Source organism: Mytilus trossulus, chromosome 14, assembly GCF_036588685.1.
Source record: "Mytilus trossulus isolate FHL-02 chromosome 14, PNRI_Mtr1.1.1.hap1, whole genome shotgun sequence".
In the NCBI taxonomy this organism is placed as follows: Eukaryota; Metazoa; Mollusca; class Bivalvia; order Mytilida; family Mytilidae; genus Mytilus; species Mytilus trossulus.
This window is the reverse complement of record NC_086386.1, coordinates 67416312-67477259: the sequence shown is the minus strand read 5'-3', so window position 1 is coordinate 67477259 and position 60948 is coordinate 67416312. Positions and strand designations below refer to the sequence as shown.

The 60948-nt window shown below is 32.7% G+C and overlaps 2 protein-coding genes across 4 annotated transcripts; both read left to right on the top strand.

Moving 5' to 3' along the window:
- Positions 1-9620: 9620 nt before the first annotated feature.
- On the top strand, positions 9621-41710 carry LOC134696497 (sodium- and chloride-dependent glycine transporter 1-like). Of its 3 annotated transcripts, XM_063558328.1 has the most exons (16): positions 12167-12306; positions 15754-15786; positions 20813-20933; positions 21178-21309; positions 22340-22564; positions 22769-22928; positions 24439-24577; positions 27741-27875; positions 31994-32097; positions 33043-33167; positions 34664-34776; positions 35621-35752; positions 36373-36472; positions 36711-36820; positions 38318-38470; positions 40090-41710. In XM_063558328.1, exons 1-16 carry the CDS (start codon positions 12292-12294, stop codon positions 40291-40293), a joined length of 2001 nt encoding a protein of 666 aa, XP_063414398.1. In that variant the 5' UTR covers positions 12167-12291; the 3' UTR covers positions 40294-41710. The 3 variants fall into 3 exon arrangements, with proteins under 3 accessions (XP_063414400.1, XP_063414399.1, XP_063414398.1); XM_063558330.1 differs by lacking the exons at positions 12167-12306; positions 15754-15786 and adding an exon at positions 9621-9795; XM_063558329.1 differs by lacking the exon at positions 15754-15786 and having other exon boundaries at positions 12133-12306.
- Positions 41711-48864: 7154 nt separating this feature from the next.
- On the top strand, positions 48865-50250 carry LOC134697999 (uncharacterized). Its single transcript, XM_063560287.1, has 3 exons — positions 48865-48932; positions 49266-49671; positions 50113-50250. The coding sequence occupies exons 1-3, from the start codon at positions 48865-48867 to the stop codon at positions 50248-50250; spliced, it is 612 nt and encodes a 203-aa protein (XP_063416357.1).
- Positions 50251-60948: the final 10698 nt, after the last annotated feature.

Sequence of the window (60948 nt, the reverse complement as noted above, 5' to 3'; positions counted from 1 at the left end):
GAAAGTACACAGTTTGTGAAAGTCTTAATCGTCACCAATTAAATGAAAATGGGGAATAAATTTAACGGAAATATTTTAATCAACAAAACATTTTTTTTTATCATATACCCAAGCGCCTGTGGAAACGATAAAAAAAAATATACCCTTAAATCCCAATTTTAGAATGAGTCTAAATATGAAAAAAAATATAAATTTTAAACTTACCAAAGTCGTATTTTCGCCTTGCTTTACCCTACAAGAAATTTTCCTAGGATCCGTGGATTGCGGAATGACGTCAACATTTCTAAAACGTTCACGTAAATTGATTGCGTCATGTGTTAAAACAGTTATTGGCCAATCAAATCGGTATATGGAATTTAATCTGCACAGCACGAGATGACCCAATAACCCGAACTCCTACGTCGTTCGGGTTATTGTGTCATCTCGTGCTGTGCAGATTAAATCCCATATACCGACTTGCTTGGTCAATAACTATAACTTAATGGCATACCGTAAATGGAAAAAATGGCTCCGGGAAAACAGGTATAATGTACCCTCTTTTTAAAATTTAGTGCAGTTATTTTTAATATTCATAATTATAAGCCAATAAATTATCTACAATGATCACCAGTCATTCAGCTTTCATTTGATACCATAAAAACTCAGATATATTTAAACAGATTATTTAAACATATTTTGAAAGTTACACTCATGCGTAAGAACTATTGTGTGTTAAATATGTACTACTTTCTGGTATGTGCTTTCTAGCCGGTAGCGAATTAGTGGAGTTACACCCATACAGAGAAATTCATTTACATTTATATCGATGCTTACATGTATAGTTGAAAATACGGGGGGAGGCAGCTGTCCTGGCAACTTTTAATATAAATCAATCATCATTCATTAAAAATCATTCATATGAAACGACAGCCAGTTATTCATTATATCTATCTTATATAATATTAATCGGATAAAAAAGCGATAATGGCTTCTTTGATGCTGACGAGTATGAAAAGACTCTCACACTTATATTACTAAAATCTGATTAACTTGTGAATTTTTTTTAAGCCGATAATCCCACTCGGCATTTAAAACAGATAATATATTTTAGATAAATGAATTCACAACTTTAAACGATGCCATTTGAATATTTATTAATTATTTGTAACTTTTTTCTAGGTTATATGTGTATTTATTGGTCCTCATTTCAGCTTTCTTTGCAATACTCGTTCATTTTCTGGATCTGATGAACTTTTGATTGAGATATTGCAAAATTTCAGAGTGATAAATATAATCTAAATCTTCTTTTATAGCCGACTGTTCGAATTCTGTATGGGTTTTCTCATTATTGCCTAAAATTGCTAGCATTTACTTCAAGGTGGATAATTTTCTTATTTGAAACCATACCACATCTCCTTATTTGTATATCAAACAATTAACTCTGAAAAAGGGAAGCTTGGTACTTATTTTTCCATAAAAAATTGTTTTAAAAAAGAAAAATATTTAGAATTGCAGGACTTCAAAAAAAGGCAGTCAATTTGTAAATTAAGAATAAGTGCGACAGACAGATATTCAAAAAAGCATATAGAAAGATCTGAGCGTCTTTGTACTAATTGCTCACTTGGTAAAGTTGAAGATGAGCTTCATTTTTTATTAGAATGCCCTCTTTATGATATTCAAAGGGATGATTTTTTTCAAGACATTTCTAACAATTGTTATCATTTTATAAACTTAAATAAATCTTCTAAATTTTTATGGCTCTTGACCCAAGAAAATGTTACTCTTATGGAAAAACTGGGTTGTTATATTTGTGACTGTTTTGAATTAAGGAGATCAGGCATGAACACTGACATTTAGTCAAGTAAATAATTTGAAAATAAATACATATGCATGTATAATGTAATTTTATTATTCTTTTATTCACAATATATATATGTGGGTTTTAGCTTGATTCTGACCAATGCTTATATTCCAATTATATATGTATATGCCTCTATTATTGCTGTTGTTACTAATTATGTAAATCAATTGTATCTGATTTTATGCCCTTTATGGGCCCTGTAATTTGGGAAATAAAAATATTCTATTCTATTCTATACTGTGGCAAAAAAATCAATAGCTGTAACTGACTTCTTATCTCTTCTTCTTTAGGTTTCTAGCGATCCTTCAATTATTGAAGATTATTCGCAGGGCGTCGACTATAAAATTTATAATTTACATTTTAGCAGGAAAAAATCAAAAATAACAATATCAAGAAAAAAACCAAAATAACGTATGTACATTCAAAAAAATAAATTCTGATAAAACTATATACATTTGATAACAGAATAGTTAGGGATAGAATATGGGGATGAGAGCAGATTCTGTGATCATACTCTTAAATCCCTCTACTGTACTGCATGATACTATTTGTTGTGGCAGATAGTTCCAATTTATAATTGTTCGTGGATAAAAAGAATATTTATAACTGTCTTTAGATGTTTGTATTTGCCTAAATGAGTGCGGATTGCTATGTCTGGTTCTATTGTCTAGTGGTATCAAAAGGTTATGTGTAGGGACTGCAACAATTTCATGAATAATTTTTTATCCTGCAATTGGGTGTTCTACTATACAGATACAGCCACAGATATCGCTTTAAAGCTCCGCCCACTGCCGGACTGAGTATTGTATGAACCTGTGTGACCTCAGGATGTGTATTGCATTCGCATTCCAATGACGTACTTATTGCGAATTACGATTACTTTATACGTTGTTTGTTTTCAAATATTTTTTAGAGCAACAAGAATCACACAAATTTTCTGATAACATACACACATAAACAGCAGTCTTTTCTAAGATGACAACTATCGATTTCAAAACTTGAAGGTGAATGATTGTGTAACAAAAACAACAATGTCAATTTCAGCATGCATGTTTAGTGAATGTCGAGTCTGAAGCGTAGGACAACTCGTACACTCCTGTTTCAAATTGGACAATGTTTTGTTATTTGTTTTTACTGTTGAAATAAGTTGTTATGTGAAAATAAATAATTATTCACCTTGAGCAATGTATTATTGTTGACCGTTCGAGATTCTTTTTTTGCGAACCCGTCTTCATCTGAATGCGTGATTACTGTGTCGTATTACTACACGGGCCTCAAGGGATTTCAAATCGAAAATAAATGTTAAAATCATGTCTTTGTGTCTTTCAAAACACAAATAATATACAGAATTAATTGCAGGATAAATACAATAACTGTTTAGTGTCTTTAAATATCAGCTGTATTTGTACTCGGCTCGAAACAGGTGTAATAGCTCGCTAAAAGCTCGCATACACCTTGTTTCCTAGCCTCGTACAAATACAGCTGATATTTAAAGACACTAAACAGTTATTGTCTATGTAGAAGAAAACAAGTCTGTAACGTAAGCGCCTAATTTCAAGTGGGTACCATTTTAGGTCTGTCATCATTTCAGTACCTGAGCTGGTGTTATGGAAGCGATTGCATGAGAAGCGTGCTGCTCTTCTCTGAACTTTTTCGATTTGTTTAATTTGTTGTTTTTGATGCGGATCCCAGATTGTTGAGCAGTACTCTAATTTTGGTCGTACAAGAGCTTTATATGCATGTGCTTTAACTTTTGGAGAGGCTATTTTTAGGTTTCTACGAATAAATCCAAGGGACTGATTTGCTTTTGATGTCATGTTATCTATATGTTTGTCCCATTTTAAATTTGATTGAAGAGTTAGGCCTAAATATTTTGTAGAGTCAACTTTTTCTAGAGAGTGATTGTGTAATTTATAAGTGAAGTCTAAAGGTTTGCGTTTTTGAGTTACACTGAGAATGTTGCACTTATCAGGATGAAAATGCATGAGCCAGTCCTGCTCCTACCTGCCAGCCGCTTCTAAGTCAGACTGTAATTTATATGTGTCATCTGTTTTTTTAATTTCCCTATAAATAATACTATCATCTGCAAACAATCTTAATGTGCTATGTTCAATATATTCTGCCAAATCGTTAATGAAGATTAATAAATAAAATTGGACCAAGCACTGTGCCTTGCGGTACCCCAGATGTTACAGGTATTTTGTTTGATGTTTCACCTTCAAGGACTACAGTTTGTGTTCTGTTTGTTAAGAAATCTTGAATCCAATGATATGCATTGCAATTTATACCGTAGAAACCAATTTTGTACATGAGGTGGTGATGTGAAACTTTATCAATTGCTTTTGCGAAATCCATTATTATGATGTCTATTTGAATGTTTTTATTATTTGAATTTGCAAGATCTTGAATAAATGATATTAGCTGAGTTTCACAGGAGCGGGACGATCGAAAACCATGTTGTAAATCATACAATATTTTATTTTTTTCCAGGTGTTTCATTATGCTACTAGCTACAACATGTTCTAATAGTTTGCAGCAGATGCAAGTCAATGATATTGGGCGATAGTTTATTGGATCGTGTTTGTCGCCTTTTTTGAATGCTGGACATACACTTGCGTGACGCCAGTCATCTGGGATCTTTCCAGAGTTGAGTGATGATTGGAATATGATTGTTAAGATGGGAGTGATGGATGATTTACACTCTTTTAAAATTTTACCATGGATGAGATCAGGCCCAGCTGCTTTGTTGATGTTAATGTTATTTAGAAGTTTTTCTATGCCCTGTTGTTGTATTTTAATATCAGGCATTTGTGGATGTTTACTGACGCCCTTATCTGGTATTGGGTCATCTGTTACAGGTGTGAATGCTTTTTTGAACTGTTCATTTAGAATGTTAGCTTTTGCTTTTGAGTCAGATGTAAGTGAGCCCTCTTTTCGGAGTGGTGGTATATTAGAGCTTTCAGACTTTTGTGTTTTTATATAACTGAACAGATTTTTTGGGAAGCTCTTTGATATGGTAGTAGTGTTGTCATCAACTGGTATACCACATATCATATTTTCAATATAGTTCCAATAAGATGTTCTTTGTTGTTTTTGTATATCATGTTTTAATTTTTTGAGTTGGTCTAGTTTCCCCTTGCCTTTCAATTTGTACTTTTGATATTTTTCCTTGTACTTTTTCATTTGTCGTCTAATACTGTCTGTTATCCATGGTAAATTTTTGCTGTTTCTCAACATTTTCTGGGGTATGTTCTCAGTGATAGTGTTTTGTAATGAGTTTTTAAATGTTAACCAAAGGGTGTTTGTATCTTCACTATCTTTTTTATATACGATCTTTTGATATATTTCATCGATATCCTCTTTTATTTTATGCCAGTTTGCATTTTTATATTTGTATACTTTACGTGGCTTGGTTTGGCATCTTTTTAATGAAAGTAAACATTCTATATATACAATATCATGGTCTGCCTCCCCTAATGGTGGCATGGTTTCAGTTTTTTTCAATGATGGCCGGATAATTTGTTAACACAAGATCTAAAATTTTGTCATTTCGAGTTGGTATGTTTACGACTTGTGCTAATGAATGGTCATTTATTATATCTAACAGTTGTTGATGTTGTTTTTGGTTTGCTTTTCCAGGGATGACGCTAGTTGTTTCCCAATTGATGTTTCCTAAATTAAAGTCCCCACCAATAATTATGGCTGACTTTAAGTTTGCGTTTATTCTGCTGATGGATTCATTTAGTAAATCTAAAGATGTATCATCATCTGGCTGAGGTCGATAATAAGCACCTATATAACATTTACGTGCATTTGATATCAATAGTTCTACCCATATCATTTCACATCCTGTGTCTAGTTCTTTGAGTTCTGTACATAAAAAATTATTTGAAATAGCTATGAGTACGCCCCCATGACATTGTCCTTTTTTATTTGGTGGTCTATCTTTTCTAAAAACTGTGTAATGATCTTTTGAAAAATATTCATAAGAAGATGTTTTAGAGTCTAGCCAGGTTTCAGTACCTATTACGATATCAGGCTGTGTGGTATCGACCAAAATATCTACTTCTGTTTTTTTGTTCTTAATAGATTGGAAGTTGATATTTACTATTTTTAGAGGTCTGAGTAACTTATTTTGGGTATTTATACCTTTTTTGTTTTGTTTTCTGGTGTCCTTTTGTGATATTGGTGATGAACAAGCATGTGGCTGTCCAGGACTACCAATGTCGCTTAACAATGAAAAAGAATTGTTTGTGACTGATGATGATATGTCAGTATGGTTGAAGAATGAACTACTAAAATTTGGTAGTCCACATTTTAAACTATTCCAGGACAGGTTACTGTTGTCCATTATGTTATACATTGTTGTTTGCATACCTCCTTGGCAGTCTACATGGTACCAAGTTTTACAAGAGTCGTAGTCTAGAGCTTTACATTTCCAAGTGACATTTTTGCCACATGAACCGCATGGCCAGCGTGGCATTCTAGGGCCTGGGTTGAGTTCTATTTGACCACTTAATAAAAATTTTAACAACAGGTGATGGTTTTTCAGAGTTGCATGTAATGCTTTATTGCAGCAGTGTATTTTGCATGAATGATATAGCCAGAAATACATGGATACAAATTTGTTCTCTGTAATGTTAATTTTTGGAACAAATAACAAAGCATGATGATCTTTAGTGTCTTTTGGGTAAGCAGGGCCGTAACTACATTGAGGCAAATGAGGCAAATGCCTCATGTTTGAAATTTCAAAAAAAATTAAAAAAAGTTTTAAAAAAATATTTTTTGTTCATTTATTGTCCAATACTGTATTACTATAGTCTGCGTGTTGACTTTCATTTGTAAACGTCAGATTTTGCGATGTTGCATGTCCATTGATGTCCAGATATTATGCGAGAAAATATTTTAAGACTATACGATGCTACTGATGACTGGACACATAATAAAAATGGTCGTTCCTTCATGGGGAATTGAATTTGATTTCAAAGAATAAAAAACTGGGGTTTTTTTTTTGCAGATAAGACTATATAGCTGACATGGTTTAAATTAAAGTAAGGTCACCCAATTCCTGGTATCAAATAATTTGAAAAAAAACAATGTATATTGCTATATGACCTTTTACATTGAAGCCCTGTTAAACTTGCATTAAGTCGTGTTTAGACCCTTAAACAGAAAATAAAGAAATATGGAGTAAACGTGCACGGGCCTTATCCCACAGATTATCAATGCATAGAAAAATACAAATGCTCAATAGTCAAAGTTTTTATTCCTGTTCTTTATCTTGAAAGATGCTTGAGGGTCTTCAACAATAAAAATCATTAATACCGTAAAACACGGTCAAGATGGTCCCTAGTGTCGATTTAAGCAGTATATTTTAAAAAGTATTTAGTACTTAAATGCATGATTTTTTATTAGTTATTAGTGGCTTTGGACTAGCTGTCAGATAACTGCGAGTACTCTCAGATCTGTTCATTGTGTCTTTTTGTGTCGGGATGTATAAGTACCCGGCCTCGTCTACTTGTATGTTTGTCCATCTGATGAGTTTGAGCCTTTTTCAAATGATTTTATAGTTCGTTGTTTATTGTACTGTTATACCACTGTCCCAGGTTAGGGGAGGGTTGGGATCCCGCTAATATGTTTAACTCCGCCACATTATGCTAAAATCGGACGTTTTTCATGATTTAGACGCTACAAAAATACTTCTAGAATAAGTAAAGTAAATGAACCTAGCTTGTTAGGAGGAGGGTTGGGTTAAACATTTTAGCGGGATCCCAACCCTCCCCCTAACCAGACAGGTACATTTACATAACTCCGCCACATTATGTATGTATGTGCCTGTCCCAATTCAGGAGCCTGTAATTCAGTGGTTGTCGTTTGTTTATGTGTTACATATTTGTTTTTTTCTTTCATTTTTTTACATAAATAAGGCCGTTAGTTTTCTCGTTTGAATGTTTTACATTGTCTTATCGGGGCCTTTTGTAGCTGACTATGCGGTATGGGCTTTGTTCATTGTTGAAGGCCGTACGGTGAACTATAGTTGTTAATGTCTGTGTCATTTTGGTCTTTTGTGGGTAGTTGTCCTATTGGCAATCATACCACATCTTCTTTTTTATATTAAAGTATAATACTGCACTGTCACTATATTTTTAATCTAGTCATTTAAAATCCCCAAAGTCTAAGCACAATACAAGACCAGAACAGACAGACAGATCTGGTATTGATGATTATGAGAATTACGATATTTGCTTCATCCTACATATCGGCCTTTTAATGGTGTCCCTAAAACCTAAAAGACTTGAAGTCTTAAATTACAATGAATCTTTGTTTTTGCTTTGAGACCAGAATATTGTCGGAAAAAAATAGCTAAAAATTCATTATGTTTCAGTGTAAGGAAGAGTCCGAGAAACGCTCAGAATGCACGATTTTGCGTTATTTCGCTCAGAGCTTCTGGGGGCCTTAAGCGGCCCCCAGACCCCTCGCCCAAAATTTTTCGCCTCGCTTCGCTCGGCGAATATATTTTGCCTCACAATTACAAGAGGCTAGTTACGGCCCTGGTAAGATTTGATAAAGGGTGCTCTACCTGTAGTTTTGCCATTTTCTAATGACACTAACTTATGATTTACTTCATGACACACACAATAAATCGTTATCAGTGTGAGTACTGTACTAAATAAAGACATTTTATTTGTCAACTGTTTATACTGTTTATTAATATGATGTGCTCGAACATAGAATGTGAGACAAAAATTGAATAAGCGTTAGTAAATAATGATTTGTTATACTGGACTCGTGTTGCTACCCACGAGGACAATGAACCTGACAAATGAGCAATATTAGTACATGAAAAGTAAAGCAGAACTAAAGCAAGTTAGTATGCGATTTTGTTAATGTTTACCTTTTTATTTACCCGAAGTGGTGTACGTGACAAGTTTTCACGAGTACTCACAGCTGATATGCAAATAATGTATGTAAAGAGTTTTATTCTCTACATTTGGAATTCATTCAATACTATATTGTTATCAAATGTTTTTGGTGTCAAAAAGATGGTAACTTTGTAACTTAAAGTCTTTAAACTCGGAAAATAACAGGAGCAATTTGGAGTTCGTCTATGGCGCCCGACGCATGCGCACTTCTTTTAGAACTAATTCCAAATAATTTAACAATTAATTAGACTTGCCTCATAACAAAGTTAAGTGGGTTGATCTCATTTTTTCTTATATTTAAACTAGAGCTCCGTGCATCAATATAAGTCTTATTGAGATTTACCGTATGTATTTATTCCTGATATCTAAAACAAGTGGTTATACAGCTACTTTTGCATACTAGTAGTTACTATTTCTGTACCGAAAACCTGTAGTACTGAAAATCTACTTTTAATATTCAGTACTATTTTGTTACTTCAAAATTATTACATAATATTTAGATACCTGTATTTATAGTACTTGATTTTTGGTTGCACGGTTACCATTTTCAGCATTTTGAAAGTTTGTTTTTTAAATCTCATAAAGTTATGATGTTCAAACATGGAATACTGTGATCATTGTTGGTATTATTATTTTATCGATATTTTAAGTACAAATCAAGTACTGGAAAATACAAGACCCTAAATATTACAATAATTCTAAAGTACTAAATAGTACTAAATATTAAAAGTAAATTTTCAGTACTACAGATTTTAAGTACAGAAATAGTACCTACGCAAAAGTAGCTGTGTATATTGCGTATCCACGTGTATATTCACGTGTAATTGTTTAGTTACTTTAATAAACATTGACCATTAGTCCGAATTGGACCTTGAACTTCATATATGTTAAATTTTTGAGTTTAAAGTTTCAACTTATGTTGCACGCATTTCAATAGCGGGAAACGTGTTCTTTGTTTATCATACGTCAGTATACAATCATTTGCAGTGCAGCTAAACCACCATCCCACCAATAGTTATGAAGAAGGAGAATGTAATGTACTTTTCATTTTTTTTGTATACTGACTGTTTCTGTTTTGTCTTTGTAGATATTTCAACATGGCAGCGGCTAGTGCAGATGTCTTATCTCTTTGTTTATTCACTAATTTCTTTTAAATGCACAACTGGTGAGCTGATCCCATAATAATATGGTGTTTTTGTTTTATGTGCAATAGACTAAGGGTTGTTGATCAAATACTTTATGTTCGGTTGAGGATCATGGATATAGATATAGGAAGATGTGGTGTGAGTGCCAATGAGACAACTCTCCATCCAAATAACAATTTAAAAATTAAACCATTATAGGTTAAAGTACGGCCTTCAACACGGAGCCTTGGCTCACACCAAACAACAAGCTATAAAGGGCCCCAAAATTACTAGTGTAAAACTATTCAAACGGGAAAACCAACGGTCTAATCTATATAAACAAAACGAGAAACGAGAAACACGTATATATTACATAAACAAACGACAACTACTGTAGCATAACCATTTGTGGTTCCGTAAAAAATGGCCGAAAACACTAAATAAAGATATTAAAATGATTGAATGGCGTCTAGAAATACGGGTAATTCCTTGGTCTTCTTCAAACTGACAGCAACCGGTTGGGAACAACCCACAAACAGGTTGGGGACAACCCACCAAAGGGGGAACTATTCCCCAAATGAGTAACAATCCCTTATTTCACAGAGTAATCATTTCATAATGCTAAAAACTAAATTTTCTAAAAATGGGTCTTTTAAGGTAAAATGGCACAAACTTATAGAAAATGGAACAACTTCTCCCAAAGAAATATATTTTTATAATGGGTTTTAAAAAAGTTAGAAGCCTAGAAAATAGTTAAATTTTCTGATTTTTCATAGGATTGTATCTTCTCAGTAAGTCAAGATAAGGATAATCATCTTTTTGAAAAGTTGCTGCATATTTCACGAATATGTGCCATTTTAAGAAAAAACACTCAGTTAAGAAAAAATATTTTTAGCACTACAAAATGATTACTCAAATGAGGGATTGTCACTCATTTGGGGAACAGTTCCCCATTTAATAGGTTGTCCCCAACCTGACAAAATGAGGAATATCCCCGAGACAAAGGGTCATATTACAGTTGTAGAAAAGAAAAAGAAAAACTTCGATATTGTAACTTCAGAGGGGCAAAATTCGTGAACATGTTTTGACAATATAATACCAGATAGATGTATAGTTCTTTGTGAAAATAATATAAACATGACATTTTGCTCATTTGTACTAAAAAGTGGTTTTTTCACAAAAATATTTGTTATTGCTTGAAATGTACCCCTCATAAAAGGGATAGTCATTACATTGCAGGGTTACTTCTCATTTAAGGGGTTCTAACCAACATGAGTAATACCAGAAGCGGATTAAGATAGTTTTTCAGTGGGCTCGACCCTCCGTTTTGTGTGAAATTTTGGTTTATTATATAGGGAATCACTGAAACATGACTGGAGTGGCCCCCTCTTAGGCAGTCAGTGGGCCCCTCTTATGAAAATTACTGGATCCGCCACTGAATACCACGTACGATAACTCGTGTAGAGAGAGTGCCACGCACCTGCACGTTAGAAAATCTGTGAAACAATCCTCTGAGGGGTCTGTCAACTTTATGTTCCAATCCAACATATCCTAATTCTCAAGTAGCAGTCCATATTTCCCGCTCTTTAGTCTTGTTGTACAAATTGTTCATTTGCTCTTGTCACTCTGAACATGCGTGATATATTTGCCACTGGACGTACATCAAACAACAATCAATCGATTAATGTGTTGAAGGGCTACACCAATTGATTATATCTTTCACATTTTCTGTTGCAAATGGCGTGCAGTTAAATTTAAAGCTCATTTTTACTAATAATATGATAATATGATAGATTGCCAAGTGATATTTTAACAGTTGCTGTTATTTGCTGTTCCTGCTAAAGTTTATTTCACTGACAGTGTTTCAAATTGCATCGCATTTTATTCACATTCAAAACTTACTGATTATTTCTGAATTTTTTGTGAAAGGGTCTTTTTTCCACAATTGTATTTCATATACATTCATTATTTAAATGTGGTTAGTTAATAACTTGAATAGTATGTGCGACATTTGTCATAAGTTTATAATTTAAGTTTTTAACTGAATACAAAACTATTGAAATTATTGCTCAATACATTTAACAGATAAGTATCATAAATATAAAAAACAAATGATAAAAACATGTCTTGGTTAAAGTATATAACTTTTGGTCAAAGTGTTTCTATCCTGTACGCTCCTTTTAAATAAACGTCATCTCTTTATAAGCCAATACATATATCTTTATTATGTTGTCACCTTATTTTGGGACCTGTAAAACCAGGTACAAAAGATGAAAACTTTCCGTCAAATCATTGAACCTTATCCAATCACGTGACAACTCTACACATGAAAATTAAAACTTTTATGAGTGACAAATTTTGAGTGAAACAATATAGAATAACGGATTTTTGGTAAAGAAAAACCATGGGGAAGGAAGCGGTAAGTCATGATACAAATGTTATTGTCGTAATTCTATCAGTTTAGTACTGACATACTACATGTATCAAATTTACGTAAAACAATTGTAATTAATTATAATTAAAAAAAATTAAATTGCAATAAAGAGTGTTTTCTGAAAAAGATAAAGCAACAAAAGCCCTACAAGATTAAAGGTTACTTTAAAATACAAGAAGTTATTATTATAGAAAATAATAGAATGTCGTCCATATACAGATCGATTGATTTTTTTTCAATAGAAAAAAAACCGGTTTGAAGTTAAATTTAAAAATTTTTGGTGTTAAGAGTAATCTGTAACAGTTACAATATATTCTATCATGGCTATAAACTTATTTGGTTCGTCAACAGGCACGCAATTCATATGTTTCTAGTAAGATATATGCAAACGTTGTTTAAAACTGTTTGATTGCGACTTATGCTGCACAATGATTGCCAAAATTTCCACTCCCCGGGCAGATTATGTAGAGCAGAACAGAGTCGCTCGAGTGTAATGTGATACAACGTTATTATTTCCCTTAAACTATTGATTCATCGTCTCGTTTCTGTCCAAAAAAAAACTTATGTACATGTATGTTAGGTATGAACTTCTAACAACTGGTTTATTATTGTAAGAGGAGATGCAAACTTGATCTGTATTTATCTGTTTTAGGTCAAAGACAACAGTCGCTTATTTTATTTCTAAAGTATTTTTTTTTTAGGGTATTTAAACCCTTGGTAGCTACGCCGTATATCCCCAAGTTTCATAGTTTTACTAAGCTTTATGGAAAACTTTTATGAAAAAAAGACGTATAATAAAAAAATAAAAAAACGGTTTGTCGTTTGTAAACTTAACAAGTTTTCATTCAAAAAAGTATTTTTCTCTATCCTGTAATATCGCGGAATACTAACACCTTGTCATGGCTAAATGAGAACTATCGGCAGGTATTTTACTTATTAACCACACAGAACACAGTGTACTTTGATATGGAAAACATAATTACGTAATAAAAAAAATGAATACTTTCATTGAGCTTAGTGACAGTTTGAATAAATGAAATGAACCTATTCATAAGACTTCTTTTCAAACATAAGTTGCTTTGGAGCTCTGGTCCATTACTAAAATGCATAATACTGTAAAATGTTTTATAACAGATAAACATTGAATATCATATGAAATTTGAAAGTACCCACGCGTGTACTTAATCCTTTTCGTTATTGTACAGAGTTTCACGAATATTTTTGAATGTAAAGAAGATAAAAATATTCTGTTCAGGTATACATTGTGTCAAACGTATCGCATAACTAAGCTAATATGTGTGTATGTGTTTCTATAAACTTATAGGCTCTGATTTACTTTGGAAGGAGTCAAGTAAACTACATGCATAAACAAATTGAATTCTAAACAAACCAAAATCATAAAATATGTTTGTTTTACATCTAACGCCTTCAAATCATGTCGGCAAGAATACGCCCGAGGGATACCGAAAATTCGTGAACCGGAAAAGAACAAACAAGTTCAAGACTTAATCTGTATTTCTTATTCATTGATTATTTACAGAATACACAAATCTTTGAACGCCTTATTAAAACAGCTTATTAGGTATATATACATAGTACGTGTGAACCAAATTATACAGCCATTAAATTCAAATTTGTACACAAAAGTGTTGCTAGCTATTGAACAAGATTCTATAAGCAGCTAACTAAAATCTGCATTAAATTCAAAAATCGAATTTCTTATTTCGATTATACGAATTGTTACAGTAATAAAATATTTGCTATTGAATCTAGATTCCAAAATCCGGATCCGTCGCTAAGCGAATAAATGCTTCGCTGAGTGCAGCCTGATACAACCGCAGAGGTTGAACCCTGAACAGTTGGGGCTTTAGACACAATATTCAAGCTTGATACTGTCTGAATTTGGATTGTAATCAATTTTTTTTTACATAATATAGGTTTCTGACACAAAAAAAATGTTAAGGTCTTTCAAATCTATTGGGAAATACTGTGCAATTAAAGATTTCTTCTTGAAACTATTCAAAAATTTGAAATTTGAAAAATTTTGGAAGAAAAATTAAAACCCTTAAAAAATTGCCTACCACCCCCCTGGAAACTAGAAAAATGCTTGTTTTTGGCCCTTTTATGGCCCCTTATTCCTGTATAAATGGGCCAATAACCTCCAACCTCAATCTCAGTCTTCCTTTTGTGATATGGAACTTTGTGGTACAATGTCGGAGAGATCATACACTTTCAGACAACTTATTGTCCAGAAACTACAAAAATGCTTGTGTTGGGGCCCTTAATTCCTAAACTGTTGACACCATAGACCCCAAAATGAATCAAAACCTATTACTTGTGCTATTAAACATTGTAGTACAATTTCAGAGCAATTGAAATACTTATACACAAGTTATTATCCTTAAAGTAGAAAAATGCTTGTTCTGGTGCCTTTTTGGGCCCTTAATTCCTAAACCGGTGGGACCATCATCCCATAACCATTCCCAACATTCCTTTTGTGGTATTGAACCTTATTAAATTTCAAAGAAATACGTTCATGTGAACTAAAGTTATTGTACAGAAACCAAATGTGTCTTCGGACGACGCAGACGACGACGACATCATACGATCCCCCCCCCCCCCCCAAAAAAAATGGGCGGTCGTTTAAAAACTTATGAGAGTGATTGTTACTATATCCTTAATCTGGTTACTGATACTACTGAGTACACGAACTACTTTTTCCTTCAGTTGATTTGCATTTCTAGATCAGCCTTCATCAGGAAAATTGTGTACGAAAGTTGTGAACAAAATGTGGAGTTTGATAATAACTTAGTTTTATATCTTACAAAATTAAAAATTTACAAATTTGACACCAGATAAAAACAAATACTTGTATTTAGTTACTAGCCCTTCAAACACTTTAACAGGCAAGTAAAATTGACTCCTGTATAATATGATTGTCACTAAATCATAGCCATGGGATCCTTGAATATTTATATACTTTCAATATAACACTTGTAAATGCCTGAAATATATTGTAGCTGAAATCGTTTACAAAAAAGTATTTAAATTTAATTTACATTCGTTGTAAATATGCATGTACAAATGTATCATAAATTATTCTCATCTGTTTTCATACCACTAATGTGATAGATATGTATTGTAACGACCACACATTACAATACATACTAATCATATACATTGATGACGGATGAATTCTATCAGAAATATATGTGATTTTCTTATGCCATAAAACAGATTTATTTCAACATTTTCACACGAACGATTTATTATTTTTATAATATTTATAATTTTCCTAAATGCTGATTTCTGTCAATCGTCAAAGCCATAAAACAAACAATTTTAATGTTTCCCTCAAAGTCTACTAGAAGAGCTCTGCATCTTTCGTTTGGTCATTGTTATATAGGTTTGTTTTTTATACACAAAAAATAGGAAGCTGAAAAACCGGATGTCTACTCCGACCAGGTGAGAATTGCACTAGCAGACTTTTTAATGCTATTTATTTTTGTATAGTAACATTATTATCTTTTCACTTTATGTTAGATTTAGTTAAGCTTGAGTTGTTAAGTAGCAATATATTTCGTACAGAATTGAATCAATCACAATCGTCACGGGGGTACCCTATCTTTCAGACACACCCATTTCGAGTTGTAATTCAACATACACAGTAACTATTGTAACTGTTTACTAAATCAAATGTTGCTACATAACTATATTCAAGCCTACGGCGGAGTCATCAACTGTGTCTGCTTAAAAATGACACTGGTAAATAATAAGATTTATGAAATGTAAACATTGTACACTAAAAATGTAACAGTTAAAGAAAAAACGATGTAATGTAAATAACTTTTAAGAGATAATTCTTTACGATCTCTTACGACTTACAAAGTTTTAAAAGTTACTGAGATTACGTTGATCCGGATCTCCTATTAAATATTAATTAATCGTCATCCGGATTAATAAAATGGGTTTTTAGATCATCCGAATCAAATCAAAGTACTTACCACATTATTATTCTTCGTAATCCGCGTCTGATCGGAATAAAAATAGGATTCAACGCCCTTCTGCAGAAACTTCCAAGTTGTTTTGATGTTTGATTTGTTATTGTTCTTAAATGGCATGACCTATTTGACACTGGATGTTATACAAGGAAATCTTTAATGTATTCGTTTGTTGTGTTTTCAAATATTGTACCAAGCATGCCAAAGTCTCGGATGTTAATAAACGTCACGAAGGGGACTTTTTCATATCGAATATCATTTTAACGAAAAAGAGTACTTTCATAAAACTATGACCTGTGATAATCTTGAAAACTATGGTGAATAAGTGCACTATTTTTCGCACCAATTGTGTATGTAAAAAATAATCTTAACACTAGGAAAATATATGCTTATATTAACAAGTTATGAGATGATTTATTTACTACATTTTTCTCCTTTACTTCATAATTATTCGTTTCAATTCAGTGCACATCAAACAAATGTACTGCCGTGTTTTCTGAATGTATAAAAGTTTTATTTCATAAGTATTTTAAAGTGTATTCAGGCCTAATGGTATTTCAGTCTTATATCAAAATAATGAACAAGTTTTTAAAGGTTTTATATTGAGAAAATATTTCTTTAATGTCAGTCAAACCAAGTTCAAATTTGACTGGTGAAGTTGTAACTGGCTGGTAAATTCGGATTAAATAAAACTCAACAATGTATTCTATTCAATTTCTTTGAGGTATATACGTTGTTGTATTGAATATAATAAAACTGAAATTTAATGACTTTGGGAATATCTTTAAATGTGTAACAAGATGACATAACGGTATATAATGAAGAGGATAAAAGTTGACCTTGTTAATGTGTAACAGGTATCGTAAATGCCTACCAGGTATTGTTATTACCTATCGTCACAATACACAGGTTTTTTCTTTTGTGTGACAGTTGAAGGCTGTGAGGCAAGGACATTCATTTCCTTTTCACCCAAAACATATCGATATAAAGTTTATATTTAAACGATTGTAGCGGTACCGCTCTATATTAAAACAGCATTTACATTTTAACTTTTATATAACATTCTTTCTAAATTGTGTGTCAATATAGCGATACTGTTAAAAGGTCCTATATTTTAATAAGACATTAATGTGTTGGTCGCGTTATTTGTGTATGACTATAGTTAGTTGCTTTCAATCGAAGGTGGACACTCTCCTGGTACTTCCGTTGCCTCCAACAATAAACACTGACTCGTAGGATATAACCAATTGAAATTTAAGTAGCTGATTGAAACACCAACAATATGTTCCAGTCGGGGTTCTTTTTCTTTTTGCTTTTTTAGGATTTGAGAAACATTTTAATTGCATGATGGTTTGATCACTTAGTATTTGCATAATCCGATAAATGCAAATAATTATAAACAGATATATATATATATATATATATATATATATGTAAAGCCCAATAGAACGTGATTTTAGTTTGAAAAGTTTTCCTTTATTTTCAGTTATCAAGAAAATAATTTCTGAAACCAATTTTCATTATATTGTACGAAAAGTCACGGTTTAAAACACAGGACTAAAATTCATAACTGTATTTTTTATTAAACTATTACAAATCTATAAAGCAACTTTGTTTTCTTACTTTTATTTTTTTCATTAATTTTTAAGACAAAATGGCTCTGTACTTGAATGGCTTTATCATGTTTATGGTGCCAAGAAATATATATCCTTTATTATTGAGTGGATAAAATTAAATAAATTTTCAATTATCAAGGCTTATGAATAGTTTTCTCAGCTGTAAAATTAATGTATTTAATAAAGAAAAATTGTTCCAGCAACTTTTTCTTATATTTTCCAACCATTTTTAAAGCAATAATTTGTGACTTTATTTCCTCTGACTTTTTGTCAGCTTACCATATTTGCAAGTTATATAGGAATAAAGAAAATTCTCATGGTTTAAGATTCGAGTATATTGCACCAGAGACATAGAATATATCGCTTTGATTTCACGTACCGATTGAGATGTTGTTAATATATATCTTTCTATGTTTGAAATGTGTTTACTTATGAAATGCTTTATTGAATAGCTTTTAATATTTTAAAATGTTAGTGCATATTACTAGTACATCAAGTGTATATACTTGGGAGATATTTATTTCTACTTACGTTGATAATATCATCATGCGTATAAAGTTCAAATTTTGCTGGTTTTTTAACTGAAATTTATCCACCGAGAAGATGTTTTCTCCTGATAATTTGAATCCATAAAAAATAAGAATTAATCAAATTTTAAATAAATCTTTAAAAAGAAAACATCAACATTATAAAGGTATTTTCACAGTAAACTTTTCCTGAATAATTCAAAACTTGATATCCATACCAGCTGTCAATTCTGATTCTTTATTGGCATAATTTGGCCTTTGTAATACATGTACATATTTATATAGTTTATACGATTTATATATCAATAACCATTAGATATAAAGAACATACATGTTAGTATTTCCGCTTTCTAGTATAGTCGTGTGACTGTCTTATAAAAGAAGCAACAATTTATTATTAATTATCAATTATATAATACGAACAGAGTCAGACGGTAAACGTTTGCTTATTTGTAAAAAGATTTATATGCTCCAACCAAAACACAGATACATGTCTTTAACATATGGGCATTCACTTAAATAGGCTAAGATATACAAGAATTCCACTTTAACTAGAGTTCTTTTTTGTATAATTGATAATCATTCAACTATTGCTTATTTCGTGATTATCGAGACACTTTTCATCAAATTTTGCTACGATTGATAAATAGCCATTAAATTTTGTTCATCTGTGTGGTTTGGTCAACCGACCAAAGTTCAGAGCATTATACGAATAAGACCAATCTTTTAATCGTGGCGGGTTATCGCTTTTCTTCTGCCCGTTTGACGTCACGTAAAATGGTGATGCATAGGTTCCGGGTAAAATAAATCATAAAATGAAGGAAAAAAATGCCACAAGCTTTTAGATTTTAATTAACTGATGGTATCAGCTCGTTGTGATCGTTAAAATGAATGCGTGTTTTAATAAACAAACAAATATACCATATACTTATGTACATGTATATAGATGAATTTAACTGAAAACTGATCTTTACTTTTAGAAGAAACTAGTTTTATCCGATATGGGTCAATATCATAATGGTCGGACACTATCTTAAGCTTTGAATTATACATCTTAGTATTTAAGTAAGTCGGCATCGGAATTAGGGTTTACGTGGTTCCTACGTCGTACAATTTAAGTTTCTTAGCCTTCTTAAAAAGGTTTTGTTAGATTTGAAAATTGGTAAACAACTATTTACTCGTATATTCTTTAAAAAAAATCTTCCTTTTCCTCTATTGTGATTGCCTTACCGATTTTTTTTTTATTATTTATTCAGTTCTGAGTTTTGGTATCAAACTTATTTAAGAACTAGAGATTAAAGATACAAAAGCTACAGTGAAGTTGACTAGCATCTATAGATTTACATTGAGGGTCGTTTTTAATAAAAAAAAAAAGAGTAATTTCATATTCCCCATTATGAACTTTCCATTTCTATGTAGCAACATTCCAGCAGCGCCTGTATACGGATACTATATTCCCGGGCTTGTATTTCCTATAATGGTTTCCTTGATAGATGATTGCTGCTCACAGGGCAGCTATCAGTAAACCAAGAGTTCCAAATGTTGAATTTGAAATCATCCCTTCGAAAATTTTAACGATGCCACCACGTAGTTGGGTGACCGTTACGGAATATCCGTTTCGCAGGTGATGTCGGATAGGTTCCTTGTGTCGTACAATTACAATCCCGTTCACTTTCCACAAATATAACCTACCGAATTTTACTATTTACCTGGTTTGTGATAACACGAGCAACACGACGGGTGCCACATATGGAGCAGGATCTGCTTACCCTGTGTTGTGTCTTGTCGTTTTTCTGTTTGTCTTTTACATTTTTAGCAATGGCGTCAATTTTTTTTTATCTGAGTTTGAATGTCCCTCTGGAATATTTCATCTCGCTTTAACAAAGTCTTACCTATTCCGATTGTATGTTTTTATATAGAATACTAGACCCCCATACTAGTAGATGATTGAAAATATAAAATATTCGGGTTCACTTTTGTTCTTAACATTATATGACACATGTTAAAGATAATAATAATAGCACACACATATATATAAAGACAAACTTTGTGGTTTTAATGATAATTTATGTTTTTTCTGAATAGAAATAAAATTTTAAAAAACTTAATAAATCAATGAAAATTAGTTCATTGGAATTGTTGCAAAATCTCTGTTTGGTAGATGGGTTTTTTATATGGCCTGCAACTAATGCAATTTACAACAGCACACGCTTCTTATATCATATATAGTTTTAGTCCAATAAAACTCATCGTAGAAAGTCTAACAACTGATAGTTTGTAAAAGTCACTGTTTATTGAAATGTGTTTTTTTATTTTTATATATATTTTTGCGTTAATGTTTGTTTAGGAGATAATTGAACGTGGTAATTGGACTGGGCGACTAGATTTTATACTCTCCTGTATTGGTTATGCTGTAGGACTTGGTAATGTCTGGCGATTTCCATATCTCTGTTTCAGAAATGGAGGCGGTGAGTACAACTAAAAAATGGAGATACATTGTATATAAAGTACTATAATAATTGTTAAAAATAATTTTCAAATTGCTGCAAGTTGTCTTTATACAAGAAGCATGAATCCGTATCTTTAAGAATTTGAAATGTTTTTTTTTTATAAATCATTATATTTTCATAATTTTTCAAACTTGAAAGACCAATGTATAAGTATGTTGTATATTTTTAAATATGCAGTATGATTGTATTTACTGTATTACAGGTGCATTCCTTATTCCATATGCTATTATGTTGTTTATCGCTGGAATTCCTTTGTTTTTCTTTGAATTGTCATTTGGGCAGTTTGCTTCTCAAGGACCAATTACAGTTTGGGCTGCAAATCCAATGTTCATGGGTAAGTTCTACTATAAAAGTTATCACTGTTTACTGAATTGTTTACTTTCTTAAATATAACTTATATATTTATTTCTTATTTACTATAAAATACCTGTATACCAACCTAACAAAGAACCATAGTTACTTCAAATCGACGTTATTATGTATTTGGTTCTTGTGAAAAGATATAGAGATAACAGACCTTGTACAATTTGTTTTATTTGTTCGTCTCTCTTACTTCTGTTATTTTAAAGATACTATAGAAACTGCTATTTAAAACGCTAAATTTGTATTTATTCTTAAGTAAACTATAATACTTCTTTGTTCTTGTATTAAAGGAATCAGATACCTTTGGTTTTCTATGATTGTTTTTGTATTTATGAGATGTTGATTTGGCTATGTTGCATAATTTGTTTGTGTTTTTAGGTGTTGGATGGGCCATGGTTATGATTAGTGCCATGGTTTCAGCATACTATAATGTCATTATTATGTTTGTGTTTTAGGTGTTGGATGGGCCATGGTTATGATTAGTGCCATGGTTTCAGCATACTATAATGTCATTATTATATTTGTGTTTTTAGGTGTTGGATGGGCCATGGTTATGATTAGTGCCATGGTTTCAGCATACTATAATGTCATTATTATATTTGTGTTTTTAGGTGTTGGATGGGCCATGGTTATGATTAGTGCCATGGTTTCAGCATACTATAATGTCATTATTATATTTGTGTTTTTAGGTGTTGGATGGGCCATGGTTATGATTAGTGCCATGGTTTCAGCATACTATAATGTCATTATTATATTTGTGTTTTTAGGTGTTGGATGGGCCATGGTTATGATTAGTGCCATGGTTTCAGCATACTATAATGTCATTATTATATTTGTGTTTTTAGGTGTTGGATGGGCCATGGTTATGATTAGTGCCATGGTTTCAGCATACTATAATGTCATTATTATATTTGTGTTTTTAGGTGTTGGATGGGCCATGGTTATGATTAGTGCCATGGTTTCAGCATACTATAATGTCATTATTATATTTGTGTTTTTAGGTGTTGGATGGGCCATGGTTATGATTAGTGCCATGGTTTCAGCATACTATAATGTCATTATTATGTACGCTATATACTACATGATGGTGTCTTTCGTCAACTTGGATACAAAGTTACCATGGGCAGAATGTGATCCTGAATGGGCAACTAATCTTTGTCGACAAGAGGCTTATCCAAACTTTGCTGCTATGACAAATGATTCAGAAATTAAAAAAGAAGCTTTCAGTAAGTTATATAATTTTACAAACAGTTTGTTCATCCAGTTTCACTAAATAATTGAATCAATTCTAGATATATCAACCAGGAACCTGTCTTACTAACTTACAAATGAGTGTGTCGTCAATAATTTGTATTAGTAATATTTTTTTGTTATTTCAAATTATATAAAATAACATTATATTGTTATTAAAAGCTTTGTATTATTTATAGAATTAAAGGACTCAATGTGTTTGGAAAAACTGTTACCAAACATCTCCAATGCAGCAGGTGCCACATATGCAACAATAATGGACATACCTAGTAATCTCCTGGTTCATAACACGTCATCATGTGATCTAGACCTCAAGGTGCCTAGTGATGAGTATTGGACGTGAGTACAATTAATTCATTCAAGCAGAAGTCCATAGCTATACTTAACTATTGGAATAAATTAGTCCTTTAATAACTTCATACTCAGAAACTCAAGGTTGGGAACAAGCAAATTATATAACATTATGATAGTTAACCGACGTTATTATTGCTGATTCTAAAAAAAAACAACTAAGTGCACGTTCTACTGCCTTTCATGGAATAAGATTAGAAATAACAGATAATATTAATCGCCTGACAACGTGTTTTCTGGAATGCATTGTGATCATCATGTTTTATGTTCAGCCCGATGCTCAGCACCAACGTTTAAGGGGACAAATACACAAAAACCTTTTAAAGCGTCAAAATAAATATAGACATCCTTAACATCAAAATACTTCTAGACTCACGTTTTATGTGTCAAAGTTAAGTAAAGTATGTTTAAATATTTACACATCACTTACAAAGAAGCTATTAAATTTAACTTTCAACGCCGTAACGAACAACACCCCTTTCTTATTGATCATATCAAAGCCTAAAAATAATTACAAGTTATACATTTAAATCATATGCGTGGTTGGTATACTTTTACCGAGTACAAAAAAATGATATATCTGTCACACATATGTCCCCTTTTATTTGGATATACAAAATAAAAAAAAATAAAAAAATACGTTGGAGTTTTTTTGTTTTTTTTTTGAGTGAAGAGTATATATTTTGCACATATAAAGGTTTTGCAATGTAAAGTTACCATTTGTGGTTGTTTGTTGATTAGGATTCAAGACTATGTTCGTTCTACATCTTGTTTCATATTGAAAGTTTGAAATTTTTACGGTTAATATGTATTGGATACACATTGGAGCGTTATCCCGAATGGGTGTATTCAATTTACACCAAACATAGTGGTGAATGATAGTTTAAATAATCTAAGGGAGAAAGGGTGGAGTCTTTCAGCGATTCGATCATGTAATTGAAAAGCATGATAAATGCAGGGTAACCAATTTCATTAAACGACATCTTGGTGTGAGCATTAAGTATTCTTTATTGCAAAATTACACCCATGAGGGTCAAGCAATACAATGATATCAAACAATAATTTTATACTATACAATGCAATACAATGCTATACAATGTAATACAATGAAATACAAAATAATACAATACAATATATGGAATAATAGAACATTAGAGTTCAATTATAAATGTATGTAAAAACACCACCATAACCTTGCCTGACACGGGTTTGACTCCCTCAGTTCTAAAGACTGTTTAATGAAGACTCCAATATGACAAACAAGTTCAGGGATAGGGTTTAGAATGTTATTGAATGCATCAAGATGTTGAAATAATGGTACATATTCTTTTAGATAAGCAAAAAGATTAGAACGCAAAGATATGTTAATGTCACAATACAAAAAGAAATGAAATTCATCATCTAGGACTTCACATTTTTTACATAATCTTTGTGCTCTTGAAATGTTTCTGAAACATCAAATGAATGTTTTAATAGCTGCTATTTTTTTTCTCCACAGGCGATTTGTTTTACGTCTCCATGAATCTGATGGTCTTGATGCGATTGGTGGTCTCAGTCTCAAGCTGACTATCTGTTTATTTTTAGCATGGATTATAATTTTCTTCTGTCTCATGAAAGGAGTTAAATCATCTGGCAAGGTAAACGCTACGGAACATAGTTATTTAAATATGTCTGTTAACTTCAATTATCCATGAAAATGTAAACAAGTAAAAAATGTTTTTACTTCCAGTACGGTTATGATTGCCAATCGTAAGCTGTCATTAGACAAAAAATAATCGCTATATTTAGGCAGCATTTGTAAACTTTTATCTATAAGTATGCATTCCTTTATGTATGTTGATACTCAAACGATAATGCATGCTATATCAACAATGTCATTACGATATTAAGTACATATAAACAGTCATTACGGCGAGAGTTTCACCAGCAATCACTAGGCTTTTTTTATGAAGTCACTAGGCTGAGTGCTATATAAACAGTCTCTAGGGTGAGAGTTTCATCAACAATCACTAGGCTGTGTGTTTTATCAACAGTCACGAAGCTGAGTGTTATATAAACAGTCGCTAGGGTGAGTGTTTCATTAACAATCACTCGGCTGTGTGCTTTATCAACATTCACTAGGTTGAGTGTTATATAAACAGTCGCTAGGGTGAGAGTTTCCTCAACAATCACTAGGCTGTGTGCTTTATCAACATTCACTAGACTGAGTGTTATATAAACAGTCGCTAGGGTGAGAATTTCATTAACAATCACTAGGCTGTGTGCTTTATCAACATTCACTAGACTGAGTGTTATATAAACAGTCGCTAGGGTGAGCATTTCATTAACAATCACTAGGCTGTGTGTTTTATCACAATATGGTCGTATCATTTATCGATTTAGCAATAGAAGTGTCAAACTAATTATTAAATGACCAAATACAGTTGCAATATTGTTGAAATCCATGGAAAGTGGTCTTTTTCATAATAAAAACTAGTTTGATGACTTGAAAATTGAAATGTGTTGCAATTGTTTAACTGTTGTATTTTAAAATTATTAATGTAAAAACCTTTTTATTAAACATTTGGCGTGTTTCTATTACCAAAGGTTCAAGCAAGTATTATATGTAATGGATGTCATTGAATCATTTTGAAAACAAAGTAATGTGTTGGGAATTTACAATGAGACGTCACGGTATAAACAGTAGCTGGGAATTTCTAATGAGTTATAAGAATGACACATAACAATTTAATTTATGTTATAAATGACAGATAATACAGATCGGCATGTGGTTTTAGTAACTATATATAGGATGTCTTCCTAATCATAGGGCTCATACTATAAATATAATGTCTTCCTTATCATAGGGCTCATTACAAGCATATCAATCGAGTTACAAAAACAGACAACATATTTATAGTATACACATAACAGACAATAATTGTTCACTAATAATTGTCAGTACATTCAGTGTACAAGGGAGGATAACTCCTAGTACACATGATATATTGATAACTGTAATACCATATGTATATAAATAATTACTCTAAATATTATCAGCACACAATGAAGATAATCATTATAAATATAAAATGTAGTGAATAAAAGGACTTTACGAGAAATATGAACTTTTATAGCTGACTATACGGTATGGGCTTTGCTCATTGTTGAAGGTGACCTATAGTTGTTAATTTCTGTGTCATTTTGGTCTTTTGTGGAGAGTTGTCTCAATGGCAATCATACCACCTCTTCATTTTTATATTTTATATTTAATCTTTTTATATTTCTACTAGTTTGGACGCATAATTCAATCTAAAGTACATGACATATATTTTTACGAGATAGAATATTTTTCTCACAGATATTTTGCCCTTCTTATTTCAAATAAAGAATTAAGATAAACACTGAATTCTGATATAAATTGCATGTCATCATTTGACGTGATCCATATCAAAAAAAATATCTTTATGCAATAAATGAAATTTTACGAAAATGTTATTTTATCAAGATATGATTCTCAAATTATTATATAGAGGGCATGTAAGTTAGAAATGAGCTTCATCTTCAGCCATGTTGATATAGTAAAACTTGCATATTCTATCATGACGAGGTAATACACACATTTTTCCTTGACTATCAAATATATCCTCGAAAACTTTCTCAACGACCTCGCTCAATTTAAGACTGTGGTGACTTAGTCTATATATTTTACAATGGTGACATCAATGAATACTCCAAATCGTTTTCGCTAAAAATTCATTTAAACAATAAAATTGAGAATGGAAGGCAACAACTCGACCAAAGAGCAGAAAACAGCCGAAGGCCATCAATCGGTCTACAATACAGCGAGAAAATACCGCGCCGTTGGTGTGCTTCATCTGACCCCTAAACAAAAATGTGTAGTCTAGTTCAGTGATAATGGACGTAATATTAAACTCCGAAATTTATAAATGAGACTAATAAAAAAAAAAGTCATACAAGACTATCACAGACCAGGCTCCAGACTTGGGACATGCGTTAAAATGCGGCGGAATTAAACAAAGTCATGTTTTTTGCTTCATGTGAACATCTGTAATCTGCTATAATTGACCAATTTTGCGTAGATCTTTTTACAATATTTACACTAGACCCTATCTCTTACCGAAGCATAAACTTTGCCATAGCTTTATTTGAGAAAACCTATTTTTTATCGACAAACTCCTTTTTACACCTATTTTAAACTAAGTCTTGTTCACAATCTTAACCATGGAATGCTATTGTTGATTTCGTTTTTTTTATTAGATTCATTTTGGGATTAATCTTACCCAAGCGTTGTCATGGTAATTGCTATATTTTGTATCCACAAACTTAATTCTCATTAATAATTTGTTTTCAATCATTTTATAAGATCCCTCTCAAACTTTAACATTATAACAATAATATTAAGAAGATAACAAGATTATTTGGAGATTTGAAGGCTTCAATTGGCGATTTTTTTTTTAGGTCTTAAATCGATTTGACACTTAATTCTATTGCAATTGAATGGTCAAACTCTCGAGTCAATCATAGATTCTAAAATAATGCAAATAACGCCTGAGCTTGCACGCATTATTTCAGGCAAGCAATCTTAAATGTGTTGCCTTGAAATTTGTAGCGTTTCCAATCGAAATGAACGTCAAAAGAAGTTGTGAGATGGAAAGAGTGTGCTTGTCAAGGGATAGTTTGTGAATTTAACTTCAAGACTGACGGGGATACCCGAACACTCAAATTGTAATAATTTAAGAATCTTTTAAGAATTCTAGAAACTATTGAATATAAACAATAATAAGTTTTATTTTTCAGGTTGTATATTTCACGGCAACCTTCCCCTATCTTATATTGATTGCACTGTTGATAAGAGGACTAACTCTTGAAGGACACGAGAAAGGTGTGGAATTCTATATGACAGCGGACTGGGATAAACTTAAGGACCCAAAGGTAACGCCTGACATTAACTAAAGGACCAAAAGGTAACGCCTGATATAAACTTAAGAACCCAAAGGTAAGGCCGGACATAAACTTAAGGACCCAAAGGTAAAGCCGGACATAAACTTAAGGACCCAAAGGTAACGCATGACATAAACTTATAGACCAAACGGTAAAGCCTTACATAAACAAAAGGACCCGAAGGTAAAGTCGGACATAAACTTAAGGACCCAAAGGTAACGCATGACATAAACTTAAGGACCCAAAGGTAAAGCCTTACATACAGTTAAGGACCAAAGATAAAGCCTGACATACACTTAAGGACCCAAAGGTAAAGCCTGACATAAACTTAAGGACCCAAAGGTCAAACCTGACATAAACTAAAGGACATAAAGGTAAAGCTTGACATAAACTTAAGGACCCAAATGAAACGCCGGACATAAACTTAAGGACCAAAAGGTAACGCCTGACATAAACTTGAGGACCCAAAGGAAACGCCTGACATAAACTAAAGGACCCAAAGATAAAGCCTGACATAATATTAAGGACCCGAAAGGTAACGCCTGACATACACTTAAGGACCCAAAGATAACGTCTGACATAATCTTAGGGACCCAAAAGTAACGCCTGACATAATCTTAAGGACCCAAAGGTAACGCCTGACATAAACTAAAGGCCCAAAGGTAAAGCCTCACATAAAAACAAAAGAACTCAAAGGTAACGCCTGACATAAACTAAAGATCTCAAAGATAACGCCTGACATAAACTTGAGGACCCAAAGGTAAAGCCTGACATAAACTAAGGGACATAAAGGTAAAGCCTGACATAAAATAAAGGACCCAAAGGTAAAGCCTGACATAAACTAAAGGACCCAAAGGTAAAGGCTGACATAAATTAAAGAACTCAAAGTTAACAGCTGACATAAACTTAAGAACTCAAAGATAACGCCTGACACAAACTTGAGGACCCAAAAGGTAAGCCTGACATGAACTTGAGGACCTTAAGGTAAAGCCTGACATAAACTAAAGGACCCAAAGGTAAAGCCTTGCATAAACTCAAGGACCCAAATGTAACACCTGACATAAACTAAAGGACCAAAAGGTCAAACCTGACATAAACTTAAGGACCAAAAGGTAACGCCTTACATAAACTAAAGGACCAAAAGGTAAAGCCTTACATAAACTTAAAGACCCAAAGGTCAAACCTGACATAAACTTAAGGACCAAAAGGTAACGCCTTACATAAACTAAGGGACCAAAAGGTAACGCCTGACATAAACTTGAGGACCCAAAGGAAACGCCTGACATAAACTAAAGGACCCAAAGGTAAAGTCGGACATAAACTTAAGGACCCAAAGGTAACGCATGACATAAACTTAAGGACCAAAGTTAAAGCCTGACATACACTTAAGGACCCAAAGGTCAAACCTGACATAAACTTAAGGACCCAAAGGTAAAGCCTGACATAAACTTAAAGACCCAAAGGTCAAACCTGACATAAATTTAAGGACCCAAAGGTAACGCCGGACATAAACTTAAGGACCCAAAGGTAAAGCAGGACATTAACTTAAGGACCCAAAGGTAAAGCCGGACATAAACTTAAGGACCCAAAGGTAACGCCTGACATTAACTAAAGGACCAAAAGGTAACGCCTGATATAAACTAAAGGACCCAAAGGTAAAGCCGGACATAAACTTAAGGACCCAAAGGTAAAGCCGGACATAAACTTAAGGACCCAAAGGTAACGCATGACATAAACCTATAGACCCAAAGGTAAAGCCTTACATAAACATAAGGACTCAAAGGTAAAGTCGGACATAAACTTAAGGACCCAAAGGTAACGCATGACATAAACTTAAGGACCCAAAGGTAAAGCCTTACATAAACTTAAGGACCCAAAGGTAAAGCCTGACATAAACTTAAAGACCCAAAGGTCAAACCTGACATAAATTTAAGGACCAAAAGGTAACGCCTGACATAAACTTAAGGAACCAAAGGTAACGCCGGACATAAACTTAAGGACCCAAACGTTAACGCCTTACATAAACTAAAGGACAAAAAGGTAACGCCTGACATAAACTTGAGGACCCAAAGGAAACGCCTGACATAAACTTAAGGACCCAAAAATAAAGCCTGACATAAACTAAAGGACCCAAAGGTAACGCCTGACATAAACTAAAGGACCCAAAGGTAACGCCTGACATAATCTTAAGGACCCAAAGGTAACGCCTGACATAAACTAAAGGCCCAAAGGTAAAGCAGACATAAACAAAAAAACTCAAAGGTAACGCCTGACATAAACTTGAGGACCCAAAGGTAAAGCCTGACATAAACTAAAGGACCTAAAGGTAAAGCCTGACATAAAATAAAGGACCCAAAGGTAAAGCCTGACATAAACTAAAGGACCCAAAGGTAAAGACTGACATAAACTAAAGAACTCAAAGTTAACAGCTGACATAAACTTGAGGACCCAAAAGGTAAGCCTGACATGAACTTGAGGACCCAAAGGTAAAGCCTGACATAAACTAAAGGACCCAAAGGTAAAGCCTGGCATAAACTCAAGGACCCAAATGTAACGCCTGACATAAACTTAAGGACCCGAAGGTAACACCTGACATAAACTTAAACACCAAAGGTAACGCCTGACATACACTTAAGGACCCAAAGGTAACGCCGGACATAAACTTGAGGACCCAAAGGAAACGCCTGACATAAACTACAGGACCCGAAGGTAACACCTGACATAAACTTAAACACCAAAGGTAACGCCTGAAAATAAACTTAAGGACCCAAAGGTAACGCCGGACATAAACTTGAGGACCCAAAGGAAACGCCTGACATAAACTACAGGACCCAATGGTAAAGCCTGGCATAAACTCAAGGACCCAAATGTAACGCCTGACATAAACTTAAGGACGCGAAGGTAACGCCTGACATAAACTTAAAGACCAAAGGTTACGCACGACATAATCTTAAGGACCAAAAGATAACGCCTGACATACACTTAAGGACCAAAAGTAACGCCTGACATACACTTAAGGACCCAAAGGTAAAGCCTGACATAAACTAAAGGACCAAAGGTAAAGCCTGACATACACTTTTTTTTTTTAAATAAGGAACAAAGGTAACGCCTGACATACACTTAAGGACCAAAGGTAAAGCCTGACATAAACTCAAGAACCAAAGGTAAAGCCTGACATACACTTAAGGACCCAAAGATAAAGCCTCACATAAACTAAAGGACCAAAGGTAACGCCTGACAAATGAGTTGTTGTACAAAAGGATGTCTTATGTTACAATACAAGTAACAGCTTATACCTGTCGTTTCATTCGAATAAAAGGGGTATACGTCAGTTACACAACATAAACACTAAAGGTCAATAAACTCATTATAGTTACAAGAATAAACATGTTGTACATGTAAGTCAGACGCGCGTTTCTTCCACAAATGACCGACTTATCAGTGATGTTCGAATAAAAAAAAGATAAAACGGCAAAATAAAGTTGAAGATAATTAAGGACCAACAATTCCGAAAGGTCTTGCTAATGACAGATAATATAAACTATTTGTAGTATATTAAAAAATTAAAAGTTATGTAAAACAATTAATTTATGATTATGAACATATCACTGATAAGTCGTGTCAACATAAAAGTGCTGACTGACTTCAACATGTGTTTGTCATATCCTCGAGGAGGACTCCTCACGATATACTATCGATATCCTCGAGGAGGACTCCTCACGATATACTATCGATATCCTCGAGGAGGACTCCTCACGATATACTATCGATATCCTCGAGGAGGACTCCTCACGATATACTATCGATATCCTCGAGGAGGACTCCTAACGATATACTATCGATATCCTCGAGGAGGACTCCTCATGATATACTATCGATATCCTCGAGGAGGACTCCTCACGATATACTATCGATATCCTCGAGGAGGACTCCTCACGATATACTATCGGAGAGGACAAACAGAGTCATTTGATACTTAATGATATTTACTAATATCAAATTTCTCTTATGATAAAATTATATTGATTTCTCGAATAAAAAAAGATCATTCGTTATCAAGATGAACAATAATTAAAATCATTTTGATCATAAAACATACATTATTACAGGTATGGGGAGATGCTGCCACACAGATCTTTTACTCTCTAGGCCCGGCATGGGGTGGACTTCTTACAATGTCAAGCTATAACAGATTTAAAAACAACACTGTCAGGTAATTAGAAAATCTTCATTGTAGTATTTTTATTCCCCCACATAAAGGCGTTTTATTTTTCTGTGTGTGCGTCCGTTCGTTCGTCCGTACGTCTGTCCTGCTTCAGGTTAAAGCATTTTGTCAATGTAGTTTTTAATGAAGTTGAAAGTCCAATCAACTTGAAATTTAGAACACATGAATCCTATGATATGACCTTTCTGATTATAATGCCGAATTTGAGCTTTTACCCCAATAATACGGTCCACTGAACACAGTAACTGATAGTGTGAGTGGGGCATTCGTGTACTTTGGACACATTCTTATTTATGTTAACTTGTAAAACAACTTGTAAAACAACTGTTATGTTGTTCAGTATAATGGAATCACAACCAAGTTATTGATCGAGGGAGACTGGGACGAAAGATACCAAAGGTAAATTGATTCAAGACGTACATGTATAAGTCACAGCGAAACTTTAAAATTACAACTCCATATAAAATCACGAAAAACGACGAAAACACAAACAAGTCAACAGAACACTCAATAGAAAAAATTAAGCTAGGCAACACGAACCGGAGTACAAATCATGGTTGATATTCGGAAGGATACGCAGATCCTGATCCACACGTGGCACCTGACATCTTGATCCTTATTAGTAGACGGACGGGAGTACACATTCGATGATAAAACCTCAGGCGATGATGTTATAATCAAAGGAAAAAGGACGGAATTCAGGTTGAAATTTTTGTTGTAAAATGTATGTTGTCTGAAAAAAATGTTTACTTGAATTTCACAAAATTGCAAAAAAAAACGATTAAAGTAATGTTTATTTTTTTCTCTCTTATAAACAAATTGAAATCAAATTATGACCCTTTTGAATTCAAAGAAGACAAATAAATATTTAAAGTTTTCCCAACTTGGCCAAATGTGAATTTATTAAATTATCCTATTTAAATTAAATTTTAGAGACACCTTTATAGTATCAATCATTAATTGTGGAACCAGTGTGTTTGCTGGGTTTGCTGTATTTTCTCTCCTTGGATTTATGGCCACTCAGCTGAACAGGGATGTTAAGGATGTTGTTGAAGCAGGTAACGTAATACACATGTTAATGACAAATTATATAAATCTGAATCTACCATAAAATTTTGCCGAAGAATAAATAAAATATGTTTCACGTTCAAATACATATTTCAAGTCTGGACTTCAGATATGTGTATGAAGACAACCCCGTTATTCCGACACACCTATATTACGACATGCTTTTATTCAACAGTCTAATATATAAAGGCAAGGGTTAATAGTTGTGTCATAAGAATGCTAACTTGTAGAGAATGTTTCAGAAAAGAGAACCAACATTTCAAAATTCCAAAACTAGAAAACTGAGCTTGGGTCGTCCTAAATATGCATGGCATTTTTGGCTACTTGATTTACCATTGTTTAAATAAGGCAAAGTCAGTGACTTGCTATTGGAAAATCAAACAGGCCTTTGAAACTGTGATGCCAAATGTTCTCAGATCTGACGATCCTATGACAGTGTCGTGGAAACTAAAACATTGGAGAAACATTTTTTTCTGTCAGCATGCATGTTCTTTCCGAATGAAACTCTTGAATATTAAATGCTAATCCATATCTTAATTTAAGAACAAAACCAATTTCTGAATATAAATTGCCAAAATGTGTGGATGAAGCTTTAATAATTTGCGTCCATGTCTACTCCTTCTAAAATAATAACTGTGTTTGAATACCAACATCAAAGTTTTAAAAGTACTTAGAAAAGTAAACATTTCAACATTTCAAACGCCAAAATTTTAACTTTTAAATAAAAATTTCGAGATTTTAAAAGATCAACTTTTAAGTTCAAAGTCGAAATTTCGAGTTTAAAAAAAATCGAAATTTCGAGTTTAAAAAAAGGCGAAATTTTTAGTTTAAAATAAGTCGAAATTTCGAGTTTAAAAAAAGTCGAAATTTTGAGTTTAAAAAAAAGTCGAAATTTTTAGTTAAAAATAAGTCGAAATTTCGAGTTTAAAAAAAGTCGAAATTCTGAGTTTAAAATAAGTAGGAATTTCCAGATTTTAGAAAGTCAAAATTTCAAGTTTAAGACAAAATTTCAAGTTTAAGTCAAAATTTCTAGTTTAAGTCAAAATTTCGAGATTTGAAAAGTCAAAATTTCAAGTTATAGTCAAAATTTCGAGATTTGAAATGTCAAAATATCGACTTTGAAAAAAAAAGTTCACTGCCAATTTTATTTTTACAATGTCCCTAATACGCTTCCGTATTTTATAAACTTCTAATTAACTCTTCCTGAATGTTTCGTTTTATTTTTGCATCATTAATAAGGGCGTGTCATGTGCTCTTGGACCAGGTTCTCATTTTGGTTATGTGTGTTGATGGGTTGCTGTTCCATTGACGTACATGTCTACAACCAACATCTCCTTCATCCTTATGGTTTTATTGACGAACATGTGTACAATTAACATCTCCTTCATCCATATGCTACAATTCTTACCTTATATCAAGACATACACGAGACAAGTACTGAACAAATCGCTACCATTTGCTGTATGTCTGCTTTATTGATTTCCAGGTCCCGGGCTAGCCTTCATTGCATACCCAGAAGGAATAGCTAGAATGCCCGTAGCACCGCTTTGGGCTTTTCTATTCTTCTTCATGATCTTTACACTTGGACTTGACAGTCAGGTTAGTAGTAAACAGTAATATTAAGTATTAATAGAAATAAATAAATTTACTGTTCAACCAGACATTGATTATTTATAATCTTTCCATAGACACTTCTCATCTGAAAGCGACATAATCTGATATGCGAAAAATGTTCTACTAAAACCTAAACAAATTTATCTACAATCTGATATAAATAACTGCAATCGCAAAATGTACGTATAAAAATACATCTCTATACAATTGCGTTAATTTCCTAAAATCTTGAAATTTTGTTAAAAAATAATTATTTCCATAAAATAGTTGTACATATTAAAAGCATATTCGTACGTAATCAAACTTACTGTCGTTTTAGAAAAAGAGGGGTCCATGAACTCGTTTAATCAGTCTGAATGATAAAAATCAGTCGAAAATGCATCTTTTCCCGTTATGTGGCAGTAAGACCTCGCGAAAAATAACATTTTACGTTGTCAACATCATAACCTCTTCTGTAACTGTATCGTATGCCCTTAACTGTTTTCAAAGATCAATACATCTAACGAACCATGATAAACTTATTTCCTCACATCCATTGATATCATTTCAAGGCTCTCTCTATATTTGAAGTTTGAAGTCTGTATCAATTATTCGAAAATCGGGCAGCTGATATAGGGCATAACAAGGATAGGGAGCTAACTGTATCCTCTTTCTTCACTTAACCTTATTCAATGGCTAAATAGATGTTTACGAAAAATGGTCTTTAGAAAGTGAATATATATCACATTAAAAAAACTGGTATAAAAATTTGCATGCAAAAAAGCCGACAATTTTATCAACAAATGCACGTAAAGAAGACTCCAAACTAAATATGTGGAATCCTTTTCAGTTTGCTATGATGGAGACGGTTATAAGTGGGTTTGTTGATGCCTTCCCAACCTTCCTCAGACCAAAGAAACAAATGTTTACTTTGTTTTGCTGTCTCATTGGGTTTTTAGTAGGATTGCCGCAAGTTGCAAAGGTATGTATGGAAATATAGTCTTACAGAAGAGTTAGAGTTAGAATTTTGCACTTGATATTAACATATATACTGATGGGGTGATGTATTCCCAATTGTGAACTTTCCATCTATGTAGCAACATTCTACGGAAGATATATCTCCCAGTTGATATATTCCCGGGCTTGCACTATTATTTAGACTAACAAAGGCCAGAGGCTCCTGAAATGGGACAGGCGTAAAAATGTTAAACATGTTTTTTGTGAGATCCAAACCCTCCCCATATACCTCTAGACTATGTAGAATAAAGAAACTCGCAGCAATACGCACAGTAAAACTCAGTTTAAAAGAAGTCCGAGTCCGTTGACAGAAAAAGTAAGAAAAGAAACTAAGCCTATTTTGTCTGTTTCGGTTGCTCACCCTTTTTGTCAATATAACGGATTTATTAACTGTCATACAAGTGAAACGTTTGGCTAGCTCTAAAACCAGTTTTATCTAGCCGTATTTTTCGGAAAATGCCTGTACCAGTTATATGATAGTTGTTTCCACTCGTTGGTGGATAACGTTTAATTTTGTCAGTTTTTATTAACTTTGGATTTATGTTTGTATTCTGTAATTTAGTTTTACCTGTTTGTATATTGTAGGGTGGTATCTACTTGTTGACATTAGTTGACTGGTATGCAGGAAGTTACAACCTTATGCTTGTTAGTATGGCGGAATTAATTGGTATATGCTACATTTATGGTAAGTTTACTGTGAAATAAAGTTGTATCCTTTTATTCTGTCTCATATCGTAATTTTTTTTAAAGTATTTTCGTTTACATCTCGTAATAACACAAGTAGCAATCGATTTTATTTATCTCTTTCTAATAATAATCATTTTAATATAACTGACTAGGAATTTAAATTTCTAACATTTCAAAACAAAGAAATGTTAGTGTATTGTAGTTCACATATAGCAATTTATTTTAAACTATTATAGGAGTAAACAACTTTAGAAGAGATATTGAGATGATGTTAGGAAAACAGCACCCGGCTTTCTGGATTTATTGGTATTGTACCTGGTGCTGTATAACTCCAGTTTCTATTGGGGTATGTACTTTTCAAATATCTTTAAATTATACCAAGAGAGCATACTGTTTATATAAACGCAACAATTGCAGCCGTATAATAATATGGCGATGTCGTCGACGACGATGGCATTGGACTACAACTAATTAAAAGTTAACTTGAGTAGAAATGTACGTATCTCTGTCAAATTATTCCACAAGGTTCCATACCAAAAACAAGGAAGGTTACAATTGATTTAATAACCGTTTAAGAATTGTAGACCAGAAAGGTGCCAAAAGCAAATATTCATCTAGTTTGCGGATAAGTTTTGTATAAGCGTTTGACATTGAACTAAAAGGAAGATTGGATTGTACCACAAGGAAGAATGGATTGTACCACAAGGAAGAATGGATTGTACCACAAAAGGAAGATTGGATTGTACCACAAGGAAGAATGGATTGTACCACAAGGAAGATTGGATTGTACCACAAGGAAGAATGGATTGTACCACAAGGAAGAATGGATTGTACCACAAGGAAGAATGGATTGTACCACAAGGAAGAATGGATTGTACCACAAGGAAGAATGGATTGTACCACAAGGAAGATTGGATTGTACCACAAGGAAGAATGGATTGTACCACAAGGAAGATTGGATTGTACCACAATGAAGAATGGATTGTATTTTTGAGTTATTATTGTATCTGTTTAAAAATAAGGGACCAACAACAAACAAACAATTTTTTGAAACTTTGTTTGAAATGGTTATTTCTGTCCTATTTCAATTACATTTAATCATGAAATCTTTATTATGCTGAATCTTACCGTATATTTAGAATTGATTTTGAGTGGTGTTACCAGCGGGTTCAAATTATTGGATGCAGCATTAACTTGTTTGGTTGATAATTCATTTGTACGTTTACATTTAGAGTTTCATCTCTTATAATATTTAAGCTTATAATTTTGTCTTATCTCTGAAGGTGTCAGACATTCTTATGAGAAGCAGGCGTTTTATCATAGTTTTAAATGTTACCAAGAAATGTGCTGATTCAGATGTATTTATTTTAGTGACTATTGTTCATGCATTGACCTATTGTATGATTGTAAGCATATATCTAATGGGATTTAGTTTGGTTGAAAATTCCATTGGAAACCAAAATATGAATTAAATCATGAATATATATATTTGGGATATAGGAATATAAGAGGTCCAATTTCAAGGTGTTCTGTTCTGTGATTGCATTAAGTCAGAAACGTATCCTGTTTCACATGTTTAATCATTATCTAAATTCAGAACTGTATCAAGCTGGACTGGAGTGTCAACACTTCCCCCAACTATACGGGGTTCGACCTCTACGGTCCCATCAAAATGCAATCGACGATTTATGCATTTCTTTGAAATATTGAAATCGGTAAATTAAATTATTAAGTTGACATAATACAATGTAATTAGAACATTTTAGAAGTAAGAATGTATATCTTTTTCATACCATTCATGCTAAAACCTTTTTAACTTTTAATCATTCATTTTATTTTTTAGTTCATCGTTATCATGTCAGCAATTAACTATTCCCCAGCTTACTATGGTGATTATGAATTCCCAGGCTATGCTCAAGCTATGGGATGGTTAATGGTGTGTTCTCCACTGGCTCTTATAATTATCGTAATGATTGCACAGATAATCAGAAAAGGGGTATGTATAAGATCGGATAGCAATGTTGATAGAACTGTCAACAACAACGTACCCTCCTATATATCCCACTTCTCGCTGTATTTGTTATCTTTCCAAAATAAGTGTTCGCTTTCATATGCATATCCTTTATATATTTATATTGCATGGTAAACCGACCTAGCTTCTTCTTCTTCCAGGTAAGGAATCAATATCAATAGTTGAATGTTTGAGGTTCCACGTAAACTATACGCAGTGTCTGACAACAGAAAGTTTTCTCCTGGCTATTTACATTTTAAAACGTTCTCTATATAAATACAGTTACAATTATATAAATGATGTCACTGTCTATATTTTAGAAGAGCATGCTTTAAGGGCAGCTCTGAATCCTTCAACTGTGTCAGCTATTGTCGCTGATGTTTGCAGTTGGTTTAATTCCTGATGGTATGGTCCTTGCAAAACAAGATTGACCGAAGTCGTCAGGTAAACCCCTTTTATGGTAGAAGCGGTTTTTACCTCTTGTCAGGCTTTCGTTCGGCGTTAGATATTGGTGCCGATCTATGCGTTTTATATCAAGTTGAATTTAAACAGCATGTATAGCTTATTTTATTTCCTGTGGTCTTGAAGGCTTTTCCATTTTAAAGGTTTTACTTTCTTTGTAACACTGCCAGGTGTGCGGTCTGGCTGCTCTTTTCTGCACTTGTTCGAGTGACTTTATTTGCAAACGTTTTTTGGTAGAATTTCAGGAATTAATTTTTTTAAGACGACAAATCTTGTCAGGTATTCAAAATAAGTACTGATTTCAATAACATAATGTTTAGTTCTTTTGTTCAATAACACCAGAGGTAGAAGTCGTGCAGTGAACAATGCTAGTTCGGTCTGGGAAAGTATTAAAATGTCATATTGTAGTTGAAAACATGTCTACTTCTGTAATTTATGTATTGATAGGAATAAAATATCTGTTTTTGTATTATTTTTCATCAGCTAGAAGTTCATTAATGAACATGAATGTCATTTGTTATGACGGGATATTTTTCTTGATGAACAAAAATAAATATTAGCGTGATGACCATATCTTATGGGCGGGGACGATACTTTTGATTGTAAATATCACATGAATGTTGGACGTAAATCTTATTGTTAATTTCAACATGGTGTCCCTGATTTGTACTGGATATTAATGTAAAATCTTATTTTTGAAGGTTTTGGCACAGCACACACGGCATTAGTACGCAAAAAGATCATTTGATTTGAAGTCAAACACACTTAAACTTATCTCTTATATGCTTCGTCAGTAGCTGAGATGTAGCAAATATCAATTTCAAAGATAGGGGAGATCAAACCACCCGCATTAAAGCTACCTCACTATCAGTACACCAGAATAATGCCAATTAATTCTACAGCTCAACGCATAATTTTATGTCTTTTTTTTTTACCTTAAGTGTTTTAAATTTAATCAAAAAACGTTTGCAACTGTTCACTTTTCACGTAGAAATATTTTGTAAAAACATATCTATTATTTATCCTTTATCCCCTCGACAATAACCAGTACCATGACTCTTACTTCATATCAACTCTCTTCTGTGGACCGATAACCTCTCCTGTTCCTACGTTTTTAATCGGGTATTTCTTCCCACTTTCAGTTATCAGGAGCAGTACAGAGTGAACCACATTGGGGTCCAGCTTTAGATGAAGACCGAGCTTTAGATCCAATGAGATACAGACCACTTAGGGAGAACAAGCACCCACCAAACGGCCATTATAATGATAATGAGGGGCAAACAAATATAGCCTATCTTGGTGATGAAAAAGTTAAATATGTAGCAACTGAATCTAACAGAATGTAAGAATAAGTAGAGTCACAACTCTAAAACTACTGTATAAGAACAAAAATAGATTGTTTTTACTTTTCATATTTTATTCATATATTTTCTGTTATATATTTCCATTTTTATCATTTGTATGTAGTTAAGAAACAAGAACTATTTTATTTTCTATATTTCCATTTTATCATTTTAAGAGGGAATTGAGACAAACTTTTTTTGTGTAGTTCATTTCGATCTCTTATTTGGCAAAACAAAATATATTCATCAAGTAAATATTATGTATCAGGAACATAAGTATGATTTGAAAATAACCTAATTGGCACATTTTTTGTGCATTTCATAATTTTTAAGGGATTTTATTGTTTTGGGTGCCCAGTAGTTATTATTAGATGAAAATAAATTTATTTTGATATATTTTAGTATCATTGAAATGTTTATTTAAAACGTATAATATGTTGAATTCCTTTCTCAGGTGAACTACACATGTACACTTTTGAACTGTTAGTGCAATATGTTATTATTTTAGTGCAAGAACATAACAATAATATATATATATATACATATCACTTCTTTATAACTTTGAGGACTACATTCAATAAATTATTATTTCTAGCTTTGAATATTTGGAAAGAAATATGATATAATTTATGATAATTGATTTTTTTTTTATTTCTTATCATGAAGTCTAGATAGTTAAAACACATTCCGGATCAATACGCAATAAACTGTATTAAATAAAAAAAAAAAAAAAACTGTCATGCTTCATACCTAAGAAATGTTTACATTCATTAATAGTAACTGTTATAATTGTTCAGGAAGGTCCTCAATAAGTATTTTGTAAAATGTTCCCATTACTTTTGTCTATATTAGACTACATATATGTTGTTTTTTTCTGATTCCAATTGTTTGAACTATAAAATGAAGGTTTTGAACTCAATATATATAATACTTAGTATTCAAATGACAGAGTTATAACACAGCAAATTTATTGAGATTAAAGTTATGCTGAAAGTGTGCAATAAATTTCAAATAGACAATGATTAGAACGAAAATTGAAGTCATATAGACATAATAAAAAAAATTACAACTTATAAAAAATGAAATTCCAAATCCTTCAACTTTATAAAAAGGATATTTGAACTGTGCTAGGGTTAATCTTATGAATGTTTTTTTTTGTGTTAAAATTTATTGACAATATTGGTGTAAAAAGAATTTTCAAACCTATTAACAATGATGAAAGAATGATACACATGGAAAGTGTTGTTAAGATTTGCAAGAAAATCATATAACCCATTGATTATAAAAAGCACTGAAAATCCATTACCTAAGTAAAAGTATGAAGAGAGTTGATTACTTTTAACTATATTTTATTTTGTAGTCTAATGCATATATATTTTTAAGAAAACTTACTTTTGCAAATAAATCATTTTTTAATTGACATTGTTTTATTTGCCTAGTTCTGTCAACACGTGAGCATCATTATATCAGTATACGTCAGTAAACCAGCAAACCTTGACAAAATAACAGAATATCTGGTCTGACACTAAATACAATCGAGACACCTATGCAGTATATGTAACTATTAATACAAACGATCAAATCTTTTAAAGACAGATAGCGCATTAGTCAGCACTTTTTATGTGTAAATTTCCTGCTTGTAAAATGTTCATTTATGTTTCTAACAACATTAAGCGTATTTTAAATGCTTTTCAAAATTATGAATGTTCCAAGATGGCTTTGACTGACAGTTTGATAAATTGCGAAAAATAGTTCAATATTTATTGTAAAAATTAATAAGAAATGACCCAAAGTAAAGCGAACTTTATAGCTTGTCTTTCAGGTACGATTTGATTCCTGTGAGGATGTCAAATAAGTATCCATAACGGTTGCATCACGGATTTGTTTAGTAAACAAATCCTTGGTTGCATTATCATTTTTATGGATATGTGTATATCAAAATGCCTTGAGTATCATCAAGGCTTTGTATAGTAAAACAACTAATCATTGGTATCATTAACTCAGTGGTGGACTATAAATCTTCGAGGGTATCTCAGTTTAGCTCAGTAGTCCGAGATTCTGAACTAAGATAATTCAAAACATTATTTTGAACGATTGGCTTATTTAATTTCGATTGCAAATAGATAGATAACAACGTGTACTTGTTTGGTTGTAGAATCGTGATCGTCTTATGGTATTTGTCCCTTTCATATGTGTCTCTTTCTTTTGTTCTTGAATTTTCCTTGGAGTTCAGTATTTTTGTTGTTTTAGTTGCTTATAATACAGAATAGATCAAATTTTTGAAAGATCGGTATTAAGTCCAGTAAAAGTTAATAATTGAATATAACTTTGCAGAGTTATAGGTTGAGTCATAGATGATGGGTTTTTGGGTAAAGACGGCTTCAAGCCGTCAATCCCCTATGGGGTTGACCAGAGTGACACTCCCTCACATCATTCATTTTGTTTTTATACATGTTATAGTGTGGAAAACCCCCCAACAAATCTTACTTAGATTGAAGAGAAGGAGACCCAGCAATGAATAGTTTGACTTTAAACACTTTTTTACACATTTCCCTTCTGTTTCTCACGAAAATATCGTATCTTGAACTCTCCTTTACACTATTTACGTTTATTTTACAATCCGGAAAAAATAGTATGACGAGATATTCTAAATATATCCAACCTACATTGTATTTTATAGTGACGTCATTCTTGGAAGAAGCAGGGATATCCTTCACCAGTTCACTGGTTATTTAAATCATTCTAAGAGATCGTGCACTAATTACAAATTTGTATTTATTAAATCTAAACATAATATTGTTTACTGTAGATGATTTAAACATCAACATACAATACTTTAATTTGTAGGTCAACAACTTTCAAAATAAACAAAGATCGTGGGGTTACATGAGACAGGGGAAAGAAACGATTTTATTTACTTTTTTCGGGTCTCACTAATCAGAGACAAGAAGCGTCAAAAAGCGACAATAAGCGTCAAGAAGACTATTTAGCGACAAGAAAAAAAATATTCTTCTTGTCGCTTCTTGTCGCTAAAATTCTTCTTGACGCTAATAAGTGAGACCACTTTTTTCTGTAAAAATTCTGAGAATCTTCCTCCAATTCAGGAGCACCTCAATTGATGAGTAATTATCCACTAAAATAAAAGTTAATGTATTTAAACACTTCAAATGTGACATTTCATTGGATTAGTAGTCTTCTATTTAAACTAAATTTTTGTGTACCTACATAATCATTGTAATGGTAAAAAAAAATTAATAAAAATTTGCATTTTGTAGTTTAAACATATTTATTATTTACAAATATTTCAATATTAAGATTTGGAAACAAGCTTCACACAGTTTACATCACTCATATTGTTTTTATACGACCGCAAATTTTTCTCGTCGTATATTGCTATCACGTTGGCGTTGTCGTCGTCGTCGTCGTCGTCCGAATACTTTTAGTTTTCGCACTCTAACTTTAGTAAAAGTGAATAGAAATCTATGAAATTTTAACACAAGGTTTATGACCATAAAAGAAAGGCTGGTATTGATTTTGGGAGTTTTGGTCCCAATATTTTAGGAATTAGGGGCCAAAAAGGGCCCAAATAAGCATTTTCTTGGTTTTCGCACTATAACTTTAGTTTAAGTTAATAGAAATCTATGAAATTTTGACTCAAGGTTTATGACCACAAAAGAAAGGTTGGGATTGATTTTGGGAGTTTTGGTTTCAACAGTTTAGGAATTAGGGGGCAAAAAAGGGCCCAAATAAGCATTATTCTTGGTTTTCGCACAATAACTTTAGTTAAAGTAAATAGAAATCAATGAAATTTTAACACAATGTTTATGACCACAAAAGGAAGGTTGGTATTGATTTTGGGAGTTTCGGTCCCAACAGTTTAGGAATTAGGGGCCAAAAAGGGACCCAAATAAGCATTTTCTTGGTTTTCGCACCATAGCGTTAGTATAAGTAAATAGAAATCTATGAAATTTAAACACAAGGTTTATGACTATAAAAGGAAGGTTGATATTGATTTTGGGAGTTTTGGTCTTAACAGTTAAGGAAAAAGGGGCCCAAAGGGTCCAAAATTAAACTTTGTTTGATTTCATCAAAATTGAATAATTGGGGTTCCTTAATATGCCGAATCTAACTGTGTATGTAGATTCTTAATTTTTGGTCCCGTTTTCAAATTGGTCTACATTAAGGTCCAAAGGGTCCAAAATTAAACTTAGTTTGATTTTAACAAAAATTGAAACCTTGGGGTTCTTTGATATGCTGAATCTAAAAATGTACTTAGATTTTTGATTATTGGCCCAGTTTTCAAGTTGGCCCAAATCGAGGTCCAAAATTAAATATTGTTTGATTTCATCAAAAATTGAATAATTGGGGTTCTTTGATATATGCCAAATCTAACTGTGTATGTAGATTCTTAATTTATGGTCCAGTTTTAAAATTGGTCTAAATTAAAGTGCAAAGTGTCCAAAATTAAACTAAGTTTGATTTTAACAAAAATTAAATTCTTGGGCCTCTTTGATATTCTGAATCTAAACATGTACTTAGATTTTTGATTATGGGCCCAGTTTTCAAGTTGGTCCAAATCAGGATCTAAAATTATTATATTATGTATTGTGCAATAGCAAGTCTTTTCAATTGCACAGTATTGTGCAATGGCAAGAAATATCTAATTTCACAATGTTGTGAAATAGCCATTTTTTTTTTAATTAAGAGTTATCTTTCTTTGTCCAGTATAGTAAGCAAGAAATATCTGCAAGAATTTTTTTTAATTGGAGTTATCTTTCTTTGTCCAGAATCAACTTAAATCTTTGTTATATACAATATACAATGTATATTCACTTTTTACTACCAACTGATAAATTTAAATAATCTTTACCATTCAGTGATAACAAGCAGTTTTTTTACATCTTAATATTTTATGATGTATTTAAATGAGTAGTAATTGTTGCAAACTCCATTAGAATATTTTAATTGAAATTAGTTTTGGAATAAGGGAAAGGGGGATGTGATTAAAAAATTGGGTTCAATTTTTCTCATTTGAAATTTCATAAATAAAAAGAAAATTTCTTCAAACATTTTTTTGAGAGGATTAATATTCAACAGCATAGTGAATTGCTCTAAGAGAAAACAAAATTTTAAGTTCATTTGAATACATTCATTCTGTGTCAGAAACCTATGCTGTGTCAACTATTTAATCACAATCCAAATTTAGAGCGGAATCCAGCTTGAATGTTGTGTCTATACTTGCCCCAACCGTTCAGGGTTCAACCTCTGCGGTCGTATAAAGCTACGCCCTGCGGAGCATCTGGTTTTTATTAGTACCTGTTTCCCTGTGATGAGAGTTGTAACTCGGAACTTTAACAATGGAAATTTAAAACTGAATAGATTTTTCAGTCCACACTTTCTAAAGAAAAAACTTAAAAATCCAAGAGTACTGTCACAAAAAATGGAAAATGGCCCTAGCCTGCAGTTCAGTGGTACACAATCAAGATTTCAAAAAATATTGTAGTTGTTGTGAAATGACAGAATTCAGTTGAGTTTTAGATAATTAGCTATCAACTTTAATCAAATGTTTAGATTTAGAAGATGCAGATCTCTTCCATTGGTCCAAGTTGAATCCTAAACTAAGGAAATGAAATTACATAAACAACAATTGATTTCAATATTGTCAATCTTTCTACATGTTCTAGCTGTTCTCTTTTTCATTCTTCATATGAAAACTATCAAAAGATACCCCCCCCCCCCTTTCCAAAAACATAATTAAATAGAAACAAGGGCCGTATTTCCCCTCAGAGCTATTCAGCTCTTTGATTTTTAATGCGTATGGTCCAGAGACAAATATTTTAAGCATATTGAATTCACGAAGATAAACCTTCGAAAAGTGGAGGAACGATCGAATATCTAGTGACATATTTTAGAAAATTTATTTTGACACGATTTAGTGAGGGGTGGGGTAATACCTTTTTATGTTAACCTGTTTTTGCCTTTTTAAAGTGGTGTTTACTGTTATTTGAGATAAATTTGAACTGTGAACTGTTTTCAATCTACTGTCTGTTATCTGTTCTGTTAAAATTTGCAATGTTGTTAACTTTTTTTTAAATGGGACTCATGTTACATGTTATTTGACACTTCAAGTGTTCACTGGTTTTTTTTTACATAATTTGTCTCTGTGAACTGTGTTATTTACAAGAATTTTAAGATTCACACTAACCACATTAAATTTGCTGTCCATTTCTTTCTTTATGGTGCTTCTTCAAAGGTGTAACATAAACAGCACATTTGTAACTTGTCCAAAAAATTATGATTTATTGAAAGGCTATTTTATTTTTTGCTTTGACGTCTTACAGCTAGGCATCAAAGAAAAAAATATAATAGCCTTTCAAGAAGTCATAATTATTTGGACTTAAATATTACTGTCTTTGGAGATCTTTGAGATTTGTAATCCTTGATAAAATTGAGAATGGAAATGGGAAATGTCTAAGAAGATCCAAGAAGCAACAACCCGACATAAAAGTAGAAAACAGCTCATGGCAAAACAAAAACGAGTCTTCGACACAATTAGAGAATCCTACGACAGGAGGAGGCTGAATCTGACTTATAAGATAGCAATCATTTAACTTCAAGCAAGAAGGGGGTAACTAGTTCATATAAAATGGACTTTACAATTAAGTCCGAAACAATGAATCAAATTTAGAAAATAAAATCAAAACGTATATGGCTGATGTTCCAAACTTGGGACAGGTAAAGCAAATGTGGCGATGTTTACAATGTTTTGTGAGATATCAGGCCTCTCCCTATACTTCTAACCCATGATAGTACTTTGTAATAGAAATCAGTAATCTTTTCAATTCCCTTTTATAAAAGCTTATAAGCTACCAGTCGTATGAATACACCGAGATGTACTAATAATGTTAAGACCCTACAGTAATAACTCTGTCTGCCACACTTTCCTTTTTTGCACGTTTACCCAAGTTTGCTACGACTGACTGAAATAAAACGTAAACACAACAATGTACATAACCAGAGGAAGCCTCCCTTTTGATTTTAAAGCATTTTCGATAATTCATGTCTGAAAAATTGGACTATTGCTGTTGATGCCTCTTATGACGTAGTCATTTTTCTAGGAGTCAATCACTCCGTCTGCCTTTCAGTCCGTTCAATTGTCTGTCCATGTGTCCAGCAAAGAAGAAATGATAGTTGTGTGCAACCTGAAAGTTTATCAACTGTATTAATAGATTCCTTATGGCTAGGCATGTCTGCCACTTTGGGCAGTGGTTCTGAACATATTGAAGGTGTCCATTTCCCCTTTTCATTGCTTTTGTGTTTATTTTTGGGGAAAAGTGCAGATTAAAGTTGGTGTTCACTGTTATCAGCATTTTAAATTTGTTGTTATTCAACTGTTTTTGTCAAAATTGAGGTGTTGTTAACCTGTAAACAGACCCCTTATTGTCCCTCTCTTTAGTGGCTATAAAATCGGCAGCCTGTAATTCAGTGGTTGTCTTTTGTTGCTGTGTATCATATTTGTTTTTCGTTCATTATTTTGTTCGTAAATTAGGCCTTTAGTGTATATGAATTATTATGTGCACCATGTTTCTGGAACCATTTGTTTAGTGTTAATTTTACAAGTTTGACTAGTCTTGTTAGAGGACCGCTCGACAGGCCGACGGTGCAATGGTCCGACGTTTTAATAGTCCGACATATACAACCAGGTATGATATAGACTAATCACAGGCACAAGACGTTCTACCTGGGTTTTGGAGACGCAACAGTCCTGACTTTTCCAAAACTGAATTCCAGTTGTTGTTCCACAGATAAACTCCATGTTTACATCAAAATGCTTTCAATATCTTTTCTATAAAAATATAATTTCTTGTTTTAATAAATCGTTGTTAGATATTTATTAAAGTTATCATGAAATCGAATACAGTAGCAGACAAGTATGCCGCGGATACCCCTTTCTTTTGTTTATTCTTTTTGTATAATTTTCATAATAAAATATTCTTTCATATTTTAAACCTATATTTTAGTTATTTAAACTACTTTGAAATTTCACACTTTTCAAGTGAAATACTTGAACGGTGCATGGTGTGCGTTACAAAGTTGGTGATGCAAGCACAGAAGGTATCAACAATAATGTCAATGTTCTTTTCTTTGTGTGAGTTGAAAGTTCCTATGAAAAGAGCGTACTGTGGATTCATTTATTTTCGTGCGTACCAATAAGGGAAAACTTGCATGTTCGTGGATATTTAATTTCGTGGTTTTGATGCAGTCTACATAAAAGCCTATAGCAAATTTCTCATTCGTAGAACACTTAATTTCGTGGTTCACCTGTAACCACGAAATCCTTGAAAATTGGTATCCAACGAAATTTAATGAATCAACAGTATTTAAAAGACTCTGCTGCCCTTTTCTATTATATCTCTAAAATGGGTGCTAGGGTCATTATTTGAAATCGCAGAGGCAGAGTTTAAATGTACAACGGTTTCAAATACCAGAAAAAACCGACAGAGAATTCATGCTATATACTGGCGATGTTGGAGGAAAGAGTGCATGGCCAATATACAAACAAATGTATTCAACATGGATGATCAAGCACCTAATATAGCTATTCGCAGGCTTGTACACATACACACGAAGAAGACAGTCTGGTTATAAGAAATTATACAATATTAGAGACTTTGTGGAGTGCAATTCAACAAGACCCAAGCGTCCCAATAAAGCGGGTATACAAAACAACTTTGCTAGAAATGTCGCACAAGGAGGCGGAGATCGAGAACATATTCTCGAATTTCACAGAGTCCGTTCCACAATGCCACACACTTGACTAGCTTACCCGCAATACCTCAAGATATTGACGAAGTTTTTATCCACGGGCATTAGAAACGGACATGGTCGGGAGATAGATGTCTGTTTTCTGATTAATTGTTGTGCATATCAATCTGTAGCAATTGGAGAGGAATTATTTTGCTTTCCATTCCTAGCAAAGTCCTGTGTCACATCACCCTACAGAGGTTAAAGAAAGAAGTTAATAAGTTACTAAGAGACGAACAGGCCGGTTTCAGACAAGAGAGATCATGTATTGACCAAATTGCCACATTAAGAATCAGCATTGAGCAAACCATTGAATGGCAGACATCCCTATACTTAACATTTGTAGATTTCGAGAGGGCCTTTGATAGTATAGACCATCAAGTACTATGGAACATCCTTAGACATTATGGAATACCCGAAAAAAAAATCATATCCGTCATCAAACAGCTCTATGACGGTTTGACATGTCAAGTGAGCCATGCAGAGACTCTGACAGATCCATTTCAAGAGGAGGAATCTACGTCATTACGCAGGGTGTCGGCGATTGAAATTGGACCACCATCTTGTCGCTTCAAAGTAAGAATTTTACTTATTATGCCAGTTATATGAGGGTTATGATTATACAAAATAGTCCACCAAAGACTATATAAAGTAAGAAAATAAATGAGCCATCGCTCAATATAATTGGTTATCACAATTTTGCATACACTTCGATACCAGTTTTAGGAATTGGGTCAAACATGCAGGATATCGGCAAAATTTTTCATAAGATTATCAAGAACCGCCTACTGTACCAACAAAGGAACATGTCTGATTTTTTTATTGTACTCTGGAAAATACTTGGTACTCACAAATATCCGTCATTATGGCCGAAGAACGTCTTATTTCAAAAAAATTGAAAAATGATGTCGGCAACACATCAAATATCGAAGGATGTTGGGGACACATCATATACTATTTTAAACACATATGTTATTCAACATGTGAGTGACTAGATCTTATCTCTTATTTTTTCAGATAAAACTAATGGTCAGGAAAAGACGCAAATCAAACTCAAATTTGTGCAGGCGGAAACGATCGCGAATACAACCTGATGTTGACCAGCCGACCAGATCGCCCACTAAATCGCCATCCGTAATAAAATTAAAACCATGATCCTCATTTGTCATCAAAATAAAAACGCCTGCTAAAAATATTAAGTTTCACCCAATGTCAATTACCGTAGGAATTTCAACAATACCGCCAGTAGACTTGAGCAAAGGTCATGATAGAGGACCAACAGGTTCATGCATACGATTGTTCAATCCACCATTTTTTTTCGTAAAATGACCTGTACCAAGTCAGGAAAATAGTCATGGTTATATAATAGTTCGTTTCTGTGTTTGTTTCATTTTAATGTTATATTTTTGTTGTGTCGTAGTTTTCCTCTTATAATTGATGCGTTTCTCTCAGTTTTAGGTTGTAACCAAAATTTGTTTTTAATTCTCGATTTATGAATTTCGAACAGCGGTATACAACTGTTCCCTTTATTAAACACCCGGTAGATGCACGGCAGGTTGAAATGTCATACATATATAAAGTATCAAAAATACTTGATCCAATAATTTACCCATGTGGAACCCCTGGCTTCACTGAAACGAAATCAGATTTTCACCTTCGAAAACTTTTTTTTTTCGGAATATTTACAAAAATTGAATCCTGAAATTGAGTGTATGAAATGGAAGCAATCAAGGATTAATAATCCTGGATTTTATTTTCGTATCTATATAATGGTTGATAAAATCATAGGACAATTACATTGTTAATATTATTAGTGTGTCCCCGACATCCTTCGATATTCGATGTGTTGCCGACATCCTTTTACCATTTTTTAAAAATAAGACGTTTTTCGGTCATAATGACGGATATTTGTGAGTACCAAGTATTTTTCCGAGTACAATTACGAATCGGACATGTTCATTTATTCGTAAATTAGGCGGTTCTTGATAATCAAGATGTTGTTATGAAAATTTGTGTCGATATCCTGCATGTTTGACCTAATTCTAAAATCTTGTATCGAAGTGTTTGCAAAATTGAGATAACCAATAATATTGAGCGATGGCTCATTTATTTTCTTACTTTATATAGTCTTTGGTGGACTATTTTATATAATCATAACCATCATATAACTGGCATAATAAGTAAAATTCTTACCTTGAAGCGACAAGGTGGTGGTCCAATTTCAATCGCAGACACCCTGCGTGATGACGTAGATTCCTCCCCTTACATTTCCTGTATCAACATCGCCATGAAGATTCACAAAAGCAAGCAGCCAACCTTGAAACAACTGCAAAACAAGAAGGACTATACATAAATGCAAAAAAGACAAAATCCGTGATGGTAAACACAAACCAACTTAACAAAACCAAAGTAAGAGATGCTGAAATTGAAGATGTCCGTGAATTTACATATCTTGGAAGTGTAATCAGTACATCAGGTGGGACAGATGAAGACATCCAATCAAGAAAAAGAAAAGCTCAACAAGCCTTTGCTATCCTAAAACCAGTCTGGAGGAGCAAAGCGCTCAGAACGAACACCAAATTCAGGATCTTCCACTCAAACGTAAAATCTGTTTTTCTCTATGGGTCAGAAACTTGGAGACTGACAGCTGCATCAACAAAAACATTACAAGTTTTCATGAACAGGTGCCTAAGAAACATCATTGGAATCAAGTGGCTAAACACAATCAGCAACAAAGAGTTATGGAAAAGGACAAGACAAGAACCAATAGAAAGAATGATAACAACAAGAAGATGGAAATGGATTGGACACACTTTACGTAAAAGCAACACAAATGTAACAAGACAGGCACTAGATTGGAATCCCCAAGGCCATCGTAAAAGAGGACGACCAAAATTCACCTGGCGCAGAGATTTAACATCTGATCTCCAGAAAATTGGGAAAACATGGGGTGACGCAAAGAAACTAGCCAAGGACAGGAAAAGATGGAAAGGTACTGTACGCCTATGTCCCCCATGGGACGAAGTGGATTAAGTCAAAGTAAGTCATATTTATCTTTATCTATTGGGACATTTATTCCTTTCACGGATTTGGCTATACTTTTTGGACCTTTTGGATTATAGCTCTTCATCGTTTATATAAGCTTTGGATTTCAAATATTTTGGCAACGAGCATCACTGAAGAGACATGTATTGTCGAAATGCGCATCTGGTGCAGGAAAATTGGTACCGTTTATCTTATTATGGTCATTTATTTCATTGTTTCTAGGCCAAGGAGCCGGCCGGTCATATTGTGCAGTAACAACTTCTGAGCTGAAAAAACTCACGTAACGGTCTATGGAAGAAGCGAATCGATTTTTTACATTTTTGTGAAGAAAGAAAGATTTCTTAGTAAGTAATGGCCTAATATTCTCCAAACAGAGTACCATTAATATAAACATAACAATCGTCTGCCTGCATTTGTTTCATAAATTGTGTAATATAGTTACAAGTTTGTTGTATCATAATACGAGAAAATAGATATGTTGATTAAATGACACATAAATGCACAATTTATCATTTGCAGATGTACATAATCAGTTAATATGATCATCATATGATATCATGTAACAAATTTCGTGGAATACAAATTTGATGATTTTAATTTTTTTTTAAACAAAATTACCTATAATTCCACAATACAGCTATATTTCATAATATGAATGCGATATTTTTCTCAGATAAAATAAATACGATAACAAGTCACAATGTATGTCAAGAAAACCTGAAACATAATTTACAATAATAGGTCATGCCAGGTGTAATGTTATAGGCCAAATATTACTAAAATTTCATACCTGTAATAAAATTCACGCTCACATCACTGGGGTAAAGCTGATGACCGTAACTGCATTCACGGTCATCCCAAGAGGTCAGCTGAAAAATTAGGTCAGTATTTGTATTGTCTGTTAAGGTGTTTCTACATCATTTTCTTTACAAAGCATACATTGGTACGATGTAAATTTATAAAAGATTCACACGGAAGTCACAAATCTCTACCGAGGAACGTGTATAGAACGGGAAATTGGATTTGAAAAAATCGCTAAGATGACCGTAAATCATCTTTAAAATATTTTCAAGATGACCGTAACATATAATAAGGATGACCGTGATTGGTGAAATGATGACCGTAATTTCGAAAGGATGACCGTAACTTTCATAGTATATTAACCGTCATTTTTAAGAAATATCCGTATTTGTATTGCCTTTTTTGTATCAAATAATTAATCGTGTTGGTGTAAGACGTATTTATAAGACAACATTATCATAAAGGTAGACAAAAATAAGACGTGCTTCAAATACATGGTTCGTCATATGTAGCATCCAACTACAAGCCAAAATATTTTTTTTATTTCTGAGATTCCTATTAACTTTATATAATAAATACAGCTTTTTAAAAATGCCAAAAAGACAATGGATGTACAGCCAAATGGCCCATTTATATTATATAGTTTCAACTACCATTGCAGATGTTAGTTTTTTTTTATTTCAGATACGTACATGTGTTATAAATTTTCCACTTGCAAGTTCACCTCATCTAATGTAGAAAAATCAAGATTTTATTCTGCTCCTCTGGAACCATACACTGGGATGGGCTCAATTACCGGATATTGATAATGTTAAAGTCAGGAAGATGGCCATTGTTATATTATTGTTCGTTTATGTGTGTGTTGCATTTTAACGTTGAGTCGTTTGTGTTTTCTCTTATTTTTGAGATATTGAGATAAGACGTGGCACGGTACTTGTCTATCCCAAATTCATGTATTTGGTTTTCATGTTATATTTGTTATTCTCGTGGTGTTTTGTCTGATGCTTGGTCCGTTTCTGTGTGTGTTACGTTTAGGTGTTATGTCGTTGTTCTCCTCTTATATTAATGCGTTTCCCTCGGTTTTAGTTTGTTACCCCGATTTTGTTTTTTGTCCATGGATTTATGAGTTTTGAACAGCGGTATACTACTGTTGCCTTTATTTAAAGGTTCATCTGAGGGAATTGAAAAATATGGCCGTTTTTACACACACATGTCTATTACGAGAACAGACAAACTGATGCATCTAGGAACGTATTAAGGATTATGTACCCTTGTGTTGCTTCAATGCTAAACATATGGAAATTTTATAGAAATTCCACAGCCTTTATCCTTTTTCTATCATATATGGCAATTTGATGAACGATAGATATAGGATTATTGCATGCAGTGCTAGCATTGACTTCATTAAAACAAGTTTATTAATGTAGTAATTGGTTAGAACAAATAAAAAAATTTGACCAAATCAAGTACAGCTTTTTAGGTGCGCTCGACTTTAGTTACTCTGCACGAGGTATTTTGAAATTTACAGGTTGGTTAGAACTTTTTGTAAAAAATAAACACTAGCACATTATAGAAAAGCAAGTGAGTAATCTATGTTTCAAATTTTATAACAGAAATCTCTTTATTAAAGGCTGTGAATTTTCTATAAAAATCTTGGTTAATTTGCCACAAAGTACTCTTTTCCAATTAAATGCAATGCAACAGTAAATAATAATGCTTTGCATCAAGTATATGTTTAAAATGGACTGTAAATATTATTCATTATATCTGTAGTTTTGATACAATTGATGTTTTAAAAAAAAAATCGTACAAAAATGGCTACAGAAGGGTACATAAACCTTAAAGCATGGCAGGACCTTTAGATATGTAAAAGTTATATAAAGTCTATGTTTGAGAGAAAAAAAAAACTAACTTACCTGTTTTTTTAGTGGCATTTTTTTTTTTAAATATGCAGAAGATAGCAAAATAAACAGACATACGAGTTTCATTTGAAACGGTCCACTCAGTTACACAGTTAAAATCACCTATTGTTTGCAGTGTCTATTGTCTCTAGTGTCCATTTAAATCAAAACTACTCACAACATCGATTATACTATTTACTATAATTTTCATATAAACTCAAAATACGCCAAATAGTTAAAAAGAACTAACTGCGACAAACTCAACAAAAACAATGCATACAAATATGGATATTTCTTCAGTTCAATTGACGGTCATCCTTTTAAATTTAGTCATTCTTTATAAATTACGGTCATCCTTAAGAATTTACGGTCATCTTTTAACCAATTACGGTCAACCTTGTTATGAATCGCTAATCCTGTTACGGTCATCTCGATTACGATTTACGGTCATCCTAGCGAATTTTTCAAATCCAAATTACCGTTTTATACACGTTCCTCGGTAGAGATTTGCGACTTCCGTGTGAATCTTTTATAAATTTACATCGTATCAAGGTATGCTTTGTAAAGAAAATGATGTAGAAACACCTTAACAGACAATAAAAATACTGACCTAATTTTTCAGCTGACCTCTTGGGATGACCGTGAATGCAGTTACGGTCATCAGCTTTACCCCAGTGCAAATGTACTAATCATGTCGAAAAAACTATCGTTGACAGTGTTAACAACTCGATCATATGGTTATACCGTGTAATTCTATTTTCAGTGATGATGTAGAACCGGAATTCAAATCTGGCTACTGGAAATAATATATCGACCTATTTGATTCTATTATAAGTAATACTGTAAATATCTACACAGGGCTAAGAAAAAGACATATAATTTCTTTAAAAAAAAACCAAGTCCTATTCAATCCAATGTGGTTCTCAATTACACCTGGTTGTTGATTATATTTGAACATATTTGTACGACGGTGGACGCCTATAACATTTAAGTTTTATAAACTGTCTCCTTCAATCTCTATAGCATTCACATATCAAATATTACATATTTTATGCCTAAATTGAAAATGTCGATCTTGACACCTCGAACATGTGAACACTATATATAATTTAAACCTTAGTGACTCTCAGCTTCAGAAATGAGTGTGGCATTGAACTCATCCCATTATCCAGAGAAATACTATAAAGACAAACCTTTTAGAGCAATGAATATTTAACACTTCCGTTATTGCTTGCCGGAATTACCTGTAAAATGGCGCACATGAAGTTCAGATTTATTTTTAGGCGCAAATTAAAGATTATAATTTTCAAAAATTGGCGCAAATGCAATGCGTCCGATAAAGAATGTAGCTGCTTGTGGATACTAATTTTAACCTGTTCTTCACTATTTTGTACATTCTAGGATATATGAAAGGATATCTTCACAATTCAAAATAAACCATATAACATTTGTTGTACTCTGTTTGACACTTATATTTTTTTGAAAATATTTGGAGCTTCATGGAAAACTTTTCCCGTATGTTGTATCTGCATTTTTACGATATTTGTATTAGACAATATCGCTATTTGATATAAGAAACGCTTTTTATCAATTCAAACGCATAATAAAAGGTGTACTTGAAAAAGTCCATTTGTAAACGTGATTAAACCAATACCTTTATTTATTTACTTGTTTTACGGAAATCATTGGTAGCAGTTTCACTGCATGCAATAATCCTTTACCCATTAATCACCGAACTGTGTTGAACGGCAAACGATTTAATGGCTTCTAAGGTCAAGACATTGGTCACGTGATAAAAGGTCAGAGTTTACGATTTTTGGTAAACGTGCACGCCTCGTGGTTTTTGGACTCGTATTGTCTTATTTGTACTCGTACATTGATAAAAACCAAAGAGTTCAATTCTAGATTGAATAAGCTTCCTTATTTTATATAATTATCATTAAAAAGTGTTGTAAAAATGTTATATATTCACGAGTGAAGTGAAACTTTTTTTCGGAAAATTTGCGTAGGTCCACGGCAAATCCTTTATAATTCCTCAGGTAACGTGTTGAGGGGTATAAAATATGAAGTAAAACCATTTTTTGCTTCTTATTATACTTTATCAGATCACAAAAACCCCGGATACGCAATTGTGTCAGATTATTCGTTGCGAAGCGGAGATCAAAGGGAGATAACTCGGTACGCGCATCGTAGGATATTGCAAGTTCACAACAGTAAATTCGAGTAAAATTAATGATTGCAGATATATTTCGACAATTTCTTCAGTAAATTTTCAATATTCCATGTTCCTCTACTGTTGTTACATTAAAATAGTCATGGGAAGGTTGAATATGACATTTTTTTTCAAGTACTTACAGGTTATTGAACACTTCCAAAGAAGAAAATTCTGAACTTGGACTTATTGTATTTTCTCAAACACCCTTTTGGTAGATAGAAGGATACAAGAGGGGTTTATCAGTTGTCAGTAGAACCTGTGTTACAATAGAATTGAACTTTTCATTGCATGAAAGCAAACTGAATATGGAAACAAAGGAAATATAGTCTTTAAAATTGTGAACATTTATACTTTTGAATGAAAATAATATGAATTTGCAGTGGACAGAAGTACATGTACAATGCTTGTTTTATTGTACCTCCTTTGAGATACAGTGGTGGATCCCAGGGGTTCTGGTGACCTCCTCTTTTATGGAAGATTAATGCATTTGAAATCAGGGATCATATAGTTAACTCTCCTTTTTATCCTTGGTTGAGAATACCACCACTTATGTTTAAAATTGTCTGGATTCACCCTGAGATAAGAACCTTTATAAGATGTACAAGTTATGTTGCTTGCCTTAATCAAGAGAAAATATCTGAACCCAAAGAACCAGAAAGGGATTTAGAACATAATAATCAACACAAAGATAACTGAGCAAAAGCTGTATTGCAACCTGATATCATGCAGTTCTCATCATAATTCCTATTATAATTTATATGTATTATTTCAAATTTTGCTTTATTTTTCTTCTTCTTATATTTGAAATCAATAGTCCTGCAACCAACTGTTGAGTGCATTCAATTAAATTATTGATTGAATAATAAGCTATAAAGCTGACCAGTAAATAAAGTTTGAAAATGCTTTGTTGAAATACAATAGTGGTATTATATCATAAAATATACTGAATCAACTTCAAATTTAATTCAAATTCATACTTACCTGCTCTAAAATGCATAATCAATTGAAAAACAAAAACCTGAGAACACTACAATGTATAACATAGAGATTGCACGGCCACTTCCCATGTTATAGTAGTCATAGACAAAAATAAAACTGACTTAAATTAAGTATGTTAATGTTTTTTTGTAAAAAGGACAACAATAAGATATTTATTATTCTGATATCAGAAATAATCTCATAGTATCAATTAAGAATGTCAGTTCTTTTAATTGAGATAATCAATTTAATCACATTATTTACTTTTATAAAAAAAACTCATGATATTATCTGTATTTACAATCATGGACTATATAAAAGCTTGTCAACATCTCACTTACTTCAAATGCTTTTAAAATTAACCTGTTAGTACTAAAATAAAAGAGATGTGGTATAAGATAAGATAAGATATTTTATTCCAATTAAAAAAGGCCATGAAGAGCAAAGTAATGTGTTACAATGATTTATATAATTGACACAATAATGTTGATATAAATCAGATAAACATGAATATAACCAACTCCATTCTTAGATTTTAAACCACAGCCAGACCAGGGCCACACATATATTAGAAAAAAAGGGTATAACAATTATATCTTCTATTATCATGATTATTAAACAGGCAAATATTCTCAAAGTCTTAATTAAAACAATATCTGTACTGTATTTATAGTTTTATGAGTGCAAAACATTTATTTTAAATTGCAACATTTTTCAATATCTCTAGATTTTCTTGAATATGCCAATTAAATTTTGCACTTGTGCTAAACATTTCAAATTTTTTAAAACTTATTATACTGTCATTTAATTCTTTTCTTTAAAAGTTATAAAGGGGAAACTGACATTTAAATATGGTATAATTGCCAATAAGATAACAGTCTAGAAACTTATCACCAGAGTCCAAGTACCTGTTAGCAGTGACAGTTAAATTACAAGTCACTTTACATACATCAACAATGAATACATTCCATTGTTTTCAGGCAAATGAGGAAAATAAGAGTACCAATAGCTTTTGTCTTACTATATGTACAAGAGAATAATAGAAATGATAATATAAATAAGGAATAATCAGAGACAAAAAAGACAGGACTTAGCCATTGGACTATATGTAAAGTATTCCCTTACTAATCCTTGGAGGAGCTGCTGTATACTTTATAGAAAAAAATATGTTGAGGATTTGGCCCCATCAATCAGGATTTTAGACATTTAATACATAATAATGTCAATTGCAATCTGCTCTATTTGTTCCAATGTATAATGAGTATAAAATTTTATACCTAGGGTGGGAATTAAATGTCTTAAATCCATGCATGTTTATTTACTCTATTGTTCTTTGTGTACATAAAATGTACATGTATATGAAATATATCAAATGCGAAAAAAAATGCTGTATGTAAATATGGTAATTTGTAAACATCACATTACACCCTCACTATTTAAAGACCTAGTAAAGGAAGTCCCTGCACCTCGCTAGACCAGTTTCTTAGACAAGATGTTTTATATAACTCTTGAAAGTATAACACGATAAAGGTTATTGCTAAGTATATATGTAACATCGACGTGCAATTAAGGTAAAGCAAACTGTCAAACATAAACAATCTACCACGTGTTTCCTCGGCTGTACTTGAATTCAAAACGACCCATCAGGCCTTATTTACACGAATTTTTGCTAAAGCAGACAGCTAAATATGTCTGTTTACCTTATGAGGTCTGTAAAGAATGGATTTGGTGGTATGACTTGTGTATGCATGGAAATATAATGAAGAAAACATTGATTTTTACCGTAACTTTTGAATACACAACATTCCCAAGGTATCCCCACAAAACACATGGCTACTTTGTAACGATGGCTGGTAACGTATAGCCACTTTCTAACGGCAAATCTAATTGGATGATCTCCAAAGATCAATAATAAAATTGCTAATAAATGATTGGATATGAAATTGTGTCAGATTATAAATAGAGGAAAAAATGTAAACATTGAAATCCGCCATTTTGACGTAGGAAACAAACTAATTTTCAATCTTCGATTAAAGGACATTGCGCACATTGCCAGCGTATCATGCATAACCAGTCCAACAAAAAAAGAACCCGTATGTAAAATGTTTACGCCCACAAACAGCGCCACCTATAATTTTTTCTACGGCATCTTTGAGAACGATGTCGCATTCTGTAGTAAATTAAAACATTAAATTAACTAAAACATAGAAAAGTAAGTGTAAAACACAAATTGAAAGATATATTTGCAGATGACTGTATATGCATGATACGCTGGCAATGTGCGCAATGTCCTTTAATCCAAGACTGAAAATTAGTTTGTTTCCTACGTCAAGATGGCGGATTTCAATGTTTACATTTTTTCACCTATTTATAATCTGACAGAATCTCGTATCCAATCATTTATTAGCAATTTTATTATTGATCTTTGAAGATCATCCAATTGCATTTGCCGTTAGAAAGTGGCTACACGTTACCAGCCGTCGTTACAAAGTAGCCATGTGTTTTGTGGGGATACCTTGGGAATGTTGTGTATTCAAAAGTTACGGTAAAAATCAATGTTATCTTCCTTATATTTCCATGCATACACAATTTATAACAGCAAATACATTCTTAACAGACCCCATAAGGTAAACGGACATATTTAACTGTCTGCTTGAGCAAAAATTCGTGTAAATAAGCCTGATGGATCGTTTTGAATTCAAGCACAGCAGATAAACACGTGGTAAATTGTTTATGTTTGACAGTTTGTTTACTTGAATTGCACGTTGATGTTACTATATTCTTACCAATAACCTTTATGGTGTTATACTTTCAATAGTTATATAATAAATCTTACCCAAGAAAAACGTCTAGAGAGGTGCAGGGACTTCTTTTACTTGGTCCTTAACTAATGAGGGTGTAATGATACATTAC

Bases quoted from the DNA above. Each gene is read 5' to 3' on its own strand.
- LOC134696497 (XM_063558328.1), top strand. The intron at 15,787-20,812 runs GTGAGAATTGCA...ATGTTTGTTTAG, and splicing joins CGGATGTCTACTCCGACCAG to GAGATAATTGAACGTGGTAA. The intron at 36,473-36,710 runs GTAAGTTTACTG...AAACTATTATAG, and splicing joins TGGTATATGCTACATTTATG to GAGTAAACAACTTTAGAAGA.
- LOC134697999 (XM_063560287.1), top strand. From the start codon at position 48,865: ATGGATGATCAAGCACCTAATATAGCTATTCGCAGGCTTGTACACATA. The intron at 48,933-49,265 runs GTTATAAGAAAT...TTCCATTCCTAG, and splicing joins CACACGAAGAAGACAGTCTG to CAAAGTCCTGTGTCACATCA. The intron at 49,672-50,112 runs GTAAGAATTTTA...TTATTTTTTCAG, and splicing joins CACCATCTTGTCGCTTCAAA to ATAAAACTAATGGTCAGGAA.